General features: G+C 46.0%; 6 protein-coding genes and 2 pseudogenes across 6 annotated transcripts; 1 reads left to right on the forward strand and 7 right to left on the reverse strand.

Annotated features, from left to right (window-relative positions):
* Positions 1-1,706: 1,706 nt before the first annotated feature.
* Positions 1,707-6,246, reverse strand: LOC129355866 (zinc finger protein 37-like). Its single transcript, XM_055025485.1, has 11 exons — positions 6,137-6,246; positions 5,964-6,081; positions 5,212-5,357; positions 5,004-5,128; positions 4,680-4,915; positions 4,186-4,295; positions 3,984-4,114; positions 3,676-3,920; positions 3,123-3,232; positions 2,738-3,050; positions 1,707-2,666 (listed from the first exon to the last, which is right to left on the reverse strand). The coding sequence occupies exons 1-11, from the start codon at positions 6,244-6,246 to the stop codon at positions 1,707-1,709; spliced, it is 2,604 nt and encodes an 867-aa protein (XP_054881460.1).
* A 1,639-nt stretch (positions 6,247-7,885) lies between these two features.
* LOC129355862 (zinc finger protein 62 homolog) lies at positions 7,886-10,542 on the reverse strand. Its single transcript, XM_055025475.1, has 2 exons — positions 9,471-10,542; positions 7,886-8,706 (listed from the first exon to the last, which is right to left on the reverse strand). The coding sequence occupies exons 1-2, from the start codon at positions 10,147-10,149 to the stop codon at positions 8,453-8,455; spliced, it is 933 nt and encodes a 310-aa protein (XP_054881450.1). The 5' UTR covers positions 10,150-10,542; the 3' UTR covers positions 7,886-8,452.
* An 82-nt stretch (positions 10,543-10,624) lies between these two features.
* On the reverse strand, positions 10,625-23,194 carry LOC129355872 (uncharacterized). The gene is made up of 19 exons (XM_055025495.1): positions 22,891-23,194; positions 21,192-21,272; positions 20,017-20,098; positions 19,727-19,839; positions 19,414-19,640; positions 18,950-19,062; positions 18,749-18,864; positions 18,280-18,506; positions 18,127-18,188; positions 17,935-18,038; positions 17,223-17,440; positions 17,071-17,153; positions 16,871-16,995; positions 14,049-14,281; positions 13,906-13,970; positions 12,543-12,643; positions 11,743-11,972; positions 11,559-11,617; positions 10,625-10,655 (listed from the first exon to the last, which is right to left on the reverse strand). The coding sequence occupies exons 1-19, from the start codon at positions 23,087-23,089 to the stop codon at positions 10,625-10,627; spliced, it is 2,469 nt and encodes an 822-aa protein (XP_054881470.1). The 5' UTR covers positions 23,090-23,194.
* Positions 23,088-29,331, forward strand: LOC129355873 (uncharacterized). Its single transcript, XM_055025496.1, has 10 exons — positions 23,088-23,100; positions 23,165-23,449; positions 23,986-24,057; positions 24,145-24,238; positions 24,799-24,962; positions 25,487-25,739; positions 26,008-26,122; positions 26,194-26,556; positions 26,972-27,033; positions 27,973-29,331. The coding sequence occupies exons 1-10, from the start codon at positions 23,088-23,090 to the stop codon at positions 29,216-29,218; spliced, it is 2,667 nt and encodes an 888-aa protein (XP_054881471.1). The 3' UTR covers positions 29,219-29,331.
* Positions 29,332-30,410: 1,079 nt separating this feature from the next.
* LOC129355861 (zinc finger protein 79-like) lies at positions 30,411-36,044 on the reverse strand. Its single transcript, XM_055025474.1, has 7 exons — positions 35,748-36,044; positions 33,675-33,807; positions 33,297-33,381; positions 32,755-32,855; positions 32,583-32,670; positions 32,407-32,510; positions 30,411-31,675 (listed from the first exon to the last, which is right to left on the reverse strand). Exons 1-7 carry the CDS (start codon positions 35,974-35,976, stop codon positions 30,502-30,504), a joined length of 1,914 nt encoding a protein of 637 aa, XP_054881449.1. The 5' UTR covers positions 35,977-36,044; the 3' UTR covers positions 30,411-30,501.
* A 676-nt stretch (positions 36,045-36,720) lies between these two features.
* On the reverse strand, positions 36,721-40,548 carry LOC129355870 (ceramide-1-phosphate transfer protein-like). Its single transcript, XM_055025487.1, is given in 8 exon segments — positions 36,721-37,680; positions 38,390-38,557; positions 38,559-38,584; positions 38,678-38,819; positions 39,224-39,408; positions 39,521-39,585; positions 40,194-40,235; positions 40,238-40,548. Coding segments are annotated over 8 exon segments (906 nt in total). The 5' UTR covers positions 40,287-40,548; the 3' UTR covers positions 36,721-37,451.
* Positions 40,549-41,333: 785 nt separating this feature from the next.
* LOC129355860 (F-box only protein 41-like) lies at positions 41,334-53,292 on the reverse strand (annotated as a pseudogene).
* A 12,665-nt stretch (positions 53,293-65,957) lies between these two features.
* LOC129355869 (early growth response protein 1-like) lies at positions 65,958-68,072 on the reverse strand (annotated as a pseudogene).
* Positions 68,073-68,902: the final 830 nt, after the last annotated feature.

Here is a 68,902-nt window from a genome sequence, read left to right on the forward strand (position 1 = left end):
ACATAAATCCCAATTTAAACCAAATATTTTCTTTATGTTTCATTTTTCTTATTTCTGCTGTTGGATTCTATCATTTGTTTTCTTCTGCTGTAATTTTTATTGCTGTCCTGGTTTTTCATAACGTACAAAAACACAACATGGTGGGAAGGGACTGAAATTGGTCTGAGTTAGCATCTAGCATTATATTTGCTGTTAGCTACATCGCTAATTTAGCCAACAGCCTTTCTGTCGTGTTTCCAACAGGAGCAGAGGAGACGTCACACTGGGTGAAACGAGATATGTTTAACAAATTTGCCTTTAGCATAACTAGCGCAGTTAGCATTAGTGACTAAATGGTAATCAGTTAGCATTAGTGATTAAATGGTAATCAGTTAGCATTAATGACTAAATGGTAATCAGTTAGCATTACTAACTAAATGGTAATCAGTTAGCATTAGTGATTAAATGGTAATCAGTTAGCATTACTAACTAAATGGTAATCAGTTAGCATTAGTGACTAAATGGTAATCAGTTAGCATTAATGACTAAATGGTAATCAGTTAGCATTACTAACTAAATGGTAATCAGTTAGCATTAGTGACTAAATGGTAATCAGTTAGCATTAATGACTAAATGTTAATCTATCTTCCATAAAGCTGCCAACTTTTCCAAATGTATTTTAATTGATTGTAATAAATCTTACTCTGTCCTGCTCAGCCTTCTTGTTATCTGCTGAAGCTATACTCTCTGTAATAGCTGTCATCTCTTCCCCATAACTTCCACACCAAACAGTGTTGATGCTAGCATAGATTAGCCATTTTAAGCTACAGTAATCTCCTGAATCTGGTGGGAAACCATCTTGTTGTTGCCCATTGTTATATGGAAACAATAAACCAATAAAAACAATAAAAAAATGATACAATTGGAATGTTTTCAATGTTTCTTTTGTCAACACACAAATGGTCACGGTTGAACTAAAGCAATAGAAAACCAGAGAAAACATCATCATTAAATCTGTTTCTTCTTTTCTAACGATGCTGTTTGGATTTTAACCCGTTCAGGTTGAACCTCGACCTTTAACCCGATGTTTTCTTTGCAACGCAAACCAGATGATAGCAAAATGCAGTTTCAACAAAATTAGGAAATCAATGATGTAGATTAAGCTGCTGCAATCCTTGTTTTCTAGATATACAGACACAGTATTGGCTACAAACTAAGTCAGCAAAGATAAAAGTGTTAGTCCTTTGGTTGGGTTTCCCTCCAACAGCTTCCACACCGAAGAGTGTTGATGCTAGTGCAAATTAGCCACTTTAAGCTAATAAAGAAAATAAAAATCACCAGATTCTGATAGAAAACCATTTTTATTGCCCTGAGGACATTTTGTTGAATTAAACCGTTAACCTCAATAAATATGATATAAAATGAAACGCTGGACAGTTTTCACAGTTAAACTAAAGCAATAGAAAACCAGAGAAAAGATTATTACTGTGGTTTTTCATATTTAAAGTGGATACTTCTTTTCTCATATTTAAAGTGGATACTTGATTTTTGCCCGACCTTGACCTTTAACCCGACTCCTTCTGCAACGCTAACCAGAGGATGGCTAACGGCTAACAGTTTCAACAAGATTAAGAAATCAACTATGAAAGTAAAGCTGCTAAGACGCTTATTGTCTAGATTTACAGGAGTCAGAATTGGCACAAACAAACCAAGCAAAGACAAAAACCTCAGAGTCTGTCTGTCGTTCCGTCTGTCGTTAATTCGGCCGATCCTCCAGTCGCTCCAGCTGTGGTTAATTGGGTTGTTCCGTCAGTCATTCCTTCGGTGGCCAGCGGCTGGATGAAGGAAGTGGACGGTTCTTGGTAGAGGTCGTGGTCGGGATGGTAGTTCTTCATGTGGGTTTTCAGGCAGTGGCTCTGGGTGAAGGCTTTGTCGCAGAGGGAACATCTGTAGGGTCTCTCTCCGTTGTGGGTCCTCATGTGGACGTTCAGGTGCTCCTGTCGAGAACACGCTTTGCCGCACACGCCGCAGCTGAAGCGCTTGATGCCCAGGTGGCTCTGGATGTGGACGTTCAGGGTGCTCTTGAGCTTGAAGTGGCGGCCGCAGTGGGAGCAGCCGTACGGCGTCTCCCCGGTGTGAACACGCATGTGTTTCTGCAGGTCGTACTTGTTGAAGAAGCTCTTGTTGCAGACGATGCAGACGAACGGCCGCTCGCCGCTGTGGGTCTTCATGTGCCCCGTCAGGGCGTTGTTGGACAGGAAGGTCTTGCAGCAGATGTGGCACAGGAACATGCGGTCCCTGGTGGTGTGGACCTTCATGTGCTCCTTCAGGGTGTGCTCCAGCTTGAAGCGCTTCCCGCAGACCTTGCAGCCGTAGTGCCGCTCGTTTGAGTGCGTCAACTTGTGGCGAGTCAGAGACCTGAGGTCGCTGACGGACCGGCCGCAGACGTTGCAGAGGTACCGGTCCCGACTCACGTGACTCTTCTTGTGAGCCGTGAGCTGGCCTCTCAGTCCAAACGTCTTTGGACACAAGTCGCACTTGTGTGGCCGGTCTTCCACGTGGATCCAGAGGTGGACGTTCAGGGCGGACTGGACAGCGAAGGTTTTGCTGCAGTGGCTGCATTTGAACTGCCGCTCCCCCGTGTGCAGGGAGACGTGGTTCTTGAGGCCCGAGGCGGTGAAGAACCCCTTCCCGCAGTACGAACAGTCATGGATCTTTTGGTGAACTTCAAAATGTCACCTTCATGTCTTCCACAGACTTCAAGGTCTCTCCCGCAGATGCTCTTCGGGTCTCCGATGTGCGCCCAGGCGTGTCTGGTCAAACCCGATATTGTCCGGTACCACACGCCGCACACCTGGCACAGCACCTTGCTCTCCTTGCCGTCCTCCATGAATCTCCTGGGGCCTTTATAGCTCCTTCTTTTCGGCTGTGGATCGTCGCCTTCCTCCAGATCTTCGGCGTTTGGTTCCCACTCATCATCACCGTCTTGCATCGCCTCAATTTCCCCTCCAGAACCCGCGTCGCTCGCAGCCGCCTGCCCCGACCCTCTGCTGCGGTCCAGATCCTCCGGGCTGCAGAGACGCAACAAGTTAGGACAGGTCTGCTCTCTCCGATACGGGTCGGTTCTGCTGGCCAGCGGTTACCTTTGAAGCGGAGCGGTTTCATCCTCCAGAACCACACAGTCAGTGGGCTGAGGTTCGTCCTTTATCAGCTGAAGGTTCTGCTCCTCGTTTTCACGGATCTCGCCTTCTGTCTGAGGAGGAAACCAACAAATGCTTCAACGTTCAGTTCAAAGTTTCATTCTGACCATTTTCTGCTTCCTGCAGGGCAGTTTGGCCTGAAGGTCAGAGACTGATCAGATCCACCCAGCAGGACCGGGATTCAATCAGGAACCTCAGGGATCTCTGCAGGGATCTGTCCACAAAACGCCGTCGAATGTCTGATTCACTTGACAGAACTTTTGGTCGAACAAAATCAGCACCAAAGACTAAAAGGTTAAGTTGCAAAAACCCTGAAGCATTAATCATGAACATTAGTGCTGCTAAAGCGCTAAGCTAACGCTAACACTCTGCCAGCAGGTACACAAAGATGTTGGGCTGTTCTGTCCAAACCAATCATCAGTAAATGTTGGTTTGTTTCCACTGAATCTTCTGCAGAGTTGTTCATACTGCAGCAGAGACAGAGGACTTTTCCTACCTTCAGTTTGACGTAGAGGACGGACTTCTTGGTCCCGGTGGACCTCATGCTCCTGTAGATCTCCTCCGGCGTCAGGTTGTTCATGTTGAGCTTCTGCAGCTTCCTGCGGCGGTCGGACTTGTACATGTGGATCTTTTTGTCGTGTCCGGCCAGCTGAGGGAAGGAGAGCCGCAGCAGGTCCAAGAACTCAGCCTCCTGCATCCTTCGAGGACATTTCAGGTCCTGCACCGCCGACGTCTGCAGCTCTGGAACAGAGACGACTTCAGCTGGAGCAGCTTCACCGCCACGAAGCAGAGCTTTAAACTCACCACTTTCTGTGGGAGCGTCTGACTGGTGTCCCTCCAACACGCAGACTCTGAGGAGGTGGTGAGCCGGTGCCTCCCCGGCGCGCGGTCGGCCTCGCCGCCTCCTCTGAGGCTGATCGACGGGAGACGACAACCTGAGGGAACAGAGGAGGCGTGTGGCGGAAACCCGGGCAGCAGAGCAGGACAGAGTGTGGATCCGGGTTACCTCAGGTTCTCCTCGGTTTGATCGCTGGACGGCGTTGCGGAGCTGACGCTCAACTCCTCATCCAGCTGATGAAGAACGTCGATGCTGCTGCTCTGAGGACTGACTGCTGTCTGCAAACGTTCACAAAGTGAAAGAGCGTGTTTATGATAAACGGGTTCAGAGGCACTGGATGGAAAATATGAGAATGTTTAAATATTATTACTTTGAAGACACTGCAAAAACCGGCATCATGAACACAAACACAGCAACTCAGCACACACACACCATCACCTAGTGCAACATCAACGCGCGCGCCCGCCTGCCATGACTTTGAGTCGCCGCCATCAAGCACAACATCAAGCAGGATTTCTGTCAGTAACGTTTTGGTTTAACCCTTTCAGTTCCTGGATTTTCCTGCTGGATCTTAAAACCTCACAGGATGATTCCTTCTAAAACTGACCCAGAACCAGCCTGATGTTCTGCTGAATCAGTGATAACGGGTTGGGAGTGGAAACCTTCAGGCGGACGTAGAGGGCGGAGTTCCCGCTGGTTCTGATGGTTCTGTGGATCTCCTCAGGGGTCAGCGCGCTGACCCTCAGCGGGTGCAGCTTCCTGCTGGTGTCGGTTATGAACAGGTCGAACGGTTCTCCTGCAGCCAGCTGAGGGACGGAGGACCGCAGCAGGTCCAGGAAGTCCGACTCCGGCAGATCCCGAGGACAGCTCAGGTTCTGAATGGGACTCTTCTGAAACACTGGAAACAGAACCAAACCTTCAGCTGCAGCTCAGAACAAGCTGCTTTCCCCTCAGGAAACCCAGCAGACGGTCCGTCTGGACCGTACCGATGTTGGAGAGCACCTCGGTCTCCGGGTTGTCCAGAACCCGGACCCGGAAGTCCAGGTGGGTCATGGAGCTCAGAGGTTTACTGGCTCTCCTCTTCTCAGGTCGGACCCGGGATGGAAATGACCTGGAAAAGTCAGAAACTCGTCAACAACCTGAACTCTTCCGGATCAGTCCGTCATTTAGTCCCCAGAGTAACAGATCTGTAACCTTGGCGATATCTCGTAGTCTGGGTCCGTCAGATCCTCCCGTTTCGGTCTGGACCGCGGCGTCGCCTGAACCACGGGGCTGAACGTCTTCATCATGGTCATCATCACCGTACCACAGGAAGTCCAGGCTCCCAGAGTCCCTCCCATCTGGACCACAATAACAATCAAACAGCCTGACGATGCTCAATGTCATCAGTTCAATAAACCTGATCACATCTGGATCAACGTTTATAAATAAACAGACAAATTCTGAACTGTTCCAATAAAGTTTGATCAAAATATTCAGATGATTTCAATATTCAGCCGAAACTTAGCAAGTTAAATATTTAATAAGCAATAAATGAAATTAAATATATCTCTCTTAAAATATCAGAAGGTGTTTCAGCTCTCTGAGATATTTAGCAAAATAAATATTTAGATTTTTTTAAAATCTCAGATTCAAATCAGTTTATTAAGTTTTCGATTTAATCCAGATTGTGGTTTTAATTCATCTTGTTTCCTGTTTGATATCTCAGATTTATTTTTATTGCCCATAAACGCATCAGGTGATTTATTACATTTTATTGATCGACATTATCAACGTTGTTATGGTTCGTTTTAAATTTCAAACACAAACAGTGAACTTTGACTATGCAGCAGGATTTATGTGCAAAGTCACAGAGCTGCTTTCAACTGATCAACTCCAGATTTCCATAAAGTAACGTTTATTCTGACCGGTTCGGTTCGGTGCATGAACCCATCAGCTCCTCCTACCTGGGTTCTGCTGCTCCTCTCCAACCAGCAGCTTGTGGTTCTGCGGTTCCGGACCCGCTTCGGCTTCACGCTCCTCTGCTGGCCGCCACTGACCTGCTCGGTCCAGCCGGACCTGCGGCTGCAGCAGCTCCAGCTGCCGCCGCTGCCGGTCGATCTCCCGTCTGAAGCTCGACGCCTCCTGCTCGTAGTCGGCCACGGTTCGCTCCACCACCGCCAGGATCTCCCGGGCCGCGGTGCTCAGCTTCTCGGTGATGATTCCTCTCAGGATGCCGCTCTTGGACATGTTGAGTGGATCGGAACCGCCGCTGCTGCAGTAAAACATCCTGGTTTTCCTCTGTTTGTGTCAAAAACTTCTGGATGGCCGTTGGACGGATCTACTTCCGGTGCTTGGGGCGGAAACACGTAACGGCTGAAAACTGACAGGAAGGAGCAGTGGCGCCATCTTGTGTTCGCCTCTGGAGCTGCAGCCGAAATTAGACCTTAAACGTTTATCACCAGAATTAAACTAAAAAAACAGTTAAAACATGTAATTCATACATTCATTTGGTTTATTTAAATCAAGTTTATTAGATCCTTCTCTAAAAATATATATTTAATTCTTAATTTGTCCAAATTTAACCTAATTTTTAAATAGAATCTCTGTTCTCGACTTAATTAAATCTTTTCTTTATTCCTCTGGTTGATAAAACTAATCTATTTTCCACCTGTTGCTCGTTGTTATCTTGTCTTTTGTGTGTAAATGTGAAAGAATCACTGTTCAACTTCACAAACACCCAGAATCTTATTCAGTCAATCATAAAATCACACCAACAGCTCAACATAATCATCATAAACCGAAACCACACGAAGAAATGAGATACCTTAGAAAAATAGAAAAAGTTAACAGTTCCACCCAGTGATCTGATTGGCTATTTTAGATCAATTACTTTTCGATCCAGGTGTTTATGTGATGCGTCGTGTCAGGTCTGGATGAATCCTGACCTGGATGAATCCTGGCAGGATGATCTGGATGAATCCAGATCATCCTGGATGAATCCAGATCATCCTGCCAGGGATCCAACAATAATTATCAACCATCTCATTTCAAACTGGTTCCTGAACCCAGAGCTCTCCTGACCTCTGACCCCTGACCCAGGGCATCAAACAGCAGACTAAAAATGAGCATCATTTCATATAACATCTTCAAACTCTGATAAAAAAGACATGATCAGTTTCAATACCAAAACATCTTTTACACTCAATATTTGGATTAGTTTCCAAATCCTTTGGTTACAACAAAAACATTTCAGATGATTATGATTTATACGCTTAATAATGTGATCTAATATGAAAAACTACTGATTAAGCCGATTCTAATCAAATCATGATCATATTTAATAAAATTGTTCTACTGATTAAGTTATGTATCGATTAAACTGAGTCTGAATCCAATCAGGATCTGTCTTACATTTAAACATGCGCTAAAGTTAAACATAACTGAAAATAGCATCATTAAACTAATATTACCAACACTTTCCACTTGACTAAAAAATCTCAGGCATTCTGTTGTTTTGCATTTGTTTATTAATTGAAAGAATGTCTCATATCGAAATAAGATGAATTTATTTCCTTATCGTCCTTCTGTAATGAGTAGAAAAAAACTTTGTTATTACTGTCAGTGCAGTGCAGCCTCTGATTGGCTGATCAGGCCTCTGATGGCTGCTTCACCCAACACTCCCATTCACAGAAATGCAAGTTGGCTCCAAGATGTGGCTTTGACACATTTCAACCCTGATTATAATATTTTATATTTACACACAACAGCTTGCACAGTGTGATAACTGAGAATGTAACTGTGAATAATTGTGCCGTCATTTCTGCATCACTTGTTGTGGTGCAGGAAACTGTTCAACCGAATAAAAGATCACACAGTGAGGCAGAAATACAATAATAAAAAATTGAAGGATTTATTCAAAATATTAACAATTCAAATAGAATTCAAAACAACCTGGGAACGTAAAAAAGTAATGGTTTTCAGAAATTCCCCTAAAAATATAAAACATTTATAAAACTTAAAAACTTCAGGAAATTCTGCAGAAACCGTTTTGTCACATTTTATTAAGAAACGTCCCGAGTGTGAGGAGGAGGAGGAGCGATGAGAAGCCGGAGCTTCGAACCAAAATCTGCAGTTTGGTCTCAGTTTCAACACGGAAACGACGAGCAGCAGCAGAACTTCAAACATGAACGGAACAAATCAGACGTAACAGAAACACAGAGACCCAAAACACGTTTCCTTCTTTAACCAGAACCAGAACCACCCGCAGTTCTGGTTCTCAGAACTGCGGGTGGTTCTGGTTCTGATATTTTGTACCTGGATGTTGCTGACAGCTGAACAGCAGCAGCATGAGCTGATATTCAGACGTTGCTGCTCCAGTTTTATGGTTCTTTTTCCTGAGGGGACGCAGGTTTCCTCTGCAGGCGACGTCCAGGTTCTGGTCTTTGGCTTCAGGTCACTTCTGCTCAGGCAGGACGCCCCCTGCTGGCAGGACGCCCCCTGCAGGCAGGACGCCCCCTGCAGGCAGGACGCCCCCTGCTGGCAGGACGCCCCCTGCAGGCAGGACGCCCCCTGCAGGCAGGATGCCCCCAGCTGGCAGGACGCCCCCTGCTGGCAGGACGCCCCCTGCTGGCAGGACGCCCCCAGCTGGCAGGACGCCCCCTGCAGGCAGGATGCCCCCTGCAGGCGGATGTCGTTTCATATTCTGACCTAAACAGATTTAAATGTAGCTTTAAATTTTATAATGATTTCAAGGTTTAACTCAGTTTCTCAATTATTTTCTACCAAATTATAAAATAACAAATTGACTCAGAATGTCAGTAGTTTAATATATAATTTCAAACTTCAGTTTCTGAATCCAGTTTGTGACGTTTTCTGATATTTTTCCTAAACTTGTTTTCCGTTTGCTGCTCAGTATCGGTTTTCTTTTTAACGTTTCAAACTTTGTTTTCTGATGTTTGGTGTAAATTGTGAAGCATTGGGCAGCGAGCGCTCAGTCTGTGAAAAAGACCAAACGATTCGCTGAACTGTTTCAAAACATTCAAACTGTTTAAACTTGTCTGCTTTTCAGCTTGTTCTTTTTCAAAAGGTATTTAGCTTTTTATCATCAACAAATTTGGAACAACATTGTTTATCTTTAAACTTGTCAGAGGAACTGAAAAGCTGCAGAACATTTTGCATTTGCAGTGAAAAACTTTGTTTTTTTCTGGCTTTTCTCTACGAGTTTCAGTCACTGATGATGGAGAATCAGGACCAAACAAGGACGTTTTTTGGTTTGTTTTGTTCTTAAAATGAGCATGAAGTTATAATTTCATCAGAAGTTCACATCGAACTGCGATAAAATGAAAAAGATTCCTTTTTTCCAATTAGAATATTTTTCTCATCACTGTGATTCTGCTAATATGTTTTAATGAATATTACGAGGTTAGTCTTGTGTTTACCAGAAAGCCTCTGGCGTCAGGCCTGTGCGTTACCTGTGTGTCGACCCATGTGTCCCCGGAAGCCCGTTTTGCTGAGGAAAGACTTCCCGCAGACGCTGCAGGTGTAGGTCTTGGCGTGAGTCCGGAGGTGGTTCTTCAGTGAGGCCGAGGAGTCGAAGCGCTCCCGGCAGACCCCGCAGAGGAAGCCCGGGTTGTTGACGTGGCTCCACACGTGTCTGACCAGGATCCTCTTGGACTGGTGGTACGTCCGACACACTTCACACAGATGCTGAGGTTTATTAGATGGAGGCAAACTGCTGCTTGTGTTTGCAGCTGAAGGCCTGGGAGTTTTATTCTCCAACAGCTTCCCTGCCTCTGTGTTGGTTTGCTGCGAGTCTCTGTCAGATCTCTGAGGCTTTGGAGTCGATAAGCTGGAGGACTTTGAGTCTTTCTCTCCGTCTCCATTGTCACTATCAACTATCTCCACCAGCTCCGTGTTCTTGATGGCGTTCACTGCTGCTTCATTTCCGTCTTCTGTTCTGTTCTTCTGCTGCTTTGCATCCTGACTGGACAGCTGAGGCTGTGAAGCAGCTTTGTCTCCATCATCATCATCCTCAATATCGATGGTTTCCACCTCTTTGATCCTCAGGTTTATTGATCCAAGTGGAAGTTTGACGTCTTTCTTCTTCTCCTTCTTCGTCTTCTCGTGTTTTTTGCTGGTGTTCTGCTCCATTTCATTTTCTGGCCTAATGGGGAGAAAAGACGACAGCCGGGAGGACTCTATGCTTTCACACTCATCGTAGTCCTCACTGTCCTCCGTTTCTTCATCTTCTACCTGGCTGTTCGCCGCCTCGCCTGAATGTTTCTGTCCCGTCGGCTCCACAGGCGGATCCACAGGTTCAAGCTTCACCTTGGGCTCTGAGCTTTGCCCAGACGACCCCGGCTGCAGAAGAGCGAGCGAGAGCTTGCAAACCAGAGGATTTTTGTGGTAATTTTCGTCCTCGCTGTCGTCCGTCCGCTCATCGTCCGTCTGGGTGTTTGGCGTTGGGTTGGGATGTTTGTCCGTCTCCTCCACAGGATCTCTAGCTGCACTGCTTTTGGGCACAACGGGCTCCAGACCCGACACTTTGGAGGGCTACTGAACGTGCTGTCCTCGCTGTCTTCGGTTTCATCATCCTCACTTGATGCTGCTGCGGTGGACTGTCTCTTCACTCTCTTTCTTCGTTTTTTCCACTTCTGCTGCAAGGCAAACATAAGTTAGCATGGTTAACGGATGCTTTGCATTAACATGTCTACCAAAATAAAAGGCAACAACTTATTAAGGAGGCCCCGCCTATCTGACACACTAACAATGTGTAAATCAGTCGGCCATCAAGCACCCAGTAACGTTAGCAGCAGCTAATGCTAAAGCGCTAAGCGATCAGTTCAATTCACACACAACTTGTATTTTCTGCAATTCCCTTAGACATTGTACTGATGTCTATGTTTTGCTCTTTAGTCTCATTTCTTTTCCTGTTGAAAGAGAGAAAAAAGAGTCAACAGGAAACTGACCTGCTGCATCCACCTACTTCAAAATAAGAGCATGAATATAAAAGTTATTGACTATTTTTAACAGTTAATAACCAAAACTTCAACACAGGCGTCAAACTTTAATCAACAGAAAGATGACAAAACCACCAAGTAGAGTGCTAAGTTATGGCCGTAGCGCTAACTGGGCTAACAGCTAGCTTTAGCTTTAGCACTTCTGCTAATAGCTTCACTATTAGCAGAAGTGAGTCCAGCACTGAAAGTTTGCAACTCAGACCTGAAGATGCAGATTTTGTGCCTTGAAGTTCCTGAACTTTTGAAAAGATTATTTTTCTAATTATTAAAGGAAAAAAACATTTTTTGAACAGAACTCGGCTTTTGAACTGGATCTGAATCTCTTCTACATGTGTGAACACAAACCACTGGTTAGAAAACGCAGTCGCCACGAACACCGACGAACCGGCGTGGTTTGGTCTCAGCCAAGCGCTGCATCGTCGCGCAGCATCGTCGCGCAGCATCGTCGCGCAGCATCGTCGCGCAGCATCGTCGCGCTGCGATTCATTTTTAATCCTCACTGGGATCCGTCTACAGCCTGGAGTAACACTCAGGACTCACCTGGAGGGCGAAACGTCAGAGCGGCTCCGTTTCACGCTGGTCTGGACGTCACGCTGCTCCTGGAAGAGTTTGAGACCCAAATGAAGCCGACACCTCCCATCTGCAGCATCGCCACTGCAGCATCGCCACTGCAGCATCGCCATGCGCTGCTGGAGCCTCACAGGAAAGAGAAACGGCTTCTGACCTTCAGGCGGACGTAGAGCAGAGAACCGCCGGCGGATCTCAGGGTCCTGCTGATGTCATCAGACGTCAGATTCTGCAGGTTGATGGGCTTCACGTCGCCGCCGTGACCGGTCAGGAAGTCCAACGCTTCTCCAGCCAGCTGAGGGAAGGTCGACCTCAGCAAGCTGAGGAACTCGGCCTCCTGCAGCGTCCCGGGACACTGCAGCTCCAGGACGGGATATTTCTGCAGCACTGGGAGGAACAGAGGCCGTCGGTCACCATGGAACCTGAACAGAACCACAACTGCAGCGACCTAAAGAGGAACGATCTAGAGCCATAGATCTAGATCAGCTTCAGTTCTTCCAGCTGGAAACTAGAGATCAGGCTGACCTCTGACCTGCCTCCTCTGTTCCTCAGTGGGCCTTCTCCCAGCTGCAGAACATTTCCAGAACCAGAGGACTAAAGTCTCAGATCTTAAAACTCATCCAGGCTTTGATTCCTGCAGCTTTCAGCTTCTATGCACCACAAATCTGGAACAAACATTCAGAAAACTGCAAAACTGCTGAAACATTGAATGGCTTTAAATCTAGACTACAAACCCAGCTGCAGTCTATAGCTGATTGATTAATTATCAGTGAAACATTAATCAATAACCTCATGTGTAACATCCACAAAATGTAACACTGCAGCTGTTGACATCGTTTCTATCCGTTTGTATTTTTGAGTTTTCATGATGAAAGATCTTTGATCTGCCATGTCACTGAAACCTGCTATAGAAATAAACTTGATTGATTGATTGACTATTGGAACCTTTAAGTTCACCTAGAGGAGAGGCAACGTCTATCGTGGGGTCGGCCACGATGCAGATCTTCAGCTCCACCAGGTCTTCAGGGTCAGAGGTCGCCCTGCTGGCTTCCTGGATGCTGACAAAATAAGAGAAAATAGAGAAATGAGTCAGAAACCAAAGAGTTTAACTGAGGATGGAGATTTATAAGGATTTATCAATATGATTCCAATATCACTCCATGTCACCACCCAAATACGGCACAGGAACCGAAAAGCAAAATCGTTAAGCTAGCAGCTAAACGAGTCCAAGTAACTGAACTACTGAGAACCAGTTCTTATAATGAACCAGTTCCAGTAGGGAACCTGTTTTATAGAGAACCAGTTCTTATAATGAACCAGTTCCAGTAGGGAACCTGTTCTTATAGAGAACCAGTTCTTATAATGAACCAGTTCCAGTAGGGAACCTGTTCTTATAGAGAACCAGTTCTTATAATGAACCAGTTCCAGTAGGGAACCTGTTCTTATAGAGAACCAGTTCTTATAATGAACCAGTTCCAGTAGGGAACCTGTTCTTATAGAGAACCAGTTCTTATAGTGAACCAGTTCTTATAGAGAACCAGTTCTTATAGTGAACCAGTTCTTATAGTGAACCAGTTCTTATAGAGAACCAGTTCTTATAATGAACCAGTTCCAGTAGGGAACCTGTTCTTATAGAGAACCAGTTCTTATAGTGAACCAGTTCTTATAGAGAACCAGTTCTTATAATGAACCAGTTCCAGTAGGGAACCTGTTCTTATAGAGAACCAGTTCTTATAATGAACCAGTTCCAGTAGGGAACCTGTTCTTATAGAGAACCAGTTCTTATAATGAACCAGTTCCAGTAGGGAACCTGTTCTTATAGTGAACCAGTTCTTATGGAGAACCAGTTCTTAGAGAACCAGTTCTTATAGTGAACCAGTTCCTATAGAGAACCAGTTCTTATAGAGAACCAGTTCCTATAGAGAACCAGTTCTTATAGAGAACCAGTTCCTATAGAGAACCAGTTCTTATAGAGAACCAGTTCTTATAGTGAACCAGTTCCTATAGAGAACCAGTTCTTATAGAGAACCAGTTCTAGTAGGGAACCAGTTCCTATAGAGAACCAGTTCTTATAGAGAACCAGTTCCTATAGAGAACCAGTTCTTATGGAGAACCAGTTCCTATAGAGAACCAGTTCTTATAGAGAACCAGTTCTTATAGTGAACCAGTTCCTATAGAGAACCAGTTCTTATAGAGAACCAGTTCTAGTAGGGAACCAGTTCTTATAGAGAACCAGTTCTAGTAGGGAACCAGTTCTAGTAGGGAACCAGTTCTTTTCGATCCCCAACCCCCAGTTTAACCCTGGCTGTTCCTGACTCACCTGGCCTGTGGAGTTCTTGGACGAGGATCTTTATATTCATCGGCTTCTTTCTGAGGAACATCCTTCTGGAGTTTCATAGATACGACAGAGTCGGATTAAATGTCTGCGGTGCGTCTGAGGTAAAGGATTCGGGGTGGACGTACCAGCTCCTGGATGCAGATGACCGAAGCCTCCAGAGAGTCGATGGTCGCCCTGATCTCCTCTGGATTCACACTCTTCAGGTTCAGCTGCAGCATCTTCTGGCCTTGCAGAGCAAAAACACTGAAGGGCCGATCTGAAGCCAGCCGAGAAAACGTGGATCTGAGGAAGGCCAAGAAGTCCGACTGCTGCAGACCTCGGGGACATGTCAGCACATGGATCGGAAACTTCCTAAAAACTGAAAAAACAGACAAGAAAAGCAAAACGCAGGAGCTCAGATCAAGTTTTACTGACGCTGCTAGCAAACACAGAGCTGCTTCACGTCTGTATCTAATGTAAGAGTTAAAGAAAATGATCAGTTTGGAGTTTCAGGAGTTTAAATAAACTACAGTTTAACTACCGAGAGGAGATGGCTGGAGCTTTCTAACTGAATCATAAAGTCAAAGTTCAACAGGTAGAAAAAAGAAACTAAAGTATTTCCTTTTAATATGGGATTCCTCAGGGCTCAATGCTTGGTCCTGTCCAGTTCTCACTATAAATGTTTTGGATCCATCCTCAATGAGCAAAATGTTTTTATTATTATTATTGTTATAGAGCGGAAAATCTTTCTTTTCAGATTTTTATTAAACTTTAAATATATTCATAAAATATTTTAACTCTGGATGTTTGTTTCCCGGGGAAATCCTGAAAATGTTACTTTAATTTCAACAGCTGGGGAATTAAACAAACAACCCAGTGAGGAGTTTCTAAATAAGCTCCCATGGGGAATAAAACTTACCGACATTTTAAACCACGTGTTGAAAAGACGAGTGAGGAGATCCTCCCAGTGAGGAGATCCTCTCAGTGAGAAGATCCTCTACCAGTGAGGAGATCCTCTCAGTGAGAAGATCCTCTCCCAGTGAGGAGATCCTCTCCCAGTGAGGAGATCCTCTCCCATTGAGGAGATCCTCTCTCAGTGAGGAAATCCTCTCTCAGTGAGGAGATCCTCTCTCAGTGAGGAAATCCTCTCTCAGTGAGGAAATCCTCTCTCAGTGAGAAGATCCTCTCCCAGTGAGGAGATCCTCTCCCAGTGAGGAGATCCTCTCCCAGTGAGGAGATCCTCTCCCATTGAGGAGATCCTCTCTCAGTGAGGAAATCCTCTCTCAGTGAGGAGATCCTCCCAGTGAGGAGATCCTCTCCCAGTGAGGAGATCCTCTCCCAGTGAGGAGATCCTCTTCCAGTGAGGAGATCCTCTCCCAGTGAGGAGATCCTCTCCCATTGAGGAGATCCTCTCTCAGTGAGGAAATCCTCTCTCAGTGAGGAAATCCTCTCTCAGTGAGGAAATCCTCTCTCAGTGAGAAGATCCTCTCCCAGTGAGGAGATCCTCTCCCAGTGAGGAGATCCTCTCCCAGTGAGGAGATCCTCTCCCATTGAGGAGATCCTCTCTCAGTGAGGAAATCCTCTCTCAGTGAGGAGATCCTCTCTCAGTGAGGAAATCCTCTCTCAGTGAGAAGATCCTCTCCCAGTGAGGAGATCCTCTCCCAGTGAGGAGATCCTCTCCCAGTGAGGAGATCCTCTCTCAGTGAGGAAATCCTCTCTCAGTGAGAAGATCCTCTCCCAGTGAGGAGATCCTCTCCCAGTGAGGAGATCCTCTCCCAGTGAGGAGATCCTCTCCCATTGAGGAGATCCTCTCTCAGTGAGGAAATCCTCTCTCAGTGAGGAGATCCTCTCAGTGAGAAGATCCTCTCCCAGTGAGGAGATCCTCTCCCAGTGAGGAGATCCTCTCCCAGTGAGGAGATCCTCTCCCAGTGAGGAGATCCTCTCCCATTGAGGAGATCCTCTCTCAGTGAGGAAATCCTCTCTCAGTGAGGAAATCCTCTCTCAGTGAGGAGATCCTCCCAGTGAGGAGATCCTCTCCCAGTGAGGAGATCCTCTCCCATTGAGGAGATCCTCTCCCAGTGAGGAGATCCTCTCCCAGTGAGGAGATCCTCCCAGTGAGGAGATCCTCTCTCAGTGAGGAAATCCTCTCTCAGTGAGGAGATCCTCCCAGTGAGGAGATCCTCTCCCAGTGAGGAGATCCTCTCCCATTGAGGAGATCCTCTCCCAGTGAGGAGATCCTCTCCCAGTGAGGAGATCCTCCCAGTGAGGAGATCCTCTCCCAGTGAGGAGATCCTCTCCCAGTGAGGAGATTCTTCCAGTGAGGAGATCCTCTCCCATTGAGGAGATCCTCTCCCAGTGAGGAGATCCTCCCAGTGAGGAGATCCTCTCCCAGTGAGGAGATCCTCTCCCAGTGAGGAGATCCTCTCAGTGAGGAGATCCTCTCCCATTGAGGAGATCCTCTCCCAGTGAGGAGATCCACTCCCAGTGAGGAGATCCACTCCCAGTGAGGAGATCCTCTCAGTGAGGAGATCCACTCCCAGTGAGGAGATCCTCTCAGTGAGGAGATCCTCTCCCAGTGAGGAGATCTAGTCCCAGTGAGGAGATCCACTCCCAGTGAGGAGATCCTCTCAGTGAGGAGATCCTCTCAGTGAGGAGATCCTCTCAGTGAGGAGATCCTCTCCCAGTGAGGAGATCCACTCCCAGTGAGGAGATCCTCTCAGTGAGGAGATCCTCCCAGTGAGGAGATCTACTCCCAGTGAGGAAATCCTCTCCCAGTGAGGAGATCCTCTCAGTGAGAAGATCCTCTCCCAGTGAGGAGATCTACTCCCAGTGAGGAGATCCTCCCAGTCTGTTCATTGTGAAAGCTGCCATGTTGACTGTGGGATCATTTCTGTTTCTACTTCTATATGAGATTTCTGCTTTTATCAACTGCATCATCAACACAAAAGGGCAGGAAAGTCTTAGTTACTGAGCTGCGGGTTGAAAGTGGAAGAAGCTCCGTCCTGAGAGGAAAACAGATCCATCTGGGATTCCTGCAGGTAGCAGATCTTCAGGTTGATGTGAGTGTCTTCATCATCTGCTGGGTTTTTATTTCTGGAAGACAGAAAAAGCAGAATTAAAAGAGCAGCTGAAACAGATCAGCCTGTCTGGACACTGAGAGGTTTTTACCTGGTACTGGGTGGAGCTGGACGCTCTCCGTCCTGATTGTTCTGCCGAGTCTCTTCTGTTCTATTATTGGGTTTCTCTGGATGCTGAGAGGAAAATGTTTCTAAGTTATCAGGAAATCGGAGGACTTCAGCGACTGAGTAGGCCTGCAGTACCTGGAGCCGGATGTAGAGGGCAGACGTCCCGGCCGCCGCGCAGATCAGCTCAGGTGTGAAGGCCTGCAGGTGGAGAGGCTGCAGCTTCCTGTTGCGGTCGCACTTAAAGGATTCAAACAGCGTCAGCTGTGGAAACTTGGACCTGAGCAGATTCAGGAAGTCCGCTTCCTTCATCCCACGAGGACACTCCAGTTTATTCAGACGGTATTTCTTCAGCACTGAAACACAAACAACGTCAGCAGGAACAGACAGAGAAGAAAACAAATAAAGACCCGATAAACACATTTCAGACGTGTTGAGGGGAAAACAGAAACATATTAATGGTTTTTATGCAAAAGCCTCCATATTCTAAAAGACCGACAACATTTGCAACAGAGAATGTATGAATAAAAAATGATTCCTCCTCTTTTATCCAACAGAATCAGTTATTTGCTTTGTGAATCCATTTCATATTCATGCACTTAAAACATTGAAAGTGCTTTTTATAAATTATAATGTTTTTCAGAAAGGTGGAGAGAAGATGAGCAAAAGTAATAATCTAATGGATCTGGGAATCCTCCAGATCCATTAGATTAGATCAATATTCAATCCATTTTTGGTTTGGTTTAAGGACCCGTAAGAGGTTCAGAGGTTATGACGCAGCGTTTATTATCAATAACGATGATAATTATTGATCACAGAATAAAAAGGAAAGGCCTCCAGGCTCCTCCACCTTCTGCCGTGACGACTGTGATGCTGGAGTCCTCCAGGACGTGAATCCGGAGGTTGATGTGTGTGTCTGTTTCTTTGAGCTGACATTTGTTTTGAGACTCTTTTCTGAGGAAAAAAACAACATTTAGAAAACTAAACATGACTTTAAATAATTAATAACAGAAAATTATTATAAGAAATGATAATAAATCACTTTTTTCTTGGTGCCTCTGTCAGTAGATCTTTCAGTCTGGACTTGATCTTTCCCTCTGAAGACTAAAGAGAAAAAACATTTTTAGAAACCAGGTAGCAGGTTCCTGTTCAGCCATCTTGGACTCCTGAGGAGTTTTGGCACCAGCTGCAGTACCTTCAGTCGGATGTAGAGGGCAGAGTTCCCTGCAGCGCTGCTGATCTGTTCTGGCGTCAGGGACTCCACATTCAGAGGCAGCAGTTTCTTGGTGATGTTGGTGATTAAACACTCAAACGGCGCTCCAGCGGCCAGCTGGGGGAAGGCGGACCTCAGCAGCTTCAGGAAGTCGGCCTCCTGCATCCCACGGGGACACCGGAGCCTTTTAGACTTGTACTTCTTCAGCACTGAAACGGAGCAATCAGGAACCTCACTCAAGTTGTTTCTAAAATAGAAACCCTCAAAGATCTACTCTGGGTTTAGTCTGTAGCGTCTGATGACCAGAGGCGAGCGCTAGCCCAAAAGCACTAATCGGAAGCATTATTTCTGCTGAAGCTAATGTGCAGTACCAACATAGTAATTATTGGAAGCTAAGGCTAAAACGCTGTAGCAATGTAGTAATTATGAGAATTACTCAGTAAAAGTTTACCGGTCTTTGACAGAGCCACAATTCGGGAGTCCTCTATAACCCGGGCCTTGAGAACAATGTCTTCATTACGACCACGCTGGTTTTCAAACGGCTTTCTCTGGCGAGTCTCGTTTCTGCTGCGGAGAAACAGAAAAGACAAAAAGATTAAGATGGAATGAAGATTTAAATGACTCAACGTTTACAGTGTTTGTGTTTTCTCACGTGGCGTCGGGTGCAGCCTGATGCTCCATGGGCGGAGCAACTTCATAGGCAAAGGAATCATCACTGGTTTGCATAAGCTGCTGATGACTTCCTGCTTCCTGCTCTACTGGACACTAAGATAGAAAAAACTTTTTAACCTTTAATTAATATCTGTATTTTCACTAAAGCTATGTCTCAACAAAGTAGTCCATGGAAGCTAACGCTAAAGGGCTAACCGACATAGTACTTAGTGGAAGCTAACGCTAAAGGGCTAACCGACATAGTACTTAGTGGAAGCTAACGCTAAAGGGCTAACCGACATAGTACTTAGTGGAAGCTAACGCTAAAGGGCTAACCGACATAGTACTTAGTGGAAGCTAATGCTAGGGGGATATTCCAACATTATAAATCAAATTTTCACCATCACTGATCAACCTGTTTGTCAATGAAAGTTGAGTTTTCTGCTTCATGGTCGGGTGCAGTACCTTCAGGCGGATGTAGAGGGCGGAGTTCCCCGCTGCGCTGCAGATCTGCTCCGGTGTGAAGGACTGCACCTCCAGAGGCTGCAGCCTGTTGGTCGGGTCGGTGATGAAGGACTCAAAGGGAGTGCTGGGGGCCAGCAGAGGGAAGCTGGACCTCAGCAGCTTCAAGAAGTCGGCTTCCTGCTGGCCTGAGCGACACTGCAGCTCGTGAACCGGGTACTGATCATCCACTGGAGTGGGGAGACGGCGGCCATGTTCCGATCAGACAAGAGCAATCAGCCCAGAAACAGAACCTGAGGAAGAAGAGCATCCCTACCTTGGTCTGAGACCTCCTGGATGGTCCAGTCGGTCAGGATGCAGATCTTAAGATCCACGTAGTTTTCCAGGTGTCTGATGTGGGAGGCAGCCATATTGACTCCATCAGTCAACCTGAGCAAAGGACGCACAGTTAATCCAAACCAGGACAGTCCGACTCATGTGGACTGGAGCCGACTGACACCATCTGATGGTTCTGAGCAGCTCGTTGCTGGAGATCCGTCTGTTTAGACCCAAATGACCTGCGAAGTTAACCTGAGGAAGACATCAGAGGAAGACTGAACTTCTCACCTGGAGGCGTCGTCATGATGTCGGCCGTCCGTTGGGTCCCCGGTGCAGGAGACGATCTTCAGGGTCTCAGGATTCTCAAACTCTGGACACAAATCAGCAACAACAGAAAAATTATTGGAATGGATGGAAAAATTATAATAATATATTTACAGAAATAAATAATATGATGAGCAATAGCAATAATTTAATAGAACGTGGTGTTCCACAGGGTTCTGTTTTTATAGTTCTTGTTGATCATTAAATAATTATCATTACAAAATAAGTATGTTAATAAAGAAAAAAGTTACTAAATTAATAAAATTAAAAATAAATCAAAAAACAAATAAAAGTAAAATTTAAACAAGGAACGTAAGGGAAAAAAACAAAAAATAGAAATAAATAAAATAAACATGAGTTTAAAAAATTTTTTAAAATGTTTTTCAGGTTTACTTGAAAGGATTAAACTAAAAAGAAAAGTTTTAACCACAAAAACAAAATATGAATAAATTAAATACAAATGAAATTAAAATTAGTTTAAAAAGATGTTTAAAATATTTTCCAGGTTGTCTTTAAATTATTAAAATAAAAATGTTTTTATTAGAAAAAATACAAACAAAACTTGTTTTCAGACTTCATTAAATGAAAATACATATTTTGTTAACGAATCATTTCTACAAACTGCAGCTTAAATAACTACATTGTAACTTAAATAACTTTATAAATAATACAGATATTTATTCCTTGAATAATTGCATACCTTTCCAGAACAGAATTTAATAAAAATAACAAGTTGTGTATTTTTGCAACCATTTTTTGTCATTATGGTGGAAAATATTAAATATTTTTGACATGTTGTTTTGCAAAAACCAGCAGCCTAGAGCCAAAAGTTTTATTCAAGTTAAATCTTCATCTTTATTTTTGGCTCTTTAAAAATAAAAAGCTATTTATGTTGTATTATTACCCTAAACGTGTAATAAGTTTTAAAAAGCAAATTTATTACAAGTTTGCTTTTTAAAATGTTTGTGCTCTAATTTCATTCAACTGAACTAAAGGCAAAAATTTCTCATTAAATAGTAAAGTTAAAGCAAAACACTTCAATTAATTACAATATTTGTGTATTAAATTATATTTTAAATTGTTTACATATCAATGCAGTTTATAAGTTTGTTTATAATCTGTCGTTGATGATGTCATACTCATTTCACACGCCTGTCCCGCGTCGTCCCGCCATCTGTCTCCTCCATCGGCGCCACACAGAGAGAACAGCATCTGCTCGTCTGGATCAATCACAAATAATCAATATTATCATCATTACTACTGAACACAGAACCAGCTCTATACATAAAGTTTCATCAATAAATAGAAGATAATCCATTGTAATCAGAACATATGTGCATACATTTATGTACATATATGTGTGTTAACGTTAACTGGTTCACGGTGATTATTATCAATAGATAAATGAAAAATGGTCGACAAACAATAATAATATCATTTATGGCAGTAATTCCTAAATGTAAATGTTAACATTTACATTTAGTTCTAGTAGAAAACAAAAAGCTTGTTGATAATATAAAGTTTAGTTAGCATAATTATAGAGACAGGTAATCTTTAGACATACAAAATATTAGATGTAGCATTAATTTTTAGGAGTAGACTTTACGGCTGGTAAACTTAAATACAAATCCAAACTAAGACAACTGGTGACTCTCTGAACTTACATAAATTTCTATGGAGAAGGCAGTCTGGTACTCCCGTTAGGAGGGTTTTCAGACAGGGAGTGTAGTTATCAGGATCAATAAATTCTTGGTGTTGGTTCAAAAGTTCAGTGAAACATTAAATGTATAAGAAAAGTCTTCTCCAAAGTATAATCAAATGTATGAAGATATTTCCTTAAGCATTAAACAGCATGTTTTGAATTAGTTAGTTTTAAACCATATTACTTGCATGCAATTTATATTACTAAGATACAATAGGATTATTAAACCATTAGTTTTACTCTTAAAATTATTTCAGGTATTTTGAAAGAGTTTTTCCAAAATAGAAAATCCTGCAGTTTTAAATTCAAACGCATAGTTACTATTTGTAGCATTAGATTTTGTTTCAGTACACAAAACACTATCTGCTTGAAGCACTGAGGCAGAAACCAAGCAGGCCCAGTGGAGGTCATCAATTCTGGAGTGTCTGCAGGAGACGCCTGGTACGGCAAAGACCCAGTTTGACAATCCATACATCTGCCTTTAGGGGCTCTTTAGCAGGAGGTAATAAAATTAACATTGGAACAGCCCTGCAAGAAGAGGGCACACCTTCTAATGCATATATTTAAATGAGGGGAATACGCATTCTTATAAAATGGTTTGTTTTACAGCAGAAGTTCGAATCTCTTTGTGCTGAGTGAGAGATTTACAAAAAATGCATTTTTTGTTTGTTTCCGTTTCCTTTTTTACTCAGGTAATTGTTTGTGTTTTGTCATGTCTTGGACTTTTGATGATCTAGGTGAGATGCTTATTGTAACATTCTTCTTGCATTGATTTTCTCTGGATAAAACTCTCGATATCTGAAGTCTGACGTCGTATGATTGCACTTTCTCCTGCGCATATAAAGGCACAAGAATTCGGGATCAGAGGAATGAATTAACGAGCTAAATTAAGTTATTCCTCTTTTTAATTCTTAAAAAGCTTCATAGCAGAGATTTATTGAAATGTCCTGGAAATATAAGCAGCTGAACACAGAGGCACTGGGCCAGGAGTACTTTCTATGCTGAAACTAAACATAGAGAACGTCAGGATTATGTTAGTTGTAGTTAAAATAAAGATGTAGCACAAAAACACCAAAACCAGCAGAACCTTTTCTGAGAAAACAAGAAGACAGTTCCAGCTCCAGGCTGTGACCGACCTGCGGGCTCCTCCTTCACCCGGGGCTGGCGCAGCTCCAGGAGGCTCTTCAGCCGCTCTATCTCCTGCCTCAAGCCCGAAACCTCCGCTTCGTACAGGTCACAGGTCATCTCCACGTCTGCCAGGATCTCCGAGGCGGCGGCGCTCAGCCTGGAGGAGATGACGGCCGTCAGGCGGCTTTTGGACGCGGTGTGATCCATGAAGCCGCTGAGTTAGCTACAGCGGAACACACTGGCGCGGACACCGCGCCGGAAGTTACCCGAGCTGAAGCGGAGAGGGAATCCGTGAACCCGGAAGTGAACGAGTTGGCCCACACAGCAGAGGCTGTTTCCGCGGAGACCGATCTGAGGGAGTAAACATGAACAGAGGCGAGCTGAGAGGCATCGTGTCGGAGCGGCTGGGCGCGGTGACCGGGGCGGTGCTGGCCGCGGTGGATCGGGCCGTGGCCGGATACGAGCGGGAGGCGTCGGGCTTCCGGCGGGAGATCGACCGGCAGCAGAGGCAGCTGGAGCTGCTGCAGCTGGAGCTGCTGCAGCCGCAGGTCCGGCTGCGCAGAGCAGGTCAGTGGCGGCCAGGAGGCAGGAGGCGAAATCACATGAGTTTTAGTTTAACGGCACTGATTTATACCCAACCAGGTGCGTCCTTAAGATTTGGAAACATGGGGCCCTGAGCCCGGGGGGGAAAGGTTTCTGTTTTATATCTTTATAGTGGGTGTGACTATAACTGAACAATAAGCAATAAATCTATTAAAATAAACCATTTCAATTATATAAACAGCAAATTTGATTAATCAATAAAACCGATTACTTATTCCTTTCAGCCTCAGTTTAACGTTCTGAATAGCTTTGACATTAACATGTCGTGTTCTGAGTTAGTTGAAACCCTGACTGAATTTCTGCTTTCAGTTCAAACTGGAAACATTTTGGAGGAAAAAGTCTTGTGAGATTTACACTCGTTGAGAAGAATAGCTGGTGTTCTGTAGCATCGATCTGTTTGCTGTTTAATTTTCACGTTTTGCTTCCATAAATTATTTTATCCGTTTTTAGTGTCATTGCATCAGATGTTGATCAGTTTTTGTTTGGTTCTGTCTGGAAAGCCAACGAGCCGATCCCAGATCTGCAGAGCCAGGAGGAGGAAGGCGGTGAGGAAGAGGAGCAGCAGCCCAGCGGTAGGACTCAGCTGGAACCAGAACCAGAACCAGGCTGCAGTTACTGGGTCATGTCAGAGATCAGAACTCTGCTGCTGTTGTGTTCAGGTGACAGTCGACATGATGAAGGGGCGGAGCCAACGACGACCTTCAGGCCAAACCAAGAAGACCTGAAGGACAGGCATCATGGGAAACCACCAAGGTAACTGGTTTTAACTGGTTCTAATGGGCTGACCATAATACTTTATCATCAACCAGAACCGTCTCAGAAAAGGTTCTGCTGGGTTTGATGTTTTTGTGCTACATCTTTATTTTAACTACAACTAACATAATCCTGACGTTTCAGCATAGAAAGTACTCCTGGCTCAGTGCCTCTGTGTTCAGCTGCTTATATTTCCAGGACATTTCAATAAATCTCTGCTATGAAGCTTTTTGTTTTCTACTAGAACGTCCTGCATGTTGGCATTTACATTTAGTTTCCCAGGAATTACTGCCATAAATATTATTATTGTCGACCATATATCATTTATCTGTTGATAATAATAATGCAGGTTCAGCTTCTACAAGACAAGAAACTAGAGGAATCCTGAACACGCTGGAGCTGGAAGATATTTGAAATATAAACCACAAACAACCAGAACAGACATAAAATTAATTCTGATGTCTGTAAATAAAGTTCACATCAGTTATTGAGCTCATCTTAGTGACTAAAGTTCTTCTGTGTTCAGATAAACTCATTTCCTGAAAACATTTTTATTCCAGGAAGCGACTCAACTTGTCTAAACTCTACGATCTGAGAGAGACGATCGCGGAGCTGCTGCAGCGGGCGACCAGAGACGTGCTGGCGGCGGTGGAGTGGACCGGAACCGGGAGCGAGGAGGCGGCGGCGCCGGGCGTCAGGCGGGAGAACCGCGGCCAGCAGCCAGGTCAGTGGACTGGAGGGAAACCAGTCACAGCTGCTGGGTTTACTGGTTCTGATTATCACTGAGCCGCTCCCACAGTCAGATAGTAACTAGTTACTTTTACTCAGTTACTTTTAGGAGTATTTTACTTTATCCTTCTGAAGTAAAATCTGTTTATTTGACCTGCTGCAGAAACACCAAATCTTACCAAGTATTTTATCTCAATTTTACTGCAAATATCTTTAAATATGACAAAGTTACTTAAATTTTACTTTTCAGCAAGAAGTAAGAACTTCTAAATGAATTATTCTGTAATATTAAGAAAATGTTGCAGTTAACTGATAATATGGGAAAAACATTTTGAAATAATTTTCCAGTGGAAGATTTTTATTAAGCAATTACTGACATAAATAAAAATGTCCAATCATTTTATATTTTGCTCCATCTGATGATGTCATCTTCAGTCGACTTTTCATCAAAACCTTTTCACTTTGACTTGAGTAAACAGTTTTCCTCTGATTGAGTTTTGTGTCTCCCGCTGCGGCCAGACGCGGCGACACAGGAAGTGGAGGTCGTCGTGGAGGAAGAGGAGCAGCAGCTCACAGGTCGGACTCACCGGGAGACTGGTTCCCACAGAACCAGAACCTCCTGCCAATCAGACGAACTGCTGGGTTCAGGCGCTGGCGGAGTGGAGCGTCTGCCGCTGAGCGATGAAGACGGTGCTGGTGATGAAGAGCCAGTAGACGCCTCCAGGCTGAAGCAAGAAGACGTGACGGACCCGGACTACGAGATCCCATCAAGGTACAGAACCAGAACCGGGCTGGTCCAACAAAACAACAAATACTGAGTCTGTAATGACTCAGTATTTGACTCAGAAAAGACTCGTCTTGACAGATGATGTCATCACGTTTCCTCCGTCTGATTGGTTGTTTCTGCTGTTTGTGGAAGGAAATAAATATTTCCACAGATTATCTGCACATATTAAAGTGTCCAAAAGTTTAACCCGCCTCTAGCTTTGACCTCTGAACCCCCAGCCAATCAGAGCTCACCTGCTGTCGTCCCGCTGCAGGTCGGCTCAGGTCAGAGGTCATCCTGGAGGCCGGCGGCCCGGCAGACCTCGGCTCAGCAGACCAGCTGACCATCTGACGCTCCGGGTCCGGATCCTGGAGGATTCCCGGACCAGAGTCCGTCCAAGGCTGAGAGCCCAGAACCCGCTCCCCCAGTGCATGCTGGGAGCTCTGCCGCTTTCTCCCAGTGCATGCTGGGAGCTCTCTCCCAGTGCATGCGGGAGCTCTGCCGCTGTCTCCCAGTGCATGCTGGGAGCTCTGCCGCTGTCTCCCAGTGCATGCTGGGAGCTCTGCTCACTAACGCTGTGCTGCTGTCAGTGTTTCAGCGCAGCGCGGTTCTGGACCTGCAGTGCCCCCGCGGGCTGTCGGAGCCGGGCTTCCTGGACCTGCTGCGCTCACGCTGCCCCCTGCTGGCGGGGGCGGCCCTTCGACGTCTTCATCGCCGCCAAGAACCGGCGGCTGCAGCCGCTGGCGGCGCAGAGCTGACGCCGGAGCAGATCTGCTGCAGCCACCGCTCAGGCGGGAACCCGACGCTCTACATCCGGCTGAAGGTCCGACCAGAACCGACCCGGTCCAGACAGCGCCCACTGGCTCCTCCCTTTAATACGACTTTATTCTCATTACTTATAACTTCAATATTGTAACTTTGGGACTTTATTCAGGCAATATCACAATTTTATTCTCATAACTGTTTTCTCATTCTGGCCTTAATACTCCGTCACAGTTTTCACTCCTTCAGCTCCATGATTTAGTTTCTCTTACAAAACAAACTGAAGACTAAATTTACAATCAACAGGATAAAAATTGGCTGATTTTCATCCTTTTTAAACAGATTTTACTCTGATAAGTAAATCTGTGCCGATACGTGAGGGAGGAAACTAAAGTGCTTAATTTAAAATAAATAAAAGTTCAGTTTGATTCAGGGAAACGTGAAGCTTCATTCAGTTTGTGAACCTTTTCTTTCAGGAAAGCGAGGAGCCATGTTCAGCCGCGGCGATGAAGACGGATCAAACCGACCTTCATTCCCGGTAAAAACCGATTCCAGGTTCATTCAGAGGAAACATCCTCAGTTTGCTCTTCAGTGCTTTGATTCGTCTAGTCGGAACAAAACTACACTGTGAACTAAAGCAGGGCGTCAGGCGGGAGATGTAATGATGTAAAAGTCTTCTGACTTTTACATCATTAATGTGAGACGAGTTATAATTCTGCACCAGAAGCCAAAGCCGTGGCAGCAAACTGTGTCCGCTCCCAGATCTGACACCAGAACTGACACCAGAACTGACACCAGAACCGACACTTTCCATCAAATATTCCAGGTTTTACTCTCATTAATACCAAAAACATCATTTCAATAGTAATTATTCACTAACAGGCAGCATAACTGAAATCCTGGCCTGTAGCTTTCGGGTGGCTTCTGGCTTCAGCTGCCATGAACTGAGTTCAGCTCTGCTGCAGACGTCTCACCCAGGCCTGATGCTGCAGACGTCTCACCCAGGCCTGATGCTGCAGACGTCTACCCAGGCCTGATGCTGCAGACGTCTCACCCAGGCCTGATGCTGCAGACGTCTCACCCAGGCCTGATGCTGCAGACGTCTCACCCAGGCCTGATGCTGCAGACGTCTCACCCAGGCCTGATGCTGCAGACGTCTCACCCAGGCCTGATGCTGCAGACGTCTCACCCAGGCCTGATGCTGCAGACGTCTCACCCAGGCCTGATGCTGCAGACGTCTGACCCAGGCTTGATGCTGCAGACGTCTCAACCAGGCCTGATGCTGCAGACGTCTCACCCAGGCCTGATGCTGCAGACGTCTCAACCAGGCCTGATGCTGCAGACGTCTCACCCAGGCCTGATGCTGCAGACATCTCACCCAGGCCTGATGGCGTCCTGAAGACTCATCCATTCATCTGTTGGAGCAGAGATGTGTGTAGCTCTGCATTTCAAATGTGTTTTGTTGTTGCCTCTGCAGCCATGTGGACAGCAGCGAGGAAGCCGACCCAGGCCTTGATGCTGCAGATGACACCTGGAGCCCTGACCCCAAACCGCTGACCGCCAAGAGGTCGAGGAAACGGAAGGAGAAAAGGGCGCCGCAGCTGACCTTGGAGACCAAGAGGTCCTGTAAGGTGTGTGGCGCCTGGTACCGGCAGCTGGGCAGTTTGATCAGCCACGTCTGGAACCACGCAGGCGACCCGCAGGGCGTCTGCGGCGCCTGCGGAGAGAAGTTTGAGTCTCCAGACCAGCTGAAGGAGCATCTACGAAACCACCAGCAGGTCCACAGCTGCCAGCACTGCGGGAAGACGTTCGTCTCGGTCCAGAGCCTGAACCTCCACGAGGCCAAGCACACCGGAGAGAGTCGCTTCAAATGCGGCGTCTGCAGCAAAACCTTCACCAACACGGCCTCCCTGAACTACCACCAGTGGCTGCATGTGGAGGACAAGCCTCACAAGTGTGACGTCTGCCTCAAGACCTTCGGCTTGGAGTCGCACCTCCTGTCCCACAAAAAGCTGCACACGGTCAAGGAGAAGCACGTCTGCGACGTCTGCAACAGGTCGTTCCGCCTTCGCCGCGCCATGACCCAGCACCGCCTGACCCACTCCGACGACAAGCAGTACGCCTGCGACGTCTGCGGGAAGCGCTTCAAGCTGGAGGGCTCGCTGAAGGTCCACGCCAAGACGCACACGGAGAGGGACCGGACGTTCCTGTGCCACGTCTGCTGCCGGACGTTCCTGTGGAAGGGAACGCTGATGGCTCACCTGAAGACCCACAGCAGCGTCCGGCCGTTCGTCTGCGCCGTCTGCACCAAGGGCTTCTGGTTCAAGTGCGACCTGAAGAAGCACATGAGGATCCACTCCGACGAGGCGCCGTACGAATGCTCGGAGTGCGGCCGGCGCTTCAAGCAGAAGGCCAACCTGGACAGCCACGTCAAGATCCACCTGGGCATCAAGAGGTTCGTGTGCGCCGAGTGTGGGAAGGAGTGCTCCCGCCGGGAACACCTGAAGGTCCACATGAGGACCCACAACGGAGACAAACCCTACAAGTGCAGCGTCTGCGACAGGGCCTTCACCCAGAGCCACTGTCTGAAAACACACATGAAGAGTCACCCAGCGGACCTGGACCTGGATCCCACCCGGAACCAAGAGATGGACGAAAACCCGGCTCTGGACCCGACTCAGAGCCACGAGATGGACCCGGTTCTGGACCCATCAGAAACCTGAACTCAGAGACAGAATGGTACCTTAAACCCAGGACTTTATACCAACCAGGCTTTTACTGCTGATAATTAACTTGTAATGACAAATGAAATAGAAATAAACAGTTCATCTCTGCAGTGCTTTCCCACTTCCTTCAGCTGCAGTTAGTTATGGAGTCCCTCAGGGCGCAGAACTCAGACCTGCCGCAATTATTTGACCATATCGGGTAAATTTCCATTTTCATCTCAACAAACGTTGGGTTTATTTATACATAGTTTAAATTCATCACTTGATATCGACAACTTTTAAATTCCAGCCGCAAAACAGCAAATAAAACATTTTTTTGTCTTGTAGAAAATCCGTTTTTTCTGTTGTTTTAGAGTTAAAACCTCCTTCAGAGGAATCCTGGTCATGTTTTAAATGGCCTGTTAGCTACAGCGCTAGCTCAGCCCAAGCAGAACAATCTGATTAACATTCAGCCATTCATCCGTATGGAGAATAAGAGATGACAAAATTTAAAAAAATATACCATGAAATACATGCAAATTTCAAACTAATTAATTAAAATCATTACATAATTTAATTTACCACTATCATTAAGTACACCAGTATGTTAAATGTTTAAATATCCAAGTAAATAATTAAATGTCTAATAAAATATTTACCTTTTTCTAAATATTTTAAAGACAATTTGATGTGAAATATATTTATTTCACTGTGCATCTATTTTATGGCTCCAGTGTGTTTTTATAACCCCAGACAACGTTTTTAATTAGATGTTTGTGGTAAATTCAATCATGTTTTTAATCGTTTTAAGATTCATTTCATGTCAGCTCTGGCCCCCCGTAGGTTTTAACCAGTTCATTTAAATAGAAAGCAATGCAGAAATGAGCTGGGGGACTGAGGATGAGGAGGACCACACCTGAGGGATGAAGGCAGAGTCGTTGTCCAATCACAACCCCACAAACGCAAACAGCCAATAAATCATCCAATCTGAACAGGCTTCATTGGGACACAGAAACAACAATTCGTCTTTTTTCTCATTTATTTAAAGGTATCAATGCTCCCAAGAAAACAGTGAAAATATAGAAAACTATTTTTAAAATGCAGTTTTAGACGTTTTATCGACACGTCAAATCCAATTTCTTATCACCAGAACTTTTCACTGTATGAAAAACAAAACGATAAACGCTCGTCCAGCAAACATTCTCTCCAGCAGTGAACATCCCGGCCGTTTCTCTTTTCATGTCACAGATCTTCTCCGGTCAGGTTTCCAGGTTTTCCCGCAGACGGCGCAGGATGATGGTTTAAACCATGCTGTGTCTCTCTTGACCTCCAGACATCAGTGAACTTCCCTGCGGTTCCTCCGGCGTGTTCTCATACCACGGGTCCAGGTGGAGGTTCTGTTCTACGGGGATCTCCCCGGTGTGGATCCTCATGTGGTCCTCCAGGGCCTCCAGTCCGTGACTCACCTGGCCACAGATGGTGCAGACACACTGCTGGAAGGCTGAATGCGTCTTGATGTGGTTGACCAGGTAGGCCAGCCGTTTGAAGCAGCGCCCGCACCGTGAGCACTTGTACGGCGTCTTGGCGTGGACGATCATGTGGACCTTCAGCGTGTCTTCGGACAGGAAGCTCATGTTGCACAGGCTGCAGAGGAAGGAGCCGACTGTGCCGTGAGTCTTCTTGTGGTTCGTCAGGTTCTGGTAGGTTTGGAAAGTCTTGTGGCAGACTTGGCAGGTGAACGGGCAGTCGCTCGTTGCGTGGGTTTTCTCATGCGTCTTCAGGGAGGATTCCAGCGCGAAGGTCTTCCCACAGAGGCTGCAGGAGAAGCCCAGGCTTCCCGTCGAGGCGTTGCCGTAGACGCCGCCAGGGCGCTTTCTCTGGGTTACGAGATCCGACTTCAGATCAAACGATTTTGGACAAAGATGGCACCCGGCGGGTCGTTTTTCCAAGTGGACCCGGCTGTGCCCGTTCAAGGCCGGCACGGTGGAGAAGGTCTTGCTGCAAACGTTGCATTTGATCGGAGTCTCCGCCGCCAGATTAATGGGAGCGTCTGTGGCATGCTTGGCGATGTGGCGGTTGAGGGTGACGCTGGAGAGCAGGTACTTCCCACAGATCCAGCAGCTGTAGCCCTTTTTGTGACTTGGGAGGTGTTGCTTTAACGCTTCCACAGACTCAAACTTCTCTCCGCAGACGCCGCAGACGCCATGAGGCTCGTTGACGTGATTCCAGATGTGGCTGATCAGACTCCCCAGCTGCCTGTACCAACCACACTCCCACACTCTGCACGTCAGCTTGTCGGTTTTCCTCTGTGTCTTTGGCTCAACGTCCTGATTACTGTCGACAGATTCATCTAAAGACTCGTCCGTGTCGCTGCTGGAGTCGCTGGAGTCATCGTCCGATTCCAGGTCGTCGAGTTCAGACGTAGAGCTGACGGACAGGCCGTCTCCTCCGGGATCCGACTCGCCTTCAGGAGAGCTGCAGACAAGGGAAACATTTAAATTATCTTGTAGATGCTGCAGTTGTTGGGAAGCTCTGATAATCCACCTCATTTACTTTTGCCACTCTTCTCTAGATATCTCTCTGTGGTTCTGATTGAACTCTTCTGGCATTTGGGTCAGAATTCACCATAAACTCTTCCTCCCGTTTCTACGGATGTTTCACACCCGATAGTTTCAGTTCCATTGGGAACCAAAGTAGCAGCATTTGTTCCATCTCTGGCTGCTGTGGTTTTTTCTCTGCTCTGAGTTAAACAACCAAACACTTTGAGCAACTTGTTCCCCTCCTCGCCTGTGGGGGCGCTGCACCGAGCCGAACACAACTTCCTTCACAAAATGTAAACAAAAATGGAGTCAGATTTCTATTTTCTGAGTCATCTCTGTTTGGTTGCGTTTACCCAGAATGCACTGCGATGTAGTCCACTTCCTGCTCTTTTAGTGGTCTCGGGTCCACTTGGCGTTCACATCTCAAACCAGACCTTCTCGCCAAACTGGAGTTTGCTACTGCGCTACGAACGGAGCTAACGCTTAGCTTAGCGCTTCAACTTTTTGTTAACTTTGAAAACTTTTAGCGCACTTAGCTTCCCGTGCATGAATGTTTCTGGATAAATTGTAGAGATTAAATTTACTTTGCTGTTTTGGTTAGCATCTCTAACGTTCTCAGCCGGTAGTTTGATTATAAACGGGTTGTGTCTGAATCCTCCAGGTTACCTGCTTTGCAGTCCAGATTTGTCGTCGTCGGTCGGATCAGGATCCAGAGTGAGCTGAGCCACAGAACCTTCTTCCTGCTTCACCTCCACCTTCACCACTTGGTTCTGAAACAGATCGAATTCAAATGAACAGACGAGAACCCGGACCCAGAACGTTGCTTCGTCTCTAGCACGCACCCAGCACATCTGGGATTCCATGGTGACCTGATGGGCTTCCTGGTTCTGGTCCGCTGAGCTGGCGGACCCGTTGACGGCGCCAACAAAGCTGCAAGCGGAGAACATGTTTGTGTTTCAGCAGCGAAGGGATCTGGAACCATCCGGGCTTTCTGCGGTTCTAATGAATGTTCACCTCGTCTGGAACCCGGTTTCATGGCTCTTCAGAACCACCGGGTCGGGAGCTGCAGACTCGGAGGGGACATGTTGACCAACCTCAATCTTTACCTGCGTTTTCTGAAACAGACAAAGTCAAAAATGACAAACTGGAGGAATGATCGTTTCTCAGAACACAGAACAGATTCCTGAGGCCGAGTATCGGCCGGTACCGACCCGAATTTACTTACAATGTTTCTATTTTTAAAACACAGACGTAGTGCAGAGTTATCACAATAATGTGTAATTTATTACATTTGTGTGTGTGTTTAAGCACAGATACAAATGTTGGGCTGATTCCACTGAAAAAGTGAATCATTCATTTCTAACAGATTCAAAACGATTCATTTCCAAAACTTTCTAAACTTTTAAACTGAATCGTTTTTATGAAAACAAAATAAATCGAGTCAAATCAAAGCAACTGAACTCTTACTAGTTCTTGGCTTAAGATTGTTTACAATCCCTGAAAACATTTTAAATTTGGTCTAAGATCCAGTTTGAGAAGAACCGAGCCGTGTTTACCTTCATGTGGTTCTGAGAGTCGCTGACCTGAGTTTGGCCGGTTCTTTTCCTCCTTCTGGCGGTCTGGACTCTGGAGAAACCGGACCTGCAGGAAGACAGAAGGTCAGCTCTGATTGGCTCGATAAAACGACCTGATTGGCTGCAGGCCGGTCAATAAAACGACCTGATTGGCTTCTATAAGAAGATTAAAGTCATAAAATTACCAGAATAAAACTTTAACACTATCAGAATAAAGTTATTAATTTTGGATTCAACACTGTAAAAGTTAAATTACCCCAACTTGTTGAATTCTGAATATTTCCATCATTATTCGCTATTATTTAAACTATTTGTACGATTTTCCTGCTATCTAATATCCGTGTTGCTCGGATCCGTCACCTCGGTGGTATTTCATAATCTGGGTCCTGCAGGTCTTCTTGGATCAGCTTGGAGATCGCCACTGGATCTTCCTCTTCCTCCTCTTCATCAGAGTGGTTCCCAGTCAGTTTGTGCCTCTCAGCTTCCTCCACATCTGGACACAACAGATGTTGCTTTATTCAACTGAAATGCACATGTTTGTCATTTTTAAGGATTTAACTCATCAGATTAAATGACAACATGTTCTTGTAGTTTTGAATCCAACAAAAGTTCGGAAATTAAAACAAAAAAAGATTTTTCCGTATTGGCCTGATTCCAAACTCTAGTCGATAAATTAATTGGATAATTAATTAGTTTCTAGTTTCTGCTTCTTGAATAAGCAGAAACTCTGTTGGAATTAAAATATTAGCTTTTTATTTTCTTTTGGACTAATGATGCTGATGAGCATCAAACCTGTTTTGTTGTGAACAGTCAAATGAGTGTATGAACATTATAAACACTGGTTAATGCACTGGTTCCCAAAGTGTGGGGCGCGCCCCCTCTGGGGGAGCAGTGCCATTACATGGGGGGGCAAGAAGCAGAATGGATGAATTAAAGTCAAAAAACAGTTACACAAAAGTGTTTCACTGTAAAGATGATTGTAGTTTGTTTTGTTGCAACCTGAAGTGAGAAATAAACTTCCGTTGAGTTTGAAAACAAAATACGTATGTGAAAAGATTTATGTCTGGCTGAACGATGTGCCCAGTTGATTTTCTTTTCTCTTTTTTGGGGGGGATTTTATTGTAATCCATAGGGGGCCCAGAAGAAAATCTTTGGCTTAATGCATCTAACTCTCATACTATGGATACAGTTAGACGTGGTCAAAGTGGGAATTACAGTTAAAATTCTGAGGAAAAACTTAAAAATTCTACAGTCAAATTATAAAATCAAAATTTTATTACTTTCAATTATGACAAAAAGTAAGAATTCTGAGGTTACAGTTAAAATTCAGAGAAAAAAAATCTGAATTCTAAAAAAAAGAAAAATACTGAGAAAAAAAGTCACAAGTCTGAGATTAAAGGCCCCAATTTTCTCTCTGAGATTTACTCAATATTAGCGATACTTTTTACTTAATTATGAAGTGAAAGAACTATGCAGTGAAACAGCTCCAAAAAGTACAATTTCTCCAGAAAAGGTTACTTTTTTAAATGTAACCAGGAAAATGTGATTTGTCTCTACTGACCTCTGATAAGCAATATGAATAATTCAGGTGTATTTGTGATGTCTGCATGTATTTTGGTGATGCAGCTTTTAATTTAAAAAGGACAATCAAAGAAAAAAAACTGTCAAGTCTGAGCGCACGCAGCTGCTGGGATGATGGAGGGGCAATATAGTGAAAAAGTGCAACACTGGAAATAACATGTCTGAACTGGTCGAAACCAGCCCCTTCCTGGTTGCTTTTCTAGGACCTGTGCTCTCAGCTGTTGAGAATCGATTGCTTCCTGGAGGCGTGGCCTTGTTCATACATCTGCCTATGAAGCTTACCGGAAGTTGAATGTGCTGTAAATAACCATCTTCCACTGAAAAAAAGAGCTGAACAATGTGGCTGTTTGTCTTAATTCAGTCTTTGGAGGCCTGACCAACAGGACTCCTCTGCTGCTATTGATGAAGCTAAAGGCTAATTCCAGAATTACGTCATAAATAGGGGCCCACACCTTCTTCCAATTAGACAAAATGGGCGTCAATTAACTCGACTGCTTGTGCTGCTTTGGCTTTGAAGATATAAAACAAAGGTCAAAAGGTCAAGCAGCTTTTATGAAATCAGACAAAATTGGTATCAAACGTGGTGGAGTTAATCGACACCCACTTTGTCTGATTGGAAGAAGGTGTGCGGCTGACGTCACTCAGGTCTGTTCGCTGATTGGATGAAATTCCACCAGACATTCCGAGAAATGAGAGAAAGCCTTTGAAATGAAGTCAATGGGAAGTTTTGCGTGAACAGAAAAAGAGGCGCTGAAAAAGCGAGTCTGAATATTAAATAAAAAGTCTGTTTTTTTTTCCACTCAAAGTCTGAACCGGTAAGGACTGAACGTTCCTCTGCTGGCCGCCACTGACCTGCTCGGTCCAGCCGGACCAGCGGCTGCAGCAGCTCCAGCTGCCGCCGCTGCCGGTCGATCTCCCGTCTGAAGCTCGACGCCTCCTGCTCGTAGTCGGCCACGGTTCGCTCCACCACCGCCAGGATCTCCCGGGCCGCGGTGCTCAGCTTCTCGGTGATGATTCCTCTCAGGAAGTCGCTCTTGGACATGTTGAGTGGATCGGAACCGCCGCGGCTGCAGTGAAACATCCCGTTCGGATCCAAATCCTCCCCACGCTGCTCTTAACTCGCCTCTACTTCCTGTTGTTGTCCCTGGAAACGGAACTCTCCTCCTCCTCCTTCTTCTTCTTCGGAGTTTAATTGGAGCGGATGCCTCTGCCGCCCCCTGCTGGCCGCGTCCCTCACCTACCGTCACATAAATGCTTTATTGTTATAAATTAATTACATAAAAAACAGAACAAGACAGAACTTAATGTCACAAATAATTCTTATTATTCAACAAGTTTATTTTACTGGATTAATAAGACATTTCAGATCCTAGAGAGTAAATATTATAAGCAGTGAAAGTTGATATTATTATCCATATGTTGAATTATGAAAGTCAACTTTGGCTGGTTTCTGATAGCAGCTAATAGCTTGTCAAGCAGCAGGTTGGCTAGGATCCAGCTAAACAGCTGATATGGGATCAGTGATTGTCATCCCAGTGAATAAATGATCCGTTTTCAGCTGTTACAGTCAGAACTGTAAGGCAGCGAAAATGGGATTATCAATCCAGATTATCTGCACTCAATTAAACACCAGTGATTCTGTTCTTTCTAATATTGAATGATTTATCTTTAACAAGAACAAATTGAACCTGTGAAATATCTGCAGTTCAGAACCAGAACTGACACCAGTCCACTATCTGGACTAAACCTGGTTCTGTGAGCGTCCAGCTGGAAGAATCGCTCACAGTCGACGGATCGACAAAAAGAGGCTCAAATAACTTGTGACTGTAATATGAGAAGGTTTATTTAATTACACTCTTATCAGATTTTACAACATGCAGAAACTCATGGTCTGATGTGAAGCTGTTGAATTTAAAGACAACTGTTTGTGATTTTACTCTGCTGTAAAAAATCCTTTCGATTTGAGAAATATATTTTCATTCCTGTGGATAAATGAGAAATGTCCAGCTTTTCACACCGATGTGTTTTAAAATCAGTCAGGGTCTGTAAGGCAGCTGATTTGGGATTAGCAGTCTGGATTTTGGAACCAGAGCTTGGATTAAGACCAGGCTTTTTATTTTCTTCTGATTTTGCATCATTAACAAGAACAAATGAAACCTTTGAAACATCTGCTTTCTGTTCCCCGGAGTGCTGAGTCAGAACCAGAACAAGTCCATGATCAGAGAAATGGTCCTCAGTGACTCTGACCAGAGCTGCTTTGGTTCTGAGATGAAACGGGAGCATTTAGAGAATCTCTGAACCTGTGATTCTCTAACAGGTTTGGAGAATCAAACACTGAACTTGTGAAAGGATCTTCTGTTGTTCTTGTTTCCAGCAGTGAGTCGACTTTTCCTCCTGTTTGGTCTCAGTTATTGACTGAGACACAATCTTTTGTCTTGTGCTGTTTTGGTCCTTTAATGACTAACATAAATAATAAAAACGGATGTATTTTGGAGTATCCACCTACTGACGGGTTCAGTCTCTGTGATTGGAGACTTCTGACAGGAAGTCCCCAGCTCAGGGCAGCTCCAACATGTTGTACTTGGCCAGCAGGCGTTGAGTCCGTGTGTGCACCACCGACAGCGCGTGGATGATGATGCGCAGCACGGGTGTTGCCTCTTCCTGCTTCTGCACACACACCAGCTGCAGGAAGTACTCTCTGTCAGGAAGTGCGAGGAAAACTATCTCTGCTGCCTGGCGGAGCATCCAGGGATGGTGGGGGGCCAGCGCCACCTTGTAGGCGTCTCTGGGCAAAGGAAACGAGTGAATGTGAGTCAAACACATAGTTCCTACAAGCCTGAACTGGAAGTGATCTGCGCCATCTTAGTAGGTAAGCGCATACCCAATGTATAGCGAACCCATGACTTCGACACCAACAGAAAGAAAATATGTGGAAACTTTTAACCAAGAGAAAGAAACATGAACAAAATGGCTGCTGTTGGATTGACCCACATGAGACAGAGAATGGAAAACATGTCAGGCGATGTGGAGAAGCCGCCTCTGAACTCATAATAAGATATAATGAACTACTTGGTGAACAGGAAGAGTTGAACCCCATGGAGGAGCTTCACCTGAAAATCTATGGCTGCAAACAGTCAGTTTAAAAACCTCTGTGGAGGAAGTGGGAACTTTTATCAAGATGACTGGCAGAGAGACCACATGCAGCAACCAGCAGGAGGCTACATGTCCACCTGAGCTAGCAGATAAAAGCTACGTTAGCTAAGCTAGTTTTGGTACTACAGTGAGTGTTAGCATTACACAGAGGTGTCAGAGTATTCATGCATCATGATTGGCTAAAAGTTATAAAGTATAGTGTTTATAAGTTAGATGGGAAAGAGAGCTAGTTCTCAGCTTGTTGCTAGTTTAAAAAAATAAACCGTGTGACTGTCAACAGTTTACTGAAGTGTGACGTCACATGAGAGCCATGTAAATGATTCATGTTTGGAAGCTGCTACCTGCTGAGCTCTCCGGGCGTTTTGAATCGGCCCTCAGCGTCTGGACCCCCAGACAAACCCTCCAGCATCAGCTTCAGCCACAGCAGCGAGCGATGCAGCCGCAGCAGCGTCCGGCAGCCGGAATCTGTTCGGCGGGAGAAGCTGACCATTCCCGCCTGAAGCTCCGCCCATCATGGATCGAACAGATCGATACACCTGGGCAGGAAATGACCTCAGTAAAGGCGTCTGGGTTCGGGTTTGGGTTCGGGTTAGGGTCAGTTCTGTCATGGTGGACGCAGGAGGACTCACCCCGGTTCTTAGTCCCAATGCTGCTGGGGTTTGTAGTCCAGAGGAACCGGCTGGTTTCAGGGAGAGCTGCCGGATCAGATCCGTCTTTTCTCTCACTTTCTGAGAAAAGAAACTGACCATCGTTCCCAGAGACTCCATGAAGCTGAAGCGAAAAAAATCAGGTTTTTGTTTAGGTTTATGTTCATGCTAATGGTGTGCACTGCTAGCTAAAATGCTAGCTGTGCTAATCACATAGCTAATGCTACAGAGATGGAATGACATGGTACTTAGCAGAAGCTAATGCTAAATGTGTTAATAACACAACATGCGTTCCAACACGTGGCCCAGCAGGGGGGATGTTACACACCCAGCTGTCTTTCATTCATGGTTTCAGTTTCATAGTTTCAGGTTTTGCAAGTTTAAAAGAATCAACAAAAATCTGCATCTTTAAGTCTGAGAAAGTACCAGATGGGTTCCAGAAAGTACACAGACAGATTCTTTTTCCTATAATTTAAATTTGTCTGTGGTTTTGGTCTTCAGACCTTTAAACCAGTAAAGCTCGTTTACTTGAGCAGCTGGTCCCAGCTGAGCAGGTAGGGCTCCAGCAGGACGTCCTCGCCGTCCTCAGCCAGGCTGGACCTGAGGAACCGCAGCAGCTTCCGGGCCTGGAACGCCTGGCCAGGACATTCCCTGACAAGGGGCGGGGCGTCGTCTGACTCCGCCCTCTCATCCAGGATGGGCGGGGCTAGAGGCTACAGAACAGTTCATAACAGTCACTCTGAAACGTTTATCATGATGTTTACATTTGTTGTTGCTGTCGTTCATTTGATTCACCGTCACCATGTGAACATATGTCAGCCGTACCGTCTGGATGTGATACGTCAAACATGGCTGCCACACTGAGCCGCAGTCTCTCTGTTCACCCTGAGCTGAACAGGAATAAGCATCACTAATCAGTTCATTAAGCATTACTAATCAATTCATTAAGCATCACTAATCAGTTCATTAATCAATTTATTAATCAATTCATTAAGCATTACTAATCAATTCATTAAGCATCACTAATCAATTCATTAAATTTGTTTATAACTTGGAGGTTATAAACAGTTTTTGCATCTTAATCTTTGTTCTGAAGAAAGAAAACCAGTCAAAAACCAGTTTCTGTGATTCAATTAGAAACACGAGTGAAACTTTGTTGACGTTTCACTAAAGTAATATTTCAAATCCCAGATATATTTTTTTTTAGTTTTCTGCTCTTGGAAGGTGAAAAATGATTAATCATTGTAACACTGGTCTGATTGATGTAAGCTAATTATAAATATGCTAATGTTTAGCCGCTATGCTATACAGGAGCAGCTCAGGAATGATGAATCGTCTGATGTTGACATGTTGCTACCTGGGGCCCCAAACAGAAATCTGCTTGGGGCCCCGAAAAGGCTCGTGCCGGCCCTGCAAGACCTTCTTTCTGCAGCAGATTACGAGCTGTCTCTTTAAACGCCGAGAAGGAGGCGGAGCCAACATGGCGGCGGAAACTTACGGAGCCAGAAGGAGATGAGGAAGAGGAGAAGAGCGAGAGAGAAGACAGTAGCAGGTAGCGAAGCAGCGCCGACCGCCTGAGGAAAACCATCATCCGCTCCACAAACCGCCGCAGTCCGACGGACGCCGCCGCTGCTTCACACACCTCTGGGTGACCTTTGAACTTGATCTTTGTCCCCTTCGCCTACTTTATCTCAAGCAAACACACAGTCATGCTTTGGGACGCAGGAGACTCTCGATCTGGAGCTCAGAGCAGATCAACGACTTGAGATCAGAAACACTGAGAAACAGGAATTTATTATTTTAATTCAATTATTATTTTAATTCCAGGTTATCAGATACAATAAATAAATGCCTTTTTGTTCTGTGCATAACTCTATCCTCCTGTTCGTTCACTGCAACTTTAAAAGTTTTTAACCTCCAGCCCCCCCTGGTGGACAAACGCAATAAAACATTCAGCAGAGCAGCAGGTTTTTACTGCTGATGGAGATGATGATGATGCCTTCATCTCATAAAGGAAAACAGAAAATAAAACAGTCTTAAATGTCTGTTTTCATTCACTAAAGCATTTTGTTTCCAGTGAAGCCTGAAAAGATTTATTTTGTAAATAGCGCCCCCTACCTGTTCAGATGTAGCAAGACAAAGAGACGGAGAAAAAAACTGATGAGAAACAAATTTATTGATGGTTAAAATCTCACATGAAATCATCTCGGAGATGTGAAACCAGATTTTCCATCAACACTCTGATTGATTCGTTCATCACCGTCTTTGGTGCAAAACTCGACGCCTCACTTTTTGTGCAAAAGATATTTTTGTGCTGCTTTGTGTTTCTGTGCTTCTTTATTGAGGTAACATTTCAATGAACCTGCAGGAAACAAGCTGAAGGGTTTCTATCTAACAAGAATCATGGCTTTCAGGTTTTCACTTTTATAAGGTAAAAGTGTAAATATAAGGAGGAAGTTGTGCTTTTAGAGTTAATATATAAAAATAGAGTAAAAACAAAAAGGGTTTGCATAAATTAGGTGCTGTTAAGCTAATTCAGTTCAATGTAATAAAGAGCTTCAGTGTGGAAGAAAAGGGAAATCCAGTGGATTAATAACTACATCACTACCATCACTACATTATTTCCTGAGTCCTCTGGAGGATTTTACCCATCATGCATCTGGAAGGAGGAAACTGGAAGCTTTCCTCAGGATCAAAACCTAAAACAAATCCTCTGAATTTCATCAAGTGTTTAGAAAGTTTTGGCCATAAAAAGCAGATAAGAAGTTGATCCTGTTTAAAATGAAACCCTGTTTTAAACATCTGCATTTGATTCTGTTCCTCCTGTTCTGGTAAAAAAAAAAAAAAAAACTATAATTGTCTTAAATTTGGGTCGTTTAAATTAAAATTGTGCAACTAAGTTACTTAAGGCTGCATGTACCACTGTCTGTCTCTCTGTGGATTTACATTTTTATTTATTTTGTTTCATATTTGGAAGCTAAAGAAGTTAAATTTTTTCCATCAGTTCATTGAACATGGATGAACCTGTTTCCATGTAGCCTGTAGCAAACAAATATTGTTTTGGATGACATTATTAGTGAAAGAAATATAAATATATTCTTGTATCAAACACAGTAAGAAGTAGATCTTTGATGAAATCCTGCTGATAAGGAGATAAATTTGCCCTTTTCTGCATCGTTAGACGCAGACGTGGAGGTAAGGACTGTCAGGTCGGATCCTGGAAGAGGAAACGTGTGACTGATGCTGGAGTCAGGAGAATCCGTCAGCTTTGACCCGCAGGGCGTCACAAAGGCCGGGTCGGTTCTGGAGAACCTGAGAAAACAAGCAGACGCTCAGAAACAGTCACTGAGCGTTCACCTGTAAACCAGTGGCCTCGACGGGCCAGAAACTGCAACTTAATGGACCTGGGCCACAAAAATGTCATTTTTAAAGATTAAAACCTGAATAGAATTTTATCTGCTCAATTATTAATAAAATCCAAGATTTTATTGAAACAGTTTTTGTAGAAAATAGGGTTTCAAAGTTAGCCAAAGTGCTAACCTACAAGCAGCAGCAAACAAAAACATTATCAGAAAACAAAATAACTGTGAAGTTGATTCATTCAACAGTGACGTTCACCTTCAGGGTGCTGAGAATCTCTCCAAACAGATGCTTTGCTTCCTGAGTATCTGGCTCCTCAAAGTAGTCGGACACAGAAACGTCCACCACGATGGACCTGATGTTGCTGCACACACCTGCGCAGGTGGACAGAACATCAGTCCCTGAGTAAAGAGTGTGAGCACAGGAAGCAGCAGAAACCGGATCTCACTGTGGAAGTGGAGGATGGCCTGGCCGCTGACCGGCGTGTGGGTCAGCATCAGGATCTGCAGACTCTGCAGTCCGGCTCTGCAGAGCTCCGTCGCCACCTGGAGGCTCAGGTCGGTGATGCGCTCCAACTCCAGCACCTGCAGGTGAGGGCAGCTGCGCACTGCAAGAAAACAGAAAAACAGTAAAGAGTTTGTTTTGTTCAGAATGTCATGTTCAAATATCTTTCTTCATGTTGACTTTTTATTAGCGTTCATGATGAATTTTGCATTAAACTGTTAATATTTATTAACGAAACATGAAAACGTTTGTTTACCAACAGTAACCAATCCCTGAGTGTTACAGCCAGCTCCGCCCACACTGAGGCAACGGAGGTGTGGCCAACATCGACCAATCGTCTGCAAGCAGCGGTTTCCAAACCGAGTCGGCTGTTGGCTAAAACCAGAAAACAATATGAGGCAAAAGATTTCAGAAAATATCATTCTGTGCATTAAATATAACTTTTTATAGACATTGTTTACATAATTACTCTAAGTAATGTAGCTTTTTAGTTAGCATTGCTAATCTTAAACAGTTCCACTATCGCTAAGCGCTACTATCGCTAAAGTAGTGCACCAACTATGCTAATTAGCATTGTAATGAGTGGAAGCTATGAAGCTAACTAAAACTTCAACACAAATGTTTTAATAAAGTCATGTTAGCTAGCGCTCGACAATCTACCTGAAAAATTCAGCATAGGAGAAGCTAAATGTGCTAAATATTTTCAAAGGTGGTAAAAGTGCTGACATAAAAATTAGCTCGTCTGTTAGCGCACTAGCAGCTGTGCAACAATGGCTAATAAATTACTTTTATTGAAAAAGCTAAGCAAAAATAAACATAAATGTTTTTACATTTAACATTTACTTTCTATTCCATTTGAAGCAGCTATGAACTGACTGACTCACCTGGGATGTGCCGGCGCCACCTGCAGGCTGCTGATGTTCCTGCAGCCAGCACCCAGAGCCCACAGAACCTCCTGACCGACCGGATCTGAGGAGCTCCTGCAGACAGAGGGACACTCAGGTGAACACTCAGGTGAACACTCAGACAGCCAGGTGAGGCGTGGAGGGGCGGAGCCTCCTCAGGCCCACCTGTACGTGAGCGTCTGCAGGTTCCTGCAGTAGCAGCTGGCCATCCACAGCGTCCTGTCGGTGAGGATGTGGGGACACTGGGAGACGGAGAGGTGGAGCAGACTGCCCCCTGCTGACCGCAGCAGCGCCTCCACGCCCGGCTCCACGCTGCCCCTGAGACACACAGGTCAGCACAGCTTCAGACCTTTAATGGTCTGAACGCAGGAAACAGACGGACCAAAACCGTTTCCATGTAACCTGCACAGTCTTCAACTTACTAAGAGATAAGAACATGTTTCAACTTTCTCTGAGTGTTAATCCCTCTGAGCCGCCGCTGTGCATGTGTGTGTGTGTGTCTCTGTGTGTGTGTCTCTGTGTGTGTGTGTCTCTGTGTGTGTGTGTCTCTGTGTGTGTGTGTGTGTGTGTGTGTCTCTGTGTGTGTGTGTGTGTGTGTGTGTGTGTCTCTGTGTGTGTGTGTGTGTGTGTGTGTGTCTCTGTGCGTGTGTGTGTGTGTCTCTGTGTGTGTGTGTGTGTGTCTCTCTGTGTGTGTGTGTGTGTGTGTGTGTGTGTCTCTGTGTGTGTGTGTCTCTGTGTGTGTGTGTGTGTGTGTGTGTGTGTGTGTGTGTGTGTGTGTGTGTGTGTGTGTGTGTGTGTGTCTCTGTGTGTGTGTGTGTGTGATACCGAGTGTTTTTGTGGTAATCCTCTCGCGTCTCGTCAGGCCGGCGGCTTCGTGGCTTCAGGTTGTTGAGGACGACAGACTGGGTTTGAGTACACCACTGAGACAAAGTCTGCAAGAACTAAACACACGACATGAAGGTTTAATCCAGACAACGATGGAAAAACATATTTATAAACACAAAGATGCTTCAGACTCTGAAACTCAGAAATTCAGTCACCGTCTGAATGTCCAACATCATCTGGGAGTGAAAAGAGCCTGAATGCAGTTAGCTAAAGTTAGCTAAAGTCAGCTAAAGTTAGCTAAATAGTTAGCTAAAGTCAGCTAAAGTTAGCTAAATAGTTAGCTAAACAGTTAGCTAACTGCAAACTAGCCAGTTCTTTGCGACACACTGATGTTACTTTGATAAATTATCAGAATCTTCTCTAGTAGCAGGTCTGAATTAGTCATTTGAAAGGTGCAGAGGACAGTGAAGCTGCTGTACCTCGGCCGACACTCGAGCATTCTCCAGTCGGAGGCGAGTCCAGACTGCCGGGTGCCTAGCAACAAACCGCCAATCACAGCACACCTCGGCCGCCAGCAGCAGCGAGCGAACGTCCAGGTACGGGAAGACGCAGAAGAGCCCCGCCCTCATCTTCAGGGTGTCCGCCCCCGGCATCCTGTCGGCATGACAACGGGAGGGGGTGGAGCCGATGGAGGAGGGCGTGTCTGGGTGATGAAGGAAGAGGGAGAAGAGCAGATAAGAGGAGACAACACCTGTAACAGGCAGCAGGAGGAAGAGGAGGGTCGTTACCTGATCCAGGTGTGTACTTCCTGGCCAGAATGAGGCGCCTCAACTCAGCGCTGCTCCACAGGCCTTCCTCCTCCTCCTCCTCCTCTTCCTCAGTGCTGTGGTGACGAATGTTTCTTTCGCTCCAGGTTCTTCCCCATCCTTCCTCACCGACCCTGGAAACACAAACGGAGAAAACCATTCTGAGTCTCTGAAGCCTGCACACCCGATAAAATGCCACTGGACAGTTTTTAGTATCTTCTCTACCAACACTGCAGATAGCAGAAGCTAACGCTAAAGCAATATATTTTCTGCAGGTTTTCTGGAGGTTTTCTGCAAGTTTTCTGCAGGTTTTCTGCAAGTTTTCTGCAGGTTTTCTGGTAGTTTTTTGCGGGTTTTGTGGTAGTTTTTCTGCAAGTTTTCTGCAGGTTTTCTGGAGGTTTTCTGCAGGTTTTCTCGTACCAGACTCTCTCCCTGCGCCTGAGTCCCTCTCTGTCCTGTGGAGTCCAGTGTGCAGCGCAGTGAGACGGGAGGAAGTGGACCGGTCCTCCCTCACAGTCCCAGACCTCCGAACCCAGAGACAAGGTCCGCATCTGATCACTCAGCCCACTGGAAAACACAAACTCACCACTTTAAGAAACAAGCTGAAGCTCTTCAAAGACATGAAGACAGGATCTCGCTGAGCTACCTGTGATGATAGCGGCTGAGCGTCGGCTCTCCCAGCCTGTAGGAACTGGAGACGCTGTAGCTCCTCTGGAGCAGAAACATGAGACATGGAAGTCACAAAATGTTATCAAGGATTTCTGGTTTCTAGTGCAAATATCTCACTTCATCTAAATAAGACTAACCTGGCAGTAAACTTTAGTGAGTTACAGGAGCTTGTTTACGTCTATAATCCCTTAATATTGATGGAAAACTGTCAGATTATTTCACTTCTAACATGAGGAAAGTGTCTTGAAATAAGTGAATGGAACAATATTTTAATCAATATTAAGAAATTATTGATTTGAAACAAACTCCAGTGACCTGTTAGTCTCTTATTTCAGGTTTATTAAGATATGTTGTGTTTTTACAGTGCATGTTCTGTGTAATCCCAGTAAAACCAGAACGTTTAGCGTCTCCCACCCTGTTGCCGAGGCTTTCCTGCATCTTGTAGGTGATGATGTCATCGGCGCTGCCGTCCAGGCTGCGTCCGGGCCGTCCAGGTCCGGGTCCGGGTCCGGGTCCGGGGCAGTAAAGCTCTGAGGGGCAGTTGGGCTCGCCGTACTGGAAGCGGTTGTTGCTGAGCAGCAGCAGCTGCCTTTCTGCTCGGTCTGCTCGCTCCAGCAGCGACTCGATGAACAGCTGCATGAAAACAGACGACTGCTTCACATCCGTCCTCAGGAAAGGGGTTCAATGCGTTTCATCTGTTTCTTATCTGAAATTATTTAACCTTAAAGCTAAAAACAAAACTCTGTAAAAACATTTCGTACATTTTTCACTCTGTATTCGCTGGGAAGCCATTCCTCTAAAAACAGATAATTGATAATTGATTATTTTCAATTAGAAATTTGCCTTAATCTACGTTAAAGGGCTCAGTGGGAACCGTCTCACTATACAACATCTACATCATGTCAAACTCGAGGTCCGGGGGCCAAATCTGGCCCGCCACATGTCTTTATGTGGCCCAATAGGCTTCAGAAGGAATAAAACCTTTAATATGCTTAAATATTATTTTATCAATAAAATTAAAGCAGCTTTCATTATGCTGCCAAATTACATCAATCGGTTCCTCCAGTTTTTCACAGAAATCCACTGAAAATCATCAGAACCTCACAGATTTTCACGAGTTCAGGAAAAGAAATTATCTTGAAACAGTTAAACATCGTGTTTAAGTGACGCTGGCTCCCACCTGCAGGTGGCGATATTTCCTGACGCCTAACTTGATGTCAAGTTAAAGTCTGATTAATACGGCAAGCAGAGTCAAATTTACTGTCATGCAAATATCGCAAAATTAGGACCAAAAAAAATCAGTGATTTTGATTGTAAAATATTACAAAAACAATCAAAATCCTGGAGGTTGTGAAAAGATTTCCATATTATTAAACTTTAATATTAAACTTTTAACAATATTTACTGCATTTTTGTGTAATTTTAAAATAACACAAAATAAGTTTAAATGGTTAAATGAGAAATCTGCAAAGTTTCTATTGTTTGATTTATTGATCACTAAAATAATTGTTAGCTGCAGCTCTAATAACTACAAAACAGAAACAGCAGATTCTTCACTCGTCAGATCTGTACCCACATCTAATCTAATCTAATCTAATCTAATCTAATCTAATCTAATCTAACCTGCAGTCTGGATTTTGCCTCCGCTTCTTTTTCTGCCGTCCGCCTCAGGAAAAGCTCGATGTCCATCATCTCCCTGAGAAAAGTGTCAAAAATGCTGAAAACATTCAGAAAAAACGTCAAAATAAAACCCAGATGTTTTTAAAATAAATCGTCAGATTATTAATCGTTTTATTTTAGAAATTACAAAACCAGACGAACCAAAATATAAAGTTAAGTGGAAATTTTGGTATTTAAGGACCAAAATGATAATAATTCAAATAAGAAATAAAAAAAAATAACAAAACCAGGAAAAATATTTTTTCTAAATCAATAAAAAACTTCAAAAACTTTAACAAAACATTTGAAGAATCAGTGATGAGAAAAGAACCACTGCAGGAAACTGGAGCCACTGGGAGGAAACTGGAGCTACTGAGAGGAAACTGGAGCTACTGGGAGGAAACTGGAGCCACTGGGAGGAAACTGGAGCTACTGGGAGGAAACTGGAGCCACTGGGAGGAAACTGGAGCTACTGGGAGGAAACTGGAGCTACTGAGAGGAAACTGGAGCTACTGGGAGGAAACTGGAGCTACTGGGAGGAAACTGGAGCTACTGAGAGGAAACTGGAGCTACTGGGAGGAAACTGGAGCTACTGGGAGGAAACTGGAGCCACTGGGAGGAAACTGGAGCTACTGAGAGGAAACTGGAGCTACTGGGAGGAAACTGGAGCTACTGAGAGGAAACTGGAGCTACTGGGAGGAAACTGGAGCTACTGGGAGGAAACTGGAGCTACTGGGAGGAAACTGGAGCTACTGGGAGGAAACTGGAGCTACTGGGAGGAAACTGGAGCCACTGGGAGGAAACTGGAGCTACTGGGAGGAAACTGGAGCTGCTGAGAGGAAACTGGAGCTACTGGGAGGAAACTGGAGCTACTGGGAGGAAACTGGAGCTACTGGGAGGAAACTGGAGCTACTGGGAGGAAACTGGAGCTACTGAGAGGAAACTGGAGCCACTGGGAGGAAACTGGAGCTACTGGGAGGAAACTGGAGCTGCTGAGAGGAAACTGGAGCCACTGGGAGGAAACTGGAGCTACTGGGAGGAAACTGGAGCTACTGAGAGGAAACTGGAGCTACTGGGAGGAAACTGGAGCTACTGGGAGGAAACTGGAGCTACTGAGAGGAAACTGGAGCTACTGGGAGGAAACTGGAGCTACTGGGAGGAAACTGGAGCTACTGAGAGGAAACTGGAGCTACTGGGAGGAAACTGGAGCCACTGGGAGGAAACTGGAGCTACTGGTTTGACCTCAGTCGGAGCCTCAGGGCTGCTGAGTCTTGCTGTCGTCCTGCATCCATCATCACTGGACGCCGCGCAGCAAAGCGTGTCAGAGTGATGCAAAGCAAACATGGCGTGTTCTCCGTCTGACAGCCTCTCTGCTGTTTGCTGCTCTTTAGACCAGAAAATAACCCGACCTTCATGAAGCGCTTTGGGCTTCCTTTGTTTAAAGCCACATGATCCACATTCAGGCTGCTGCATTAAACGAGTCTCACCACATTTACACAGAGAGGCGTTCAAACCCAAGCCTCTGGCTCGGTATTTTTAGCTTCTGTTGTTTACATTCTGTCTGTTTTCAGGAAAAGCTGCAGAGTGAGGCATCAGCAGTTTGTGAGACTCTTTGGTGAGACAGAAAACAAAGCAAAGCAAAGCCTGCAGGATACTGACTGGTGTCGCTCACTCAGCTCTGCCTCTTTCTCTGCCAGGTTGGTCTTCAGACGCTCCAGCATCTCCATGGCGGCTGACGCCTGCAAGGACAAACAAAAACAGGAACAAAAAGTTATGCAATTAATTCAGGCCTGAATGATTTTGCTAATAGCAACTAATCCGCTAACAGCAGAGCTAACTTTTAGCTAACCGCCTCAGAGCTTCTGCTAACTTTGAAAACGTTTTACACACTTAATGTTTCTAAATTAGTTTTATGATTAGATCTAAATTTAAAACCTTTACGTTCATGCTCTTATTTTGAAGTATGTTGGTCTCATTTTCACTGGTTCACACATTTGCTAATAGTGGATCCAGTTTTTAGCATTTTGCTAACTTCTCCAGTGTTTCACGCTCTAAGAAGAAAAACGTTTCACATCTGCAGTTGCTAGACATTTACATTCATGCTTTTATTTTGAAGTGTGACACACATTCTTCTGCTAATGTGCTAATCTGCTAAGCTATTTTTTAAGTTAGCGCATTAATGTTTAGCATGCTTATTGTCTCTGAAATCAATTTTTCTGGATACATTTTAATTGTTTTTTAACTTTCAGTTGAATAAAGTTCAGCCTTTGTAGTTACATTTTTATTCTCCGTTTTATTTTGAAAGGCATGTGGACCATTTAAGAGGCTGTTCTGTTTCCTGTCTTCATGTTTTCACCAATAACTTTATTTAAAACAAAAGCATTACATGAACAATATAAAATAGAGAACAAAATCTAAACAACAAAATGATTTTATCCAAATCGATCAACTGATGAGAGGAACTGATTGATCAGTGTGTTTTTCAGGAGCAGCTCCACCCACCTGTCTGGACAGGTACTCCGCCTTCTCCTCCACCTCCTCCTTCTCCCTCCACAGTCTCTCCCTCTCGCTCCTCCTCCGCTCAAGCTCCGCCTCCCTCCGCTGTAGCTCCGCCCTCAGCCGCCCGACGCGCCGGTTCACCTTCTCCTCCACCTCTGCAAACGTCCGGGCGATCTTCCGGTCCAGTCCAAGTCCCAGCCGCTCCTCCAGGCCGATGTCCACCGTCAGCCGGAAGTCCAGGACGCCCGCAGCCCCCGGAACCAGAGAGCCGGGCCGGGCCAGAGCTGTGCAGGGCTCCTGCCCGGGCCGGGTCCGGTTCGGTGGGCCGAAGGTTCCCCGGAGCAGCTGGACGGAGGCCGAGGAGGAGGCGAGGTCCAGGCAGGCCTGGAAACTCTGGGCCTCCATGTCCGGACGAGACGCGTCGCTCTGGGCCGCTGCTGGTCCAGGAAGAGGCAGGAGAGCAGGACCAGAACTTCTGACCCGGGCCTGGACCAGAACCAGGAATTACTGAACAGTAAGAATATCTCAAAATGTTCTGCACATGTGGAATGAGCCTTTAGCGGATCAAATCCTCTGAGACACCAGAAATCAAATGAAAACATGCAGGGAGAGAACAGCAGAGGATTAAAATCTATTGAAAATATTTCTAGTCACAGCCAAGAGAGAGAAAATATTAAACACACTTCCGCTAATTTGCTAATCCGCTAATTATGCTTAACGCTAATTTTCTTGGCTGGTTTTTAAACTTTCAGTTTGAAAATGTCCTGAAAGAGAGAAAAATATAGAGAGCAAACATAGAGAGCAAATCTGAATTGATGACAGTATTGATTGATTTGTTGTGACAGTTTCTCAGTTTGTGCCACTTGTTCAGTTTTCTAATCTGCATTTCCCGGCGTTGGCTTGAAACTGATCATGAACGCAGCAGCAGACTCACCTGCGACAGAACCAGCAGCGTCTCATAGGTGTGTCTGCCGACCAGGTGAGCCCGCAGCGCGGACACCGACGGGAAGCGGCTCCGGTCGCCGCAGCGGGGCAGAAGTAGGGCAGCGAGGAAGAGGAGGAGGAGGAGGAGGAGGACATGATCACCGAGCAGCAGCGGGACCTGGAGCCGGACGGAAACTGGGTCAGGCTCTCCGAGCTGCTGCTATTGATCACTGGCGGATCCGGAGGAAGCTGCAGTTCGGAGTGGGAGTGGGTTCCTGCTTCATCACGCGTGGATGAGCAGGAATAAAGGAGCGTCTGGGCGTGGAGGCTGAGCCACTTTCACCCACTGTCACTCAGTATTTCTACACGTTTTGCTCATTTTATTGTTTTCTCACATTAGAAAACATCATTCTTAATTTAAAGATAGAAAATCAGTTTAATGTTTTATTTGCTATAATTATTAAAGCAGAAATTATCTTTTCTATGTTTTCCAAGCACAGAGACATTATACAGCCATTTGTTACCTTCAGTTCTTATAAATATCCTATATATATATAAAATATTACTTATAAGACATTTGATGCCTCTGTCTCTTTAAAAGTTCCTGTTCTGTCTGAAGCTCCGCCTTCAGGAAGTCCTCCCAACATGGCTCCTCTGTTAATCCTTTGACGCGTTCAGCAGCGTTACCTGGACAGCAGCTCCTAAATGAGCTCAGCGGTTCCACCAGATGTTTACTAATTGCTGCTGGCTAGTCTGAAGGAGCTGAGTGGGGGAGGAGCTCCGACTGGAAGGCGGGGCTAAGTCCACCCTGCCGTTTCACACACTTGGGACAAAATAGTTAAAATTTGATATACTCAAAATAAAAATAATAAAAATTAAAACGCAGAAATATTTGGTTGTTATTTTCAGTCTTATATTCATCAATAAACCACAAAGAGCTTCTTGATTTTTGTGGTCAATATTTCCTACATTTTTATGTAAATTTCTATATTTTCATTTTTAGATTAAAATTCTGGTCTATTTTCAGTTTTTCTAAAAGTTTATGGTTAACTCTGTGATTCTGTTTCTGTCCTGATGTTTGACTTTTATTTTGTGTTTCTTGTCTTTATTTCTGAGTTTATTATTGCTCGAATGGTCTTGCCATATTCAGTTGTTTATTAATGCAATGATTTGAATAAAATGAAAGATTTAAACCCAAACAGAACCTTTTAACCTTCTAAAGATCCTGGAGGAAACATTTGTTGAATGGATGTGATGAACCATCTATTCCATGCATTATGATTCGGTCGACCCGTATTCTGTCTGGTTCTGTTCGGTTCAGTGAGCCGAAGCTCCAACTGGACGCCATGGATTTGGATAATGGTCACATGTCCCAGTTACAGACTGAATATCAACTCACAGCAAACAAAATATTTAACTTGCAAACAATATTTACTGTGTTTAGCTTTAAATTTATATCTGCTTTAAAGATAAATATGTAGTTTTGTACATAAATGTAGTAAATATTTAGCTTGCTAAACAAATATCAAGTTTGGTGCAAAATGTTTGGCTTTCTAACTAAATGTTTAGTTCAGAAGAAAATATTTGCTTTGATACTAAATAGTTTGTTTGAAAATGTGAAAATTTCACAATTTGCAAAAAGAATCAAGCAGATCAAGCAGATTCTGTTTTCAATCTTATTTTCATCAATAAACCACAAAGAGCTTCTTGATTTTTGTGGTCAATGTTTCCTACAATTTTATGTAAATTTCTATATTTTCAGGTTAAGGAAATATATGCTAATAATTTATTAATTAAATAAATTAATAGCATGTTGAAAATGTGACTCTTTCATGACAATAATCAAAATTATTGTTAATCTTTCGCTGTTATTTCATAAAACCAATGAACTGCAGATGCTTCATAATAAACCAGTTTTTAATAAACCAGTTTTTAATAAATCAGTTTTTAATAAATCAATAACTGAGAAAAAACAAAATATCAGAGCAGATGATGATAATTAGCTTTTAGTTACAACATTTTACTGCAATATTTATGTCAATAATTTTTAGTCAATTTAATGAATTTAAAATTTAAACTGAAATGATTGAGTTTGGATGAAAATCCTCAGCTGATTGATCCATCGATCACTGATTGATTGATTGATTGGCTCATGAGGTTCATGTAGAGAAACTTTCTCCTCCTCAGGGATTACTGAAGTTGGGAACTGATCCCCCAAGTTAACAGCAATCGATACCTGTGATTATTGATCAGCTGCTGGTCCGTCGTTACGTCACTCTCTCCTCGCCTCCGTTTCAACCGAACCCGTTGCCATGGTTTCCTGCTCTTGGTCGTCTGGGCTTTTCGGACCGTCCGGTACCGGCAGCGGATCTCGGAGCTGCAGGATGGATCGAAACAGAACCGGATGCGCCACCGCCCCGCGCGCACCGTCACAGCGAGCCGCCGCCGCCGCGTGCTTCTGATGACGTAGGAGCCGCGTGACGTGTCACTGCTGATAAATCAGACTTGTTTTCCCCTGTTTTATTATTATTATTCATGCTGTTGTTGTAATAATAATAATTGTTATTATTATTATTATTATTATTATTGTTGTTGTAATAATAGTAATTGTTATTATTATTTTATTATTATTATTATTATTATTATTATTATATATATATGTTGTGTCCTTTTTTATGTCAATTTGTTTTGTAATTATTGTTTTATTAATAATAAAATCTTTTCCAGATGTTTACAGCTGCATAAAAGTCAGATGAACCGGTTCTGTTTGGTTCTGTTTCCGAAAATTGGCTGTAGAATCACGTAAAAAAAAAAAATCATGTTTAAGTGTAAACAAACTTCATTAGCTTGTTTCTTCAGGAGTGGAGTCTTGTGGAGTGAGTCAAAACTCTCACTAGTTTTTCCAGGATTTTCCATTTTATTTTCTCTGTTATCCACGAAAAGTTACTGAAATCAAGTCTGTCTGAAGAAATGCCCGAAAATATAAATACACCTCAGAACATGTGAAAACCAACCTGGCCCTGGAGCCATGTTGGAATAGAGGAGCCATGTTGGGATGGAGGAGCCATGTTGGGATGGGGGAGCCATGTTGGGATGGGGGAGCCATGTTGGGATGGTGGAGCCATGTTGGAATAGAGGAGCCATGTTGGGATGGTGGAGCCATGTTGGGATGGGGGAGCCATGTTGGGATGGTGGAGCCATGTTGGAATGGAGGAGCCATGTTGGGATGGGGGAGCCATGTTGGAATAGAGGAGCCATGTTGGGATGGAGGAGCCATGTTGGGATGGGGGAGCCATGTTGGAATGGAGGAGCCATGTTGGGATGGAGGAGCCATGTTGGGATGGTGGAGCCATGTTGGAATAGAGGAGCCATGTTGGGATGGAGGAGCCATGTTGGGATGGGGAGCCCTGTTGGAATAGAGGAGCCATGATGGAGGAGCCATGTTGGGATGGGGAGCATGTTGGAATAGAGGAGCCATGTTGGAATAGAGGAGCCATGTTGGGATGGAGGAGCCATGTTGGATGGGGGAGCCCTGTTGGAATAGAGGAGCCATGTTGGGGTGGAGGAGCCATGTTGGAATGGGGGAGCCATGTTGGAATGGGGGAGCCATGTTGGAATGGTGAGCCATGTTGGGATGGTGGAGCCATGTTGGAATGGGGGAGCCATGTTGGGATGGTGGAGCCATGTTGGAATAGAGGAGCCATGTTGGGATGGTGGAGCCATGTTGGAATGGTGGAGCCATGTTGGAATAGAGGAGCCATGTTGGAATAGAGGAGCCATGTTGGGATGGTGGAGCCATGTTGGGATGGGGGAGCCCTGTTGGAATAGAGGAGCCATGTTGGGGTGGAGGAGCCATGTTGGAATGGGGGAGCCATGTTGGGATGGTGGAGCCATGTTGGAATAGAGGAGCCATGTTGGGATGGAGGAGCCATGTTGGGATGGGGGAGCCATGTTGGAATGGGGGAGCCATGTTGGGATGGTGGAGCCATGTTGGAATAGAGGAGCCATGTTGGGATGGAGGAGCCATGTTGGAATGGGGAGCCATGTTGGTTGGGATGGGGGAGCCATGTTGGAATAGAGGAGCCATGTTGGGATGGAGGAGCCATGTTGGGATGGGGGAGCCATGTTGGAATGGGGGAGCCATGTTGGGATGGTGGAGCCATGTTGGAATGGGGGAGCCATGTTGGAATAGAGAGCCATGTTGGAATAGAGAGCCATGTTGGGGTGGAGGAGCCATGTTGGGATAGTGGAGCCATTTGGAATAGAGGAGCCATGTTGGAATAGAGGAACCAATTGGGATGGAGGAGCCATGTTGGAATGGTGGAGCCATGTTGGGATGGGGGAGCCTGTTGGAATAGAGGAGCCATGTTGGGGTGGAGGAGCCATGTTGGGATGGGGGAGCCATGTTGGAATGGGAAGCCATGTTGGAATGGGGGAGCCATGTTGGAATGGTGGAGCCATGTTGGATGGTGGAGCCATGTTGGAATGGGGAAGCCATGTTGGGATGGGGGAGCCATGTTGGAATGGGGGAGCCATGTTGGGATGGTGGAGCCATGTTGGAATAGAGGAGCCATGTTGGGATGGAGGAGCCATGTTGGAATGGTGGAGCCATGTTGGGATGGGGGAGCCGGTTGGAATAGAGGAGCCATGTTGGGGTGGAGGAGCCATGTTGGGATGGGGGAGCCATGTTGGAATAGAGGAGCCATATTGGGTGGAGGAGCCATGTTGGAATGGGGGAGCCATGTTGGAATGGTGGAGCCATGTTGGGATGGTGGAGCCATGTTGGAATGGAGGAGCCATGTTGGGATGGGGGAGCCATGTTGGAATGGGGGAGCCATGTTGGGATGGTGGAGCCATGTTGGAATAGAGGAGCCATGTTGGGATGGAGGAGCCATGTTGGAATGGTGGAGCCATGTTGGGATTGTGGAGCCATGTTGGAATAGAGGAGCCATGTTGGAATGGGGAGCCATGTTGGGATGGTGGAGCCATGTTGGAATGGGGTAGCCATGTTGGAATAGAGGAGCCATGTTGGAATAGAGAAGCCATGTTGGGGTGGAGGAGCCATGTTGGGATAGTGGAGCCATTTTGGAAGAGGAGAGCCATGTTGGAATAGAGGAAGCCATGTTGGGATGGTGGAGCCATGTTGGAATGGGGGAGCCATGTTGGAATGGTGGAGCCATGTTGGAAGGGAGCCATGTTGGAATGGGGGAGCCATGTTGGAATGGGGGAGCCATGTTGGAATAGAGAAGCCATGTTGGGGTGGGGAGCCATGTTGGAATGGGGAGCCATGTTGGAATGGGGAGCCATGTTGGAATAGAGGAGCCATGTTGGGATGGAGGAGCCATGTTGGGATGGGGGAGCCCTGTTGGATAGAGGAGCCATGTTGGTGGAGGAGCCATGTTGGAATGGGGAGCCATGTTGGAATGGTGGAGCCATGTTGGGATGGTGGAGCCATGTTGGAAATGGAGGAGCCATGTTGGATGGTGGAGCCATGTTGGAATGGGGGAGCCATGTTGGGATGGTGGAGCCATGTTGGAATAGAGGAGCCATGTTGGGATGGAGGAGCCATGTTGGAATGGGGGAGCCATGTTGGGATTGTGGAGCCATGTTGGAATAGAGGAGCCATGTTGGAATGGGGAGCCATGTTGGGATGGGGGAGCCATGTTGGAATGGGGTAGCCATGTTGGAATAGAGGAGCCATGTTGGAATAGAGAAGCCATGTTGGGGTGGAGGAGCCATGTTGGGATAGTGGAGCCATTTGGAATAGAGGAGCCCATGTTGGAATAGAGGACCATGTTGGGATGGTGGAGCCATTTGGAATGGGGGAGCCATGTTGGGATGGTGGAGCCATGTTGGAATGGGGGAGCCATGTTGGATGGGGGAGCCATGTTGGAATGGGGGAGCCATGTTGGAATAGAGAAGCCATGTTGGGGTGGGGAGCCATGTTGGAATGGGGGAGCCATGTTGGAATGGGGAGCCATGTTGGAATAGAGGAGCCATGTTGGATGGAGGAGCCATGTTGGGATGGGGAGCCTGTTGGAGGGAGCCATGTTGGGGTGGAGGAGCCATGTTGGAATGGGGGAGCCATGTTGGAATGGTGGAGCCATGTTGGGATGGTGGAGCCATGTTGGAATGAGGAGCCATGTTGGGATGGTGGAGCCATGTTGGAATGGGGGAGCCATGTTGGATGGTGGAGCCATGTTGGAATAGAGGAGCCATGTTGGGATGGAGGAGCCATGTTGGGAATGGTGGAGCCATGTTGGGATGTGGAGCCATGTTGGAATAGAGGAGCCATGTTGGAATGGGGGAGCCATGTTGGATGGTGGAGCCATGTTGGAATAGAGGAACCATGTTGGATGGAGCCATGTTGGAATGGTGGAGCCATGTTGGGATGGGGAGCATGTTGGAATAGAGGAGCCATGTTGGGGTGGAGGAGCCATGTTGGAATGGGGGAGCCATGTTGGAATGGGGGAGCCATGTTGGAATGGGGGAGCCATGTTGGAATGGAGGAGCCATGTTGGGATGGGGGAGCCATGTTGGAATGGGGGAGCCATGTTGGGATGGTGGAGCCATGTTGGAATGGGGGAGCCATGTTGGGATGGGAGCCATGTTGGGATGGAGGAGCCATGTTGGGATGGGGGAGCCATGTTGGGATGGTGGAGCCATGTTGGGATGGGGGAGCCCTGTTGGAATAGAGGAGCCATGTTGGGGTGGAGGAGCCGTGTTGGGATGGGGAGCCATGTTGGAATAGAGGAGCCATATTGGGGTGGAGGAGCCATGTTGGAATGGGGGAGCCATGTTGGAATGGTGGAGCCATGTTGGGATGGTGGAGCCATGTTGGAATGGAGGAGCCATGTTGGGATGGAGGAGCCATGTTGGAATGGGGGAGCCATGTTGGGATGGTGGAGCCATGTTGGAATAGAGGAGCCATGTTGGATGGAGGAGCCATGTTGGAATGGTGGAGCCATGTTGGGATTGTGGAGCCATGTTGGAATAGAGGAGCCATGTTGGAATGGGGGAGCCATGTTGGGATGGTGGAGCCATGTTGGAATGGGGTAGCCATGTTGGAATAGAGGAGCCATGTTGGAATAGAGAAGCCATGTTGGGTGGAGGAGCCATGTTGGGATAGTGGAGCCATTTTGGAATAGAGGAGCCATGTTGGAATAGAGGAACCATGTTGGGATGGTGGAGCCATGTTGGAATGGGGGAGCCATGTTGGGATGGTGGAGCCATGTTGGAATGGGGAGCCATGTTGGGATGGGGGAGCCATGTTGGAATGGGGGAGCCATGTTGGAATGGAGAAGCCATGTTGGGGTGGAGGAGCCATGTTGGGATGGGGGAGCCATGTTGGAATGGGGGAGCCATGTTGGAATAGAGGAGCCATGTTGGGATGGAGGAGCCATGTTGGGATGGGGGAGCCATGTTGGAATAGAGGAGCCATGTTGGGGTGGAGGAGCCATGTTGGAATGGGGGAGCCATGTTGGAATGGTGGAGCCATGTTGGGATGGTGGAGCCATGTTGGAATGGAGGAGCCATGTTGGGATGGGGGAGCCATGTTGGAATGGGGGAGCCATGTTGGGATGGTGGAGCCATGTTGGAATAGAGGAGCCATGTTGGGATGGAGGAGCCATGTTGGAATGGGGGAGCCATGTTGGGATGGTGGAGCCATGTTGGAATAGAGGAGCCATGTTGGAATGGGGGAGCCATGTTGGGATGGTGGAGCCATGTTGGAATGGGGTAGCCATGTTGGAATAGAGGAGCCATGTTGGAATAGAGAAGCCATGTTGGGGTGGAGGAGCCATGTTGGGATAGTGGAGCCATTTTGGAATAGAGGAGCCATGTTGGAATAGAGGAACCATGTTGGATGGTGGAGCCATGTTGGAATGGGGGAGCCATGTTGGGATGGTGGAGCCATGTTGGAATGGGGGAGCCATGTTGGGATGGTGGAGCCATGTTGGAATGGGGGAGCCATGTTGGAATAGAGAAGCCATGTTGGGGTGGGGGAGCCATGTTGGAATGGGGGAGCCATGTTGGAATGGGGGAGCCATGTTGGAATAGAGGAGCCATGTTGGGATGGAGGAGCCATGTTGGGATGGGGGAGCCATGTTGGAATAGAGGAGCCATGTTGGGGTGGAGGAGCCATGTTGGAATGGGGGAGCCATGTTGGAATGGTGGAGCCATGTTGGGATGGTGGAGCCATGTTGGAATGGAGGAGCCATGTTGGGATGGGGGAGCCATGTTGGAATGGGGGAGCCATGTTGGGATGGTGGAGCCATGTTGGAATAGAGGAGCCATGTTGGGATGGAGGAGCCATGTTGGAATGGTGGAGCCATGTTGGGATGGTGGAGCCATGTTGGAATAGAGGAGCCATGTTGGAATGGGGGAGCCATGTTGGGATGGTGGAGCCATGTTGGAATGGGGGAGCCATGTTGGAATAGAGGATCCATGTTGGAATAGAGGAGCCATGTTGGGATGGAGGAGCCATGTTGGGATAGTGGAACCATGTTGGAATAGAGGAGCCATGTTGGAATAGAGGAGCCATGTTGGGATGGTGGAGCCATGTTGGAATGGGGGAGCCATGTTGGGATGGTGGAGCCATGTTGGAATGGGGGAGCCATGTTGGGATGGTGGAGCCATGTTGGAATAGAGGAGCCATGTTGGGATTGTGGAGCCATGTTGGAATAGAGGAGCCATGTTGGAATGGGGGAGCCATGTTGGGATGGTGGAGCCATGTTGGAATGGGGGAGCCATGTTGGGATGGTGGAGCCATGTTGGAATAGAGGAGCCATGTTGGAATCGTGGAGCCATGTTGGAATAGAGGAGCCATGTTGGAATGGGGGAGCCATGTTGGGATGGTGGAGCCATGTTGGAATGGGGTAGCCATGTTGGAATAGAGGAGCCATGTTGGAATAGAGAAGCCATGTTGGGGTGGAGGAGCCATGTTGGGCTAGAGGAGCCATGTTGGAATAGAGGAGCCATGTTGGAATAGAGGAGCCATGTTGGGATGGAGGAGCCATGTTGGGATGGTGGAGCCATGTTGGGATGGAGGAGCCATGTTGGGATGGTGGAGCCATGTTGGGATAGAGGAGCCATGTTGGGATAGAGGAGCCATGTTGGGATGGAGGAGCCATGTTGGGATGGTGGAACCATGTTGGGATGGGGAAGCCATGTTGGGAGACTTCCTGGTTGGTGGAGCTTCTGGAAGAGCAGGAGGTTAAGGTAGCATCATGGAGATGGAGTCCCTCAGGGCTGTATGTTGGGAATAAGTTCCTTATTCCATCTTTTTCAGACGTACGTCCTTTAAAATTATTATAAACATCAGCAGATCTGGGTTTTTTTCCTCTGGGTATTTCCTTTCCTGAAAATACGGGCCTGACATGACCTGATGCTTTAGAGATTCACTCAGACGAAGGTTTTGAAACTCAGATGGACGTTTTTTAAAAGATATTTTCAGTTAATTTCTTGTATTGATTTATCTCATTTTGTTTGTTTTTACAAGTTTTGTTTTGAAAATGAAAATGATCTGGAGTCTCTACTAAATGTTCATGTATTGATTAAATAATATGAAAGTAATCCCTGATCAGTGTTATTGATGGATGATATTTAATGATGATTAACAGAGAGCAGATCAAAGCCTCATTCCTTGACTGATTTTAATGCTTTGCACTGGAGAAATATTAACATTCCTGCTTTCTTTGTTTTTAATTAGTTCACTCATTTCTACATTTTTTATGAGGAGGCTGAATGTTTTTAGATTTTAAGATATGTCCATTTTAACTGCTTTAAAGGCAGATTATGCACAAAATCCTCCATTTTAAACAGCAGATATTGAAAAAACTGGAAGAAAAGGGAAGATTTTAAAAACATTTATGACATATTTTGTTTTTCTGTTTAGTTAACTGGAAATGCAGCAACATGAACAAATGTATTTTATTTGTGCTTCTAGGTTCTAAATGATGCTGTGACCTCTGACCTTTAGCAACAGCTTCATTATCTCAGTGGAATCAAAGATGAAGGAACAATTGTATTGTTGTTTATTGGAATAAATAAAGTTAATATATATATATATATAGATAGAAAGAAAAAAAAGGATGAAGTTATTTTTTAACTGTAGAAGACTTGCAGTTCAACTCTTTGGCCACAAGGTGGCGACAGACGCCCACGAACAGAAAAACAGCTCAACCTGACCAGAAATAATCATCATCATCATCATCATCATCATCATCATCATCATCATCATCATCATCATCATCATCATCATCATCATCATCATCATCATCATCAGTGATGAAGGTTTCTAAACAACAAAATAACTAAAACTCAGCCGCGACGTGGGTGAGACGTTGTTACCATGGAAACTCGGCCTTCGCAGTTCATACCGCCTGTTAATGGAATGGTTTGTTGCTAGGCAACAGCAGCCTGTATAGGTCCTGATGGAGGAGATGTTGGAAATGTGAGAAATTTTCATGGTTTGGTCCTCAGATCTGCGTCTTCCTCTCAGACTCTCCTCATGTTTCGGCTCCTCGTGTTTCAGCTCCTCATGTTTCAGCTCCTCATGTTTCAGCTCCTCGTGTTTCAGCTCCTCATGTTTCAGGTCCTCATGTTTCGGCTCCTCATGTTTCGGCTCCTCATGTTTCGGCTCCTCCTGTTTCAGCTCCTCATGTTTCAGCTCCTCATGTTTCAGCTCCTCATGTTTCAGCTCCTCGTGTTTCAGCTCCTCATGTTTCAGGTCCTCATGTTTCGGCTCCTCATGTTTCGGCTCCTCATGTTTCGGCTCCTCATGTTTCGGCTCCTCGTGTTTCAGCTCCTCATGTTTCAGGTCCTCATGTTTCGGCTCCTCATGTTTCGGCTCCTCATGTTTCGGCTCCTCATGTTTCGGCTCCTCGTGTTTCAGCTCCTCATGTTTCAGCTCCTCATGTTTCAGCTCCTCATGTTTCAGGTCCTCATGTTTCAGCTCCTCATGTTTCAGCTCCTCATGTTTCGGCTCCTCATGTTTCAGCTCCTCATGTTTCAGCTCCTCGTGTTTCAGGTCCTCATGTTTCGGCTCCTCATGTTTCAGCTCCTCATGTTTCAGCTCCTCATGTTTCAGCTCCTCGTGTTTCAGCTCCTCATGTTTCAGCTCCTCGTGTTTCAGCTCCTCATGTTTCGGCTCCTCATGTTTCGGCTCCTCATGTTTCAGCTCCTCATGTTTCGGCTCCTCATGTTTCAGCTCCTCATGTTTCAGCTCCTCCTGTTTCAGCTCCTCATGTTTCAGCTCCTCATGTTTCAGCTCCTCATGTTTCAGCTCCTCATGTTTCAGGTCCTCATGTTTCAGCTCCTCATGTTTCAGGTCCTCATGTTTCGGCTCCTCATGTTTCAGCTCCTCATGTTTCAGCTCCTCATGTTTCAGCTCCTCGTGTTTCGGCTCCTCCTGTTTCAGCTCCTCATGTTTCGGCTCCTCATGTTTCAGCTCCTCATGTTTCAGCTCCTCATGTTTCAGCTCCTCATGTTTCAGCTCCTCATGTTTCAGGTCCTCATGTTTCAGCTCCTCATGTTTCGGCTCCTCATGTTTCGGCTCCTCCTGTTTCAGCTCCTCATGTTTCAGCTCCTCATGTTTCAGCTTCTCATGTTTCAGCTCCTCATGTTTCAGCTCCTCATGTTTCAGCTCCTCATGTTTCAGGTCCTCATGTTTCAGCTCCTCATGTTTCAGCTCCTCATGTTTCAGCTCCTCATGTTTCAGCTCCTCATGTTTCGGCTCCTCATCTTTCAGCTCCTCATGTTTCAGCTCCTCATGTTTCAGCTCCTCGTGTTTCAGCTCCTCATGTTTCAGCTCCTCATGTTTCAGCTCCTCATGTTTCAGGTCCTCATGTTTCAGCTCCTCGTGTTTCAGCTCCTCGTGTTTCAGCTCCTCGTGTTTCGGCTCCTCATGTTTCGGCTCCTCATGTTTCAGCTCCTCATGTTTCAGCTCCTCATGTTTCATCTCCTCATGTTTCAGCTCCTCATGTTTCAGCTCCTCCTGTTTCAGCTCCTCATGTTTCAGCTCCTCATGTTTCAGCTCCTCATGTTTCAGCTCCTCATGTTTCAGGTCCTCATGTTTCAGCTCCTCATGTTTCAGGTCCTCATGTTTCGGCTCCTCATGTTTCAGCTCCTCATGTTTCAGCTCCTCATGTTTCAGCTCCTCATGTTTCGGCTCCTCATGTTTCAGCTCCTCATGTTTCGGCTCCTCATGTTTCAGCTCCTCATGTTTCAGCTCCTCATGTTTCAGCTCCTCATGTTTCAGGTCCTCATGTTTCAGCTCCTCATGTTTCAGCTCCTCATGTTTCAGGTCCTCATGTTTCAGCTCCTCATGTTTCGGCTCCTCATGTTTCGGCTCCTCATGTTTCAGCTCCTCATGTTTCAGCTCCTCATGTTTCAGCTTCTCATGTTTCAGGTCCTCATGTTCAGCTCCTCATGTTTCAGCTCCTCATGTTTCAGCTCCTCATGTTTCAGGTCATCATGTTTCAGCTCCTCATGTTTCAGGTCCTCATGTTTCAGCTCCTCATGTTTCAGCTCCTCATGTTTCAGCTCCTCATGTTTCAGGTCCTCATGTTTCAGCTCCTCATGTTTCAGCTCCTCGTGTTTCGGCTCCTCCTGTTTCAGCTCCTCATGTTTCAGCTCCTCATGTTTCAGCTCCTCATGTTTCAGCTCCTCATGTTTCAGGTCCTCATGTTTCAGCTCCTCATGTTTCAGCTCCTCATGTTTCAGCTCCTCATGTTTCAGCTCCTCATCTTTCAGCTCCTCATGTTTCAGCTCCTCATGTTTCAGCTCCTCATCTTTCAGCTCCTCATCTTTCAGCTCCTCATCTTTCAGCTCCTCATGTTTCGGCTCCTCATGTTTCGGCTCCTCATGTTTCAGCTCCTCATGTTTCAGCTCCTCATGTTTCAGCTCCTCATGTTTCAGCTCCTCATGTTTCAGCTCCTCATGTTTCAGCTCCTCATGTTTCAGCTCCTCATGTTTCAGCTCCTCATGTTTCAGGTCCTCATGTTTCAGCTCCTCATGTTTCAGCTCCTCATGTTTCAGCTCCTCATGTTTCAGCTCCTCATGTTTCAGGTCCTCATGTTTCAGCTCCTCATGTTTCAGCTCCTCATGTTTCAGCTCCTCATGTTTCAGCTCCTCATGTTTCAGCTCCTCGTGTTTCGGCTCCTCATGTTTCAGCTCCTCATGTTTCAGCTCCTCATGTTTCAGCTCCTCATGTTTCAGCTCCTCATGTTTCAGCTCCTCATGTTTCAGCTCCTCATGTTTCGGCTCCTCATGTTTCAGCTCCTCGTGTTTCAGCTCCTCGTGTTTCAGCTCCTCATGTTTCAGCTCCTCATGTTTCAGCTCCTCATGTTTCGGCTCCTCATGTTTCAGCTCCTCATGTTTCAGCTCCTCATGCTTCAGCTCCTCATGTTTCAGGTCCTCATGTTTCAGCTCCTCATGTTTCGGCTCCTCATGTTTCAGCTCCTCATGTTTCAGCTCCTCGTGTTTCAGCTCCTCGTGTTTCAGCTCCTCATGTTTCAGCTCCTCATGTTTCAGCTCCTCATGTTTCGGCTCCTCATGTTTCAGCTCCTCATGTTTCAGCTCCTCATGCTTCAGCTCCTCATGTTTCAGCTCCTCATGTTTCAGCTCCTCATGTTTCAGCTCCTCGTGTTTCGGCTCCTCATGTTTCAGCTCCTCATGTTTCAGCTCCTCATGTTTCAGCTCCTCATGTTTCAGCTCCTCATGTTTCGGCTCCTCATGTTTCAGCTCCTCGTGTTTCAGCTCCTCGTGTTTCAGCTCCTCATGTTTCAGCTCCTCATGTTTCAGCTCCTCATGTTTCGGCTCCTCATGTTTCAGCTCCTCATGTTTCAGCTCCTCGTGTTTCAGCTCCTCGTGTTTCAGCTCCTCATGTTTCAGCTCCTCATGTTTCAGCTCCTCATGTTTCGGCTCCTCATGTTTCAGCTCCTCATGTTTCAGCTCCTCATGCTTCAGCTCCTCATGTTTCAGCTCCTGCTTGTTGCTGGTCTTCTCCAGAAATGGCGGGATCACCATGGCAACCGGCGGCCCACTCGTTTCTCAGCCTGCATGTTTCTCATGGTCGATGCTGCTTTTCTGTCTCTATATGATGATCAGCAGCTTATTCACATATTACATTCAATATTCACACTGAGGACAAACACAATTAATGTAGACAGGAAATTTCTGACCATTTTCTAGTTAATCTTAAAGAGTTTATTGAAAACTTGGACATTTTCAGCCTTTGAAACTCAGAAATGTTATTGATTTTTGTTTCTTAATTTCTGATGTTAATCTTAAAATATCTGAGTTTTTTCTAAAAAATTTCACTGATATTTCCAGAGACATTTAATTTATCTAATTTGTATCAACAACAATTTATGTTAAAACCTCAGAGAAAAGATTAACAACAATAAAGTCCACTGATCTCTTCAGTTGATGTTCAAACATCAGGCAATTTGACCAAATTACATTATTTTATCAATTCTGATATTTTAAAGATATATTTTCTACCTTGTGTTTTAATTCAATAGAATTTCTTATTTTACAAATCTGGTCCTAATCAGATCTTGTTTATGAGTGAAAATAGTTGAATCCTGAATTATCAGGAAGTTGTGACATTTCACACATTTCCAGATTGTTGTAAAAAGATTTTTTCTCCTTTAGTTAAAGCTGCAGATTTTTTTATTATTATTTTATTTATTTATTTTACATGTTTTGATAGTTTGAGACAATCTGTGAAAAGATGGATTCTCTCTGCCAGTGCAAACCTGAGAGAACCAATCAGAGCCAGGAGGCGGGTCTTAGTGCTGTCAATCACCCTCAATCTCTGATCTTCCTGCAGCTTCTGATCTGATGACGTGGGGTAACTGACTAAATGTGTGAATGTGTGAGGGATTCTGTTGGTGTTTGGGTGCAGAGGAAACAGCGACTCAGTCGATTCGTTTTGTTTTGTTTATTAACAGCGACAACAGCCTCCATGCAGAATGAGGGAACAGTAAACTGCACAGCCATGTGCTTCTCAGCGCTCAGCTCACTGAGCCGGTGTGCTTCAGAACAGGACAACATATCCCACAATGCATCGTGCAGTCGGACCTGCACACAGCGTACAGTTTTCATAGAAAAAGTGACATCGTGCCAGAGAAACATCTCTAAAATATTCACACCCTGCTTGTAAAACTGCGACACTGAGAGGTAGACAGTCCGTCTAGAAAAATAGAGATATGGTACAAACATGGAACTCCTCAAATATAGAGCTGCTCACATGGAGATATCAACAACAGAAGCACGACATTCTGACGTCGACATTCACAGAGTCTCTTTACGGCTTCATGCAGAAGAAACTGGTTTTATTTTACAGCAGGATCCGTCCTGCAGGGGCGCACTGCCCCTTTAAGGCGGCGGAGGCCCGGTCGGCTGCCGGGCCAGGCCCGAATCCGAACCCTCAGGGCACCGCACATACGCATGCGCCTCCCAGCACACCGGTGTGACGTCACATGTCTCTCCGGTTGTCGGTTCAAATCCGAAAAGCTTCCAAAACTCCCGCAGAGGGAGCGCGGGCCTGAGTTTACACGCCGGGCGCGTTCAGGGCCAGAGAGTACGCGGCCATCACTGCGCACGCAGCTGCTGCTTCACGTGCACGCGCCCGTGCCGCTTCCTCTCGTCGCTGCGCGCGAACCTCTTGCCACACACGTCGCAGGAGAAGGCTTCTCGCCGGTGTGCGTGCGCGTGTGCGTGGTCAGGTGGTCGCTGCGGCTGAAGCTGCGCGCGCAGATGGTGCACTGGAAGGGCTTCTGGCCCGTGTGGATGCGCACGTGCCTGTGAGCTCGTCGGAGCGCGAGAAGCGGCGCTCGCAGCCCTGCACGGAGCACGGGAACGGCTTGGGCTTCACGCCGCCGCGCGCGTGAGCTCTGCGCCCTGCGCGCTGCTGCTTAGGCGCTGCGGCCGCGTGCACGCTGCTGATGTTGACCATCGGGAACGCGCCCTGCAGGAGGGAGGACAGCAGGTGCGCGTCCAGGGTGGATTGGGTGCTGCTGATGACGTAGTTACCGGATTCCCCGCTGGTCACCGGTAAAGCCTTCAGCCAGTCCTCCAGCTCCAGCGGCTCCTGCTTCACCTCACAGCCGGGCTTCAGTTCGCCCTGCCCGGCTTCGGAGCTCAGCAGAGACTCGATGAAATCAGCCATGTCCACCTGTTGCTCCAGAGCCATGAGCGGGAGCAGAGAGTCCGCTGCAGCCGGGAACAGAGCGTCATTCCCGGGCGTGCAGAGTTGGGAACACCCGCTGCTGCAGCTGGACGTCCCGAACTCCGATTTGATCATCATCGGAGCTGAAGCGGCGGCTGCAGGCGGCTGCGGCTCCGCGGCTGCAGGAGGGATGCTGAAGTCGGGGGCGGGCTGCTGCTGCTGCTGCTCCATCTCGGTGCAGATTCCCACGATCTCCGTGATCATGTTCAGGATCGCGTCGGCGGTGCTGCTCAGCCCCGCGGCCGTGGGCTCCGGCTCGGCGAAGAAGCTTCCGGTGTAGCCAAGCGATGGAGAGAGAGTGTCCGAGGAGCAGTCGCTGAAGTCGGAGAAGAAGTCTGAGTCCGAGGCGTCAGTTCCCGGAGAGAAAACTGCAGAAAGGGAGGGGGGAGGTTATTATTGCATAATGACAGAAACATTATGAAGATGCAGCTGCAGGTTGCAGGTTGCTGGCTGCAGGGCATGCAGCGGATGCTGGAGACTCACCTTGACTGAACGGTGATCCCACGTCAGAGTCCGCGCCGTCGCTGGGACTGGATCCCACGCTGTCCACCCAGGCGCTGCAAGCGTCCTCAAACTCAGACATGAAGCTGTCGCCGCGCTCCAGAAGCATCCTTTTCTCAGGTTTGATGATTAAATCCGGGATTCCCCCTAAGAAGCGAGGCGTTAATCCGTTTAAGCTGCTGATGCTGCCGGGCTGAGAGGCTGAGAGGCTGAGGATGCTGAGGATGCTGAGGATGCTGAGGATGCTGAGGATGCTGAGCGCTCTCCGGCTCTGCCTTTTATACTCTCCGTCTCCAAGGTAACTCCCGTCCTGCCTTTGGTCGACACCGGCGCGAGGGATTCCCCCCGCCGTGCCACTTTCGTAGCTGACCAAATTTGGGCTGCTTCCGGCTGTGACGGCGGGTATCCCCCATGCCTTAAAAGGACAGGCGGCAGAGCGACGTGGAGGAGCGGAGAGGGGTTTTCTTCACTGCGGCAGAGAGAGGTTATACAACCGCGAGAGGACAGGAAACACGGGAGGGAGACGCAGATCGCGGGTTTTGGCGCATTTCATGGGACTTCAGAGACCAAATGTGTTTCATCTGTTGAGTTGGAGATGCTCACACCGAGCAGACAGACGAGGCTGGATTTCAAAGCACAAACAGCTGATATATCACTGAAAATGTCAACTCGACGTCAGTTTTTGCCGTCGCTTATGGCGCCCCCTCCAGTGCGGCGCCCGCTGAGCGCCTGTCACAACTTTTTGGTTCAGCACTGCAGACGCATCTCTGGCCCAGATGTGACATTCCTGCACAGCCATGCAGCTGCTGGGATGTGGTCGCCATGGAGACGGATGGAGGATCCAGGCCTTGTTACATAAAAGGAGCTGGATCATCAGAACCTGCAGAACTCCTGGTTCTGTTGGATCATCCTCTGAGATTCACATGGTTCTCATCCCCCCATAAACCTAAACAAGCAGAAGTGTTACATAACAGGGAAGGCCACGTGTTCCCCTAAAAAATATATTTTTATTTCAATAAAACTAAATTTAAACCCTTAAATTGGTCAGATGGAACTTTTCAATCTTGTGCATCATTTAATACATAATAATATGTGAATATTAAGATATGTTGTCGATCAGTTGTAAATGTGGGCGCTGGGCCACAGAGGGCGCCAGATCGATGGCAGAAAATTATTTCTAGTTTCCATTTTCTGTATTTAAAGCCGTTTCAGAACTTATTCTGTAAACGTATTTTCATCTCGTCTTCTTTAAGTATTTCAGACACAACAAAAGTCACATCAAATGAGCGCAAAGCTTTAATTTTATTTTACCGTTTCA

The sequence above is a fragment of the Poeciliopsis prolifica genome, unplaced genomic scaffold (assembly GCF_027474105.1).
Source record: "Poeciliopsis prolifica strain line A6 unplaced genomic scaffold, Auburn_PproV2 SCAFFOLD149, whole genome shotgun sequence".
Classification (NCBI taxonomy): Eukaryota; Metazoa; Chordata; class Actinopteri; order Cyprinodontiformes; family Poeciliidae; genus Poeciliopsis; species Poeciliopsis prolifica.

Coding starts and splice junctions, on each gene's coding strand:
- LOC129355872 (XM_055025495.1), bottom strand. CDS start 23,089: ATGGATCACACCGCGTCCAAAAGCCGCCTGACGGCCGTCATCTCCTCC. Junction 19,063..19,413: donor CCCTCTACATCCGCCTGAAG/GTACTGCACCCG, acceptor TTTCTATCTTAG/TGTCCAGTAGAGCAGGAAGC. Junction 18,865..18,949: donor CAGGCTGCACCCGACGCCAC/GTGAGAAAACAC, acceptor GTTTCTCCGCAG/CAGAAACGAGACTCGCCAGA.
- LOC129355873 (XM_055025496.1), top strand. Junction 23,450..23,985: donor GGTCCGGCTGCGCAGAGCAG/GTCAGTGGCGGC, acceptor CTGTCTGGAAAG/CCAACGAGCCGATCCCAGAT. Junction 26,557..26,971: donor CGCTCTACATCCGGCTGAAG/GTCCGACCAGAA, acceptor CTTTTCTTTCAG/GAAAGCGAGGAGCCATGTTC.
- LOC129355861 (XM_055025474.1), bottom strand. CDS start 35,976: ATGTTTCACTGCAGCCGCGGCGGTTCCGATCCACTCAACATGTCCAAG. Junction 32,856..33,296: donor ACTCTCAGAACCACATGAAG/GTAAACACGGCT, acceptor TGTCTGTTTCAG/AAAACGCAGGTAAAGATTGA. Junction 32,671..32,754: donor GAAACCGGGTTCCAGACGAG/GTGAACATTCAT, acceptor CTCCGCTTGCAG/CTTTGTTGGCGCCGTCAACG.
- LOC129355862 (XM_055025475.1), bottom strand. CDS start 10,149: ATGGAGCAGAACACCAGCAAAAAACACGAGAAGACGAAGAAGGAGAAG. Junction 8,707..9,470: donor ACACATGGGTCGACACACAG/GTAACGCACAGG, acceptor AAATCTGTTTAG/GTCAGAATATGAAACGACAT.
- LOC129355866 (XM_055025485.1), bottom strand. CDS start 6,246: ATGTCCAAGAGCGGCATCCTGAGAGGAATCATCACCGAGAAGCTGAGC. Junction 5,129..5,211: donor GACTACGAGATATCGCCAAG/GTTACAGATCTG, acceptor TGACTTTTCCAG/GTCATTTCCATCCCGGGTCC. Junction 4,296..4,679: donor CCCTCTACGTCCGCCTGAAG/GTTTCCACTCCC, acceptor GAACGTTTGCAG/ACAGCAGTCAGTCCTCAGAG.